At 57.3% G+C, this 66,805-nt stretch overlaps 5 protein-coding genes and 1 pseudogene across 25 annotated transcripts; 1 reads left to right on the top strand and 5 right to left on the bottom strand.

Annotated features, from left to right (window-relative positions):
* Positions 1-5,432: 5,432 nt before the first annotated feature.
* Positions 5,433-6,573, top strand: LOC118924412 (vomeronasal type-1 receptor 1-like; annotated as a pseudogene).
* Positions 6,574-10,807: 4,234 nt separating this feature from the next.
* Positions 10,808-24,094, bottom strand: EPN1 (epsin 1). 7 transcript variants are annotated; one of them, XM_036909144.2, is made up of 11 exons: positions 23,846-24,094; positions 20,769-21,097; positions 16,617-16,866; positions 15,707-15,831; positions 15,259-15,333; positions 14,693-14,776; positions 13,499-13,802; positions 12,872-12,982; positions 12,676-12,759; positions 11,480-11,737; positions 10,808-11,387 (listed from the first exon to the last, which is right to left on the bottom strand). In XM_036909144.2, exons 2-11 carry the CDS (start codon positions 20,994-20,996, stop codon positions 11,179-11,181), a joined length of 1,728 nt encoding a protein of 575 aa, XP_036765039.1. In that variant the 5' UTR covers positions 20,997-21,097; positions 23,846-24,094; the 3' UTR covers positions 10,808-11,178. The 7 variants fall into 7 exon arrangements, with proteins under 7 accessions (XP_036765039.1, XP_036765036.1, XP_057352447.1 ...); XM_036909141.2 differs by having other exon boundaries at positions 12,676-12,762; XM_057496464.1 differs by lacking the exon at positions 23,846-24,094 and adding an exon at positions 21,221-21,371.
* Positions 24,095-24,607: 513 nt separating this feature from the next.
* On the bottom strand, positions 24,608-41,759 carry U2AF2 (U2 small nuclear RNA auxiliary factor 2). 2 transcript variants are annotated; one of them, XM_036909151.2, is made up of 12 exons: positions 40,540-41,759; positions 36,633-36,768; positions 35,889-35,933; positions 35,483-35,586; positions 34,996-35,147; positions 33,669-33,785; positions 33,354-33,492; positions 29,274-29,353; positions 29,070-29,192; positions 28,677-28,775; positions 28,179-28,427; positions 24,608-25,352 (listed from the first exon to the last, which is right to left on the bottom strand). In XM_036909151.2, exons 1-12 carry the CDS (start codon positions 40,586-40,588, stop codon positions 25,218-25,220), a joined length of 1,428 nt encoding a protein of 475 aa, XP_036765046.1. In that variant the 5' UTR covers positions 40,589-41,759; the 3' UTR covers positions 24,608-25,217. The 2 variants fall into 2 exon arrangements, with proteins under 2 accessions (XP_036765046.1, XP_036765047.1); XM_036909152.2 differs by having other exon boundaries at positions 28,689-28,775; positions 40,540-41,754.
* Positions 41,760-42,027: 268 nt separating this feature from the next.
* On the bottom strand, positions 42,028-47,147 carry CCDC106 (coiled-coil domain containing 106). Of its 10 annotated transcripts, none has more exons than XM_057496472.1 (7): positions 46,996-47,135; positions 45,575-45,647; positions 45,307-45,414; positions 45,037-45,213; positions 43,738-43,950; positions 42,964-43,220; positions 42,032-42,366 (listed from the first exon to the last, which is right to left on the bottom strand). In XM_057496472.1, exons 2-7 carry the CDS (start codon positions 45,600-45,602, stop codon positions 42,217-42,219), a joined length of 933 nt encoding a protein of 310 aa, XP_057352455.1. In that variant the 5' UTR covers positions 45,603-45,647; positions 46,996-47,135; the 3' UTR covers positions 42,032-42,216. The 10 variants fall into 10 exon arrangements, with proteins under 10 accessions (XP_057352450.1, XP_057352451.1, XP_057352453.1 ...); XM_057496473.1 differs by lacking the exon at positions 46,996-47,135 and adding an exon at positions 46,297-46,988; XM_057496474.1 differs by lacking the exon at positions 46,996-47,135 and adding an exon at positions 46,293-46,988.
* ZNF581 (zinc finger protein 581) lies at positions 47,091-50,016 on the bottom strand. 3 transcript variants are annotated; one of them, XR_008995480.1, is made up of 4 exons: positions 49,800-50,016; positions 48,472-48,960; positions 47,949-48,027; positions 47,171-47,229 (listed from the first exon to the last, which is right to left on the bottom strand). XR_008995480.1 is itself a non-coding variant. In XM_036909157.2 (3 exons), exons 1-2 carry the CDS (start codon positions 49,999-50,001, stop codon positions 48,485-48,487), a joined length of 678 nt encoding a protein of 225 aa, XP_036765052.2. In that variant the 5' UTR covers positions 50,002-50,016; the 3' UTR covers positions 47,091-47,229; positions 48,472-48,484. The 3 variants fall into 3 exon arrangements, 2 of the variants coding, with proteins under 2 accessions (XP_036765052.2, XP_057352459.1); XM_036909157.2 differs by lacking the exon at positions 47,949-48,027 and having other exon boundaries at positions 47,091-47,229; XM_057496476.1 differs by lacking the exon at positions 47,171-47,229 and having other exon boundaries at positions 47,258-49,096; positions 49,800-49,928.
* Positions 50,017-50,095: 79 nt separating this feature from the next.
* ZNF580 (zinc finger protein 580) lies at positions 50,096-58,780 on the bottom strand. Of its 3 annotated transcripts, none has more exons than XM_036909169.2 (3): positions 58,603-58,780; positions 57,871-58,150; positions 50,096-51,030 (listed from the first exon to the last, which is right to left on the bottom strand). In XM_036909169.2, exon 3 carries the CDS (start codon positions 51,016-51,018, stop codon positions 50,500-50,502), a length of 519 nt encoding a protein of 172 aa, XP_036765064.1. In that variant the 5' UTR covers positions 51,019-51,030; positions 57,871-58,150; positions 58,603-58,780; the 3' UTR covers positions 50,096-50,499. The 3 variants fall into 3 exon arrangements, with proteins under 3 accessions (XP_036765064.1, XP_036765065.1, XP_036765063.1); XM_036909170.2 differs by having other exon boundaries at positions 58,424-58,780; XM_036909168.2 differs by lacking the exons at positions 57,871-58,150; positions 58,603-58,780 and adding an exon at positions 52,247-52,405.
* Positions 58,781-66,805: the final 8,025 nt, after the last annotated feature.

Genomic DNA, 66,805 nt, shown 5'->3' on the forward strand with positions numbered 1-66,805 from the left:
TGGATGCACAGACTCATTTTGTGGTACCCACAATATTGTTAAGCTTTCACTTCTTGGCAATATTAATTTCCAATCTGCTTTCCTAGCTTCGAAAAACTGGATCCATGCTCCCACACAGAAAAAAGACAAGCTCGAGCAGGATTTGGCCAAGGGCAGTCAGAGAATAACATCCAGCTCTCTCCCCATTTTTGTACAGCTGTGCACTACGAGTGGTTTTTATGCTTACAAAGGGTTGAAAAACATCTAAAGAAAAGTAATTTTTCACAACGTGTGAAGGTTCTATGAAACTTGTAATTTAATACTCAGTGTCACTGGCACATGGTTAATATGTCAACGAGTAGGTGTGGCTCTGTCTGTTTTCTTGCTACAACACAGTTGACAAGTCACTTCAGAGATGAAGACTGATAGCCCCAGAAGCCTCATGCACTCTCTAGTCTTCTACAGAAAACACTTTTCCAAGCCCTGGGCCACAGTGTTGCCCACCTCTTCCCTTTAAATATGGCAATCCTGTCCTGTCTGCTACAAGTTCCCACTCAACTCTGTCATTCATCCATCCGTTATACCTGCCTGGCCCCAGAGGCCCTGCCTGTCCATTGTGTGACTTAAAGAAATTCAAGTCACTACTGAATTTACTACTGTCACTGTTTTTATGTATTTCTCTTGACTTTTCTATGCATAGTTTTGATCAAACCAGATCAGGATTTGTATATCTTTTAGTTATTTTAATACAGTAACATACATTTGTAATACCTTATGAAACTATTCACACTTCCATTGTTCTGAGCACTGAACTGTGTGTTCTACCAGACTTAATAGACTTTTACCCTATTTGCTAACATTTACATCAACAACATACAACATTCACTAATGTTGCAATATGTATTTCTTATCAAATCTTCTCTATGCTGCACTTTCATCTCCGTGACTGATTTATATCATGATCGAGACTTTGTGCCCCTGTATCACCTCTGCCTATGTTGCGCCCACCCAGACCCTCCCCTGTGGTAACCAGCAGTCCCATCTCAGTGTCTATGACTCAGCTGCTGTTCTGTTCATTTAGTTTTGTTTTCTTTTCAGAGGAAACACATGTAAGTGAAACCAAACTTGTAGGCGGACCTGCCCATCATGGAGAAAACACTTCTCTGAGGACCCGATTCTGATCCAGTGAGTGTGATATGAGGAAACACTTCTGAGTAGGTTTCAATTTCCTGATCAAAGTAAGAGGCGCTTGTACACACGTGAGTAAAGGTATTTGAAACCAGCCATGTCCATGTCCTGAGGACTGAATTGCTGCTAACTATTTGGTGGGACTGTCTCTCCCTTGCTTAGAAATGCACATTCACCACAAAACACACACCTCAAGTTCTAATACAGAATGAAAATAAAAGAGGGGCCATACCCATAAAAAGAAAAGCATTGTCAGGATAGTATGTTCTCTCCTTTTGAAATGGTTAAGTGCAGTTCCCAGGATATTTCACAGGACAGGACCGCCTTCCCTCTGGTGGGATTGGGGCGCAGAGCAGTGAGGGGAGCAGGAGGGTGACCACGTCCACTGCACCCGGGTGGGAATCTCAGTCTCAAACTGTTAAGGAGCAAGGGCTGAGGACCCCAACCTCCTGGGAAGACCAGCCCCCCCAGATCATATGCTGATGATCAGCGAGCACACCCTGTGGATCGCGTTTGGGACAAGGACAGAGCCCGGAGGGGAAGCCCAGGACACAGTGAGGGGGGGCCCTGTGCACTGCGTGTCTGCCACCCAGTTACCACTTCCATCCTGACCGGATGCCCCCACGGGAACAGGAAACTTTCTCTCTGCTGAGCTGCTCACAGAGACTTTTCAGTAACTGCCAGCACTTGTCTCTAATCGCCTGCCAGGCTGGAGGGTGATGGCACTGGGGTGGGATCCGCTGCTCGCTGGAGACGCGCTGAGCCTCCGAGCAGACAGTGTCACCAGGACTAGCCAGGACGTGGTAATGCGCCCCCGTGGGGACGTCAGGTCCGGGAGCCCTGCCCTATAAGTACGGCCCCACCTGAGTGACGTCCCTGCAGAAGCTGAGGAGCAGAGCCTGCAGGTAGGTGCCTCCCCGCGGTCAGGCAGAAGCGAGCAGGGAGGGGTCCCCCCAGGAAGGACACAGAACCTGACCAGGGATCCCAGGATAGCACAGGCCCCCCTGCCAGGTGCTCTGCTGCCCTTCTGGCCTGAATGGGCAAGCGGATGGTGGGCACACATTTGCCTGTTTGGAATCCCATTTGGGGGGATGCAGCATCTCACGGATTTCTGCCCAGGTGTCCGTGTGGTTCCTGTGTGTGTTGCGTTGTGTGTAAGTGCAGATCACATTTGTATCCATGTAACTGAGCGTATGAATGGCCCCCATGCTTCCCGAACCTGAGATGGCAGTCGGGGAGGGAAGAGTTAGAGGTAGGGGAGGTCGGATGGATTTTGAATATGATGTGAATGTTGGAAATAAGCTGTTACAGGGCTTTAATTTAATGAGAAATAGGAGTTAGACCCGTAAGCTCTGTGATGACTAATTTCAGTGCATTCGGAAATATGGTGGAATGTGCCCTGGACCAAGCACATCTGTCCGAATGTCGGTCTCCCCAAGACGCCTATGTTGCAGTCACAACCCCAGAGGTGACAGGAGGCTAGTGGGGCAAACGGTGCTCCCAGGACAGACACATGCCCTTTGGTCTGTTTTAGCGGAAGCACAGCTGTGTCCTCAGCAAAGTGGCCGAGGTAGGGCTTCAGAGTCCCCCGTTTTCTCTGGAACGGCTCACAGCCACTCGCCCAAGGACATGGGGAGTGACCTGCACACGCTGTTCCCTGGGCCTGTGGGTGGAGACGGCCCCTGGACAGCAAGCCCTGGGTGTGGGGTCCTGGGGTGGCACAGACCACCTTCCGTAGGAGCCCCTGGCTCTGGCTGTGCTGGGGCATGCGTGACCGTGGGGCGGCGCTCAGGGTCTGCGTGGGGCAGGTGTGTTGTTCTGCCTTCTGCATGGATGGTTGGTGTGAGGCCCTGTTTGTGCGTGATGTGTGCCCATAGTATGCACCACCTCAGGGTGACCACATCCCTCCCCCAGGGACCCGCAGCCCAGAGGAAGGTGGCAGGGCCACCTGAAGATGGGCTCGAGGCGCCTACCTTCTCAAGGAGTCAGGGGCATTGTGGGGTTCCCTGGCGTGTGCGGAATCGGGGCTGAGTCATCTCTGCTCTCACAGGGAAGCCGACCATCAATCCCAGAGATAATGGAACTGCTCAGGCCACTGCAGTAAAGAGAGTCTGAGAAATGACAATTCCCAGGAGTCTGTCCAGCAGGGGCTAATCGGGGGAAGGCGGGGAGGCAGCGCTGGGGCCGTCAGGGCGGGTGAGGACGCTCAGCAAACAGGGAACCCAGGCTCACGCGTCGTGGATGGTTTTATTTTGAGCCAACTTCTCAGTAAGATGAACATTAAGAAATGCATTTTATTTTAACTCATTTTTCCCTTCTAACACCCTCCTTTCTCTGTGTAGACCCATCTCTGACCCACAGCGTCTTCTTGCCTCCAAAGGGCTTCCTGCACCGTCCTGCGCGGCAGGCCCAGGGCGCCAAACCCCGTTTGACTTTGAGCCTTTACTTCTCCTTCGCTTCTGATAATGTCACAGGACCCAGGGACCACGTCAGTGGGATTTTTCTCTCAACACTAATATTTTACTCCACTCCCCTCTGCTTCATTGTTTCTGTGGAGCAATTTTATATAAATCTTTTCTTTGCTCCTCTGTAGGAAAGGTGTTTTCTCTTATACATTTTAAAGAATTGTTTTACTCTACAATGTCCTACACTTCCCGATATTATGTCTGGGGTGGGGGCCGTGTTTTGTTTTGTTTTGGTTTCGGTTTCCTTTGCATTTCTCCTCATTGGTGTTTGCCAGCGTTCCTCAGCTGGGCTTCGGTGCTGACATAACTGGGGGGTTTAAATAAATAAAAACTATGGTTCTATGTATTTCTGCTGTACCTTTGCTTTTCTCCCTTCTGATCCCATTATGAATGTCACCGCTTTGGTCATCGCCCCACAGTGCAGGGACATTGTGATGTGTTTCCTCCCGTCTCCCTTGTTTGCTTTTCAATCTGGGGGTCTCCACTGACCCACCGTCATATTCGGAATTATTTTCTTCAGAAGAGCCTAGCCTGTCACAAGCCCATCGTAGGGACTCTTCTGTCACACGGCTACGCGCCTCTGGTACTTCTTCCTGGCTCTTAGAAATTCCGTTTTTCTGCTGTGACTGTGAGCCTTTCCTGTGCACTGTCTGCCTTATCAGAGCCCTGAGCATATTAATCACAGTTGCTTTAAACCTTGGTCTAGTGATTCTAACATCACTTCCCGTGGGTCCGATGGCGCCTCCATCTCTCACGCTGTTGTGCTTTTGTTTTTCCCGATGGGCGAGTACGATGCAGACGACCTTGGAACTGCTGTAAACCAGCGTTTCTGATGAGTGGGAGGAGCGGGGAGAGGGGAAGCGTCTGCTCTCCTAAGATGAGGCCTGTGAACGCACAGGTGCCTGTCAGCCCTGCTGTCCCCTGCGTGCAGGACGGGCCGGGTGGAGGGGTCTGGACTTGAATAGTCCCCGTCCTCAGATCGGGTGGGCTCTGGGGACACGCCAGCAGGTTAGGCCTCAGGTGGCTATTTTCTTGAGGGCAGGCCTTGTTATGAAGAGCAGAGAGCCTGGTACACTTCAAAATGTTTTTTCCCTGTAGGTGCCAGATGCACGTTGTTTTCACTCTGGTATGTACTGGAGAACCTAGTCCATTCACAGAGTCACACTCACAGGGCAATGGTTGTCCCATTCGTTGGTCTGCCTGGAGTTTCTGACTCTCAGGCCTCACACACTGAGCCTGCGGCTCTTCCTGCACATGGAGTGTGTTCCCTACCCTCTGTCCTTGCAGAGGTTTCTGCTCACAGGTCGGCTCCAGGAAGCCTTCCTGCATGTTCACCTTGCCTCTCTCCAGTCTCTGAGGTACTGACGTCCAGTATCCTTCCTCTCTCGTGGCTCTGAGTGTACTCGGTCTAGTCAGTGTTACCTTGTTGTTAGGACCAAGTGGTGACATGCAAGCTTCTTATGGGAAGAATGAGAAACCAGAATCTAACACTGAGCTTTTGAGTATTTTATGATCCACTTGCACTGAAGTGTATGCCCTCGAATGTTTATTAAAATTAGTTAATCTTGAAATGTTAACAATACTTTTGGACTTGCCATATCATGTTTTTAGATAAGACATTTGTATGATAGGCAGGGTGACCATGAATTCTCAGGGGCACAGCACATGCCTTTGCCCCTTGGTGCACAGCTATGAGCAGGACAGGTCATGAACTACTGCACTGAACAATACAGGGCCAGCTGTGTTGCTGAACAAAGGACATGGTTCCTCATTTCATGGACTGTACATTCTGGATGGAGTCAGAAAATAGTAGGACTAAATGCAAAATAAGGGTTTAAGAAATAACTGGTGTCAGGTGTATGTTCTCCAGGTAAAGCTGTTTGGGAGGAGTTAGAAGTGTCTCCTTTGCAGAAGGGAGAGGATCCTTCCCAATGCTCATTATGTAAGAAGGCTGCTGACATTACCACCAGCATAGCCACCTTTGTCTCCAGGCTTTTTCAGAAACATGTCCTAAGAACCACAGGGGAAGTGGCTCTGACCCCCTTTCTGTTACAGAATGGAGTTGGGATGCGGGCCAATGTCACCCTCTTCTTCCATGTCTCTCCAGTCTTGCGTGGCCACAAGCAGAGACCCACACACGTGGTTCTCACCCACATGGCCTTGGCCAATCTCTTGGCTCTTCTCTCCTCTGGGATTCCCCACACCATGGCGGCTTTTCTTTTGACCAACCCCCTGTCCAGTCTTGGGTGTAAAGTTGTATATTATACACACAGAGTGGCTCACAGGTCCACCCTGTGCTCCACCTGTGTCCTGAGCACCTGCCAGTTCTTCACACTCATCCCTGGGAGAATGGAGAGGATGACGCTCAGGAGAGCCCCCAGGGTAACTGGTCCTTCCTGCTGTGTCTGCTGGGTGTTTGCTGATCAATATTCCCGAAAGTCACTGGTGCACAGAACACAGGAAATGATACTGACACACAGGGCAGGTGGTTCTGCTCATCCTCAAGTCCCAGGGCAGATGTTGGCATCTTGTCATGTCTGGATGCCGTGTTTATTGGCCTCATGGTCTGGGCCAGCGGCCCCATGGTGGGCCTCCTTCGCAGACATCACCAGAGGGTGCAGCATATTCACACCCCCAAATGCCCCCACAGCTGCCCCCCAGAGACCAGAGCCACCCACACCATCCTGATGCTGGTGGTCACCTTCGTGGTCTTCTACACACTGAATTCCACTTCTGCTTTTTATATCACTTTTCCTAGACACCCATCTATGGTGAATGAAGTGCTGACACTTTGGCTTTATTTTTTTCCTCACTGTTAGCCCCTTTTTGCTGATCCTTAGGTATCATAGAACTCCTAGGTTCTGCTCTTCATTTGCTGAAGTAAGTTGAAACAGTAAACAGAAGTCAGCTTCTATACAATCCATGATACTGTATTTAGTAATCATTTATGTTAACCATTTATCTTTTTTCTATGAATGTGCATATTGTTTATTTTAGCCATTTGTAAATGTCCAATCCAATGGCATTAACCACATTCACAACGTAACATCACTACTGCCCATCCAAGTTTTCATTATCCCCAAAACTCAGTACCCTTTCAGAGAAACGCCTCTCCCCCACTGCCTGCAGCTCCAAGTAGCCTCTACCCTGCACTTCCTAGTTTTGTCTGTTCTGACTACTGCGCTCAAGTGGAGCCACACAGTGTTTGTCCATGTGCCTTATCCATTCCATTCCATACACATGACTTTTTATCTCCATTCACCTGAGGGCGCACACTTGGGTGGTCCCCACCTTTTGACTACTGTGAATAACACTGATGTGAACATTGGTGTACAAGCAGAGTCCCTGCTTTCGATTCTTCTAGTTTTGTACCTAAGAGTGAATCTGCCATGTCATATGGTGGTTCTATGTGGAACCTGTCGAGAGACCACCAAAGTGCTTCCAAAGGCTACTGCGTTATTTCACTCTCCAGCCAACAATGGACAAAGGGCTCGTTTCTCCACATCCTGACACTTATTTTCCGTTTTTTTATTATGTCCATACTAGCAAGAGTGAAGTGGTATCTCATTGTGGTTTTGACTTGCGTCTTCCCCAGGACTACTGTATTGAGCATATTTTAATATACTTATCGACAATTGGTATATTTTTGGAGAAACACCTATTCAAGTCTTGGCCTATTTTTGCAGTGGGGTGTTTTTGTTACCTTTATGAGTACTTTATATTCTGGATATGGGTCCCTTACGAGACAAATATTTTCTCTATCCTGTGGCTTGTCAGGATGTTGCGCAGTGGAGGGCAGTTCTTTAGAGCCTGGTGACTCTCCAGGATGTGAGGACAACTGAGCCACCCAGGCAGAGGGCCTCTGAATGGAGATCCAACCGCATCCACCATGCTGCCATTTTTAACACTTCGTGTTGTTCACACTCTCAAATAACCATATTTACTGTAAAACCTTCTGAGTTAATGTTTAAGTAGATTTAGTTGTTTGGCTTTTGCCAACTGGAGCATTCCAAAGGCAACACAGAAGCCATTCAGCGACATGAGCTCTGCCGCCGTCATCCACCCCTTTGAATGCGTGGGGTCACCAGCTGCAGGTGCTCCCCGTGCGCTGCGCCACAGCTCCTCCCTTAGCAGTGACTCCACATCACCTCCGGCCGCCACCACCACTCTGGAGAAGGAAACGTGAGGGGGAAGAGATCGAACTAAACCTGCTCCAGGCGAATGCTGGCCCAAAGGCAAGATTGTTCCTGAAGGGTGTGTGCGCACTCATGACACTATTGTCTACACTTTTATGTAGAAAGCACCATTAAATTTTGTATTTTAGAGATTGTTATATACTCTTTGAAATTATAACTGTTCAAGCTGATATAAAATATGGATGACACATAAAGTTAAATAAGCCATAAAGGTAGAACAAAAACATGAAGACATACTCAAGGGATAACAAAGACAGGGAAAAAAAATCCCTCAGTGAAAAACATGTTGGAAACCCTTGGGCAGGGAGTGCTTGTCCCAGGCCTGGGGACACTGGGCTCTCAGATGAGGCGGGTGGCGGCCCGAGAGACCCCACAGGGTACACAGAAGGGCAGGCAGCAAACTTCCCAGCCACGTGGGAATGTTCTAGGCTCAAGGGCCACGTGGTCCCTGTCACACCCACCCAGTGCTGCCTTCCTGGGTGCAAGCAGCCGGACGACAATGGGAAAATCAGTGGGGCTGTGTTCCAATAAAACTTTATTTACAAACACAAGCAGGCGGCCCTCAGAACAGGGATTGTTGACCCAAGTTGGGGACTTAGGTGCTGGTTTGGGGGGTTCCCTTCAGCGTGGTAGAGGGCATGTGCGCCCACTGACAGCACAGCAGGGGTGTGGGTGCACGGTGGCCAGGAAGGACGGCACCAGGAGACCAGCCAGGGGGACGTGATCCTTATGGGGAGAGGTGGGGTGTGCAGGAGGAAGCGTTTGAGGGGAATCGGGAGGAAGGTTGGGCTGGCTGGCAGGGGCTGTGCCTGAGTTTTGTGAAAGGTAAGTGGGTGGACGAGTATGATGGGCATGAGCTGGTAGGTCCAGCAGAGCCTGCACCCAAGGGGGCCTGTCTAGCACTGCGGACTCCAAGCTCCACCTGCCTCGGTCTCGGGTGCCACCTGCTGTTCCTGGGTGCACACACCCTCCCGCCCAGCCCAGCTGCCTCTTGTAGACAAACTGGTTGAGTGGTTAAGTGCTTGTCCCCTCTGCCCTCTGAAATGACGCCCTGTTCAGTGGCACCCACACAACCCTCTGCAGCACCAAGGGTGCAGGCAGCTCAGCCCAGAGTCCAGCATCTGGCCACGGCAAGAGACAAAGAAGCCTGTAGTGTAAGGGACCCCACAGGGCAGGGTGGCTGGCTGCACTCACCCCCATTCAGCTATGGTCAGGTGCCTACACAACCGGTGTGCAGGCCTAGGGGGCCTTACCCAGCAGCTCCTACTGAGAAGCGGTGGCTAGAACGCCCCCGAGAGAACCTGAGGAGGTACACGCCTTGTGGGCCTGTGGTGGATGTGTGCTGTGAGGAGCAGAAAGGAAAACACTCGGGCAGTGATGAGCCCAACTTGCAAGCCTGCTGCCATCAGACAGGTTTTGCTGTGGTCTGTCTCCTCCAGGAGGAAGAATCAAGACAATCGAGGACCAGCTGCAAACCTTCCCAGCAGAGTAAACCGAGGCATCCATCACTTTACTGCCTCCGCTTCTTTCAAAGCAACAGAAGCCTCCAAGGTGTGGAGTCATGAAGCTCAGGCTTATCAGGAACACAGGGCCCAGGTAAACGGGGAGTTGAGGGCCACTGCCTCCCTGCAGCACGGCCCCCAGGGCTCCAGGAAGCCCAAGATTGGGGCAGTGCTGCCCCGGGCTCCCAGGGCTGGCACCCATCCAGGCAAGGGCCCCACATCCTCCCTGGCCGTCTCCGCACTCCCCCAGTCCAGCCTAGGAAGAAGCAGCCGCGTGGAGCCACCATCCTCCTCAGCAAGCCCAAAATCCTCTCCTGGCACCTGATCCTGAACCAGCCACCCACAGGCCCCGGCGCCCCTGGGCCCTGCACAACTGGGTGGTGGCCTGCTCATCCAGCCCCAGCCCTCCAAGCACCCCCAGGTGGCTGGGAGCCTGCCCTGACCCACCCACCGCATGGCAGGACAGGAAGCAGCCGCCACCTTTGGGCACACACACTCCTCTGGCTCCACCATCTGTCAGAGGCCCATCTCCCTGTCTGTTTCTGAGGCTCACAGCCAGCCCACCTCACGTCGGCCAGCTCCCCAGGGAGGCTCGGTCACCCTGATCACCGGGGGGGCTCCAGCAGGGGGACTGCTGGGGATGGAGGCAGAGGCTGCCAGGGGGACCAGCTTAGGTGCTCTCTCTGAGCCCGGGACCTGGAACGTACACGTCCCCTCGCCCTGGGGCCAGGGCATCTCCTGGTCAAGAGTGAAGGCTGGATGATCTTAGGGTTCCCCAGCCCTGGCACAGCTTTCCCCAGAGCTTCAGAAGCAGAGTTGTAAAAGGGGTTACGGACAATGTGAACCCTGCAGTCAGGACCCTGCCCGGAGCATTGGAAGGGGGGCCCACACAGAGGTGTCCACACCCCCAAGGCCCCTGGACCGCAGGGCCTGGGACAAGCCAACATCCACCTATTGGGCATGACAGCGGCACCCACCTTGGTGGTGGTCTGCAGATTCCCTGGGGTCCAGCAGACAAAGATGGCAGGAGCGCCTGCGGGCCCCTCAGCTCCACCAGCAGTGACTGCCCCAGGTTTCCAAGGAGCGCTGAGCAGCCGCGGTCAGAGGCACCAGGGGCACTAATAAGCATGCGCCCCCTCAGCAATCGCGCTCGCCACCATCCTCAGACACATCACTGAGCCCTGGCAGCTCCCTGGCCTCAGCGTGGCTACCACTGGCCACAAGCACCTGAGGCTCCGGCCCCGGGAACCTCAGTAGCTCTCCAGGGGCCCTGAACCAGCTGTAACTCCACCAGGGCTCAGGACCCCTCCACCCTAAAACATCCCACCCCCACGGAAGCTGAGGGGCGGGCAGGGTGGACCAAGGCTCCTGAGAGAGGCGCAACTCCCAGAGGCCCGCAGGAGGTGAATGGGTGCAGAGTCCTGGACCCAGGGTCAGGGGTCCCACGAATCATGAATGGGAACTTGGGGGGGCCACACCCATGAGAATCGCCATTTATTCCCGAAGTTGCCAAAATCATCACCGAGGGCTCACCGAGGGGTGTGGGGTGAGGAGGCTCAACCTGACAGGGGCCAGCTGGGGGGATGGCAGGGGGACCCCAGCTGTCCCTCCCCTAATGCCACAGGAAAGGGGTCCTCCTCTGGCGCCACCCCTCCCCACCCCCCTGTCTAGGTTCTCCCTGGGGAGGTGGGGCGGGGGGTGTGGGAAGAGGGTGTAGTGTGAGCACGCCCTGGGGGGGACGGAGCGTGGGGGGTGGGGGCAGGGCCCCTGCTTCACATGCACTCACAACACTGGTCTCCCAGGGAGCGGAAATGGGGACCCCGGTGGGCCAAGCCCCCATGCCATGGATTATAGGAGGAAAGGATTAGTGCTGGGGGCCGGGGGCCCCGGGGGCATCATAGGAGGCAGGCCAGGACCCCCGCCAAGGGGAGAGATGTACGCAGGTGGTGCTCCAGGGACGGGGGGCACAGGGCTCAGCCGGAGCTGGTTCAGGGTGAGCGTCGCAGGGGGCGTGGGCTGGAAGGGGTTGGTGAGGGAGGGGCCAGTGGCCGGGGCTCCTGCAGGAGAGGAGGAGACGCACACAGAATCAGGGGCTGCCCAGTGGGTCGCAGGCAAGACCCTATCCCTGCTGCCGGGGGCCTGCACTCACCACTCGGCAGGAAGGGGTTGGAGGCCTTGGCTCCTGGCGGTGTGGGGCCCGGCCGGCTCACCAGCGAGTCTAGGTCGACAAGGGCTGCATTGGGCCCTAGGAATGACTCTGGGGTCTTCCGTGTGGGTGGCGTGGGGGCTGGGGTGGCCACAGGCGGGGGGCTCCCCACAGCCTCAGCCAGAGAGCCCCCAACCCCACTCATGTCGAATGCCCCTGGACTGCAGGCGGGCACCTCTCCGGCGAGCAGCTCCAGGTCCCCTGCAAGGAGCCAGCGAGGGCTCAGGGCGGCAGGTCTGAGCCCAGGGACAGCTGTCCAGGGACTGCCTGGTGGCCTGAGCTGTGCTGCTCAGAGGACCCTCCCAGGCCGACCCCGCAAGCCACCACAGCCCAACCAGGGCCTCATAGTGGTGAACAGGCACCAACAGACCTGGCTACTTCTTTAACAGGCATAAGAATCCTACCTAGTGTCGACAAACATGCACACTGGCCCAGGCTAAGGCCTAGGGAGTGCCAACCTCTGGATGGAAACCTGGGCAGTCCCAGGCACAGGGCCGTAGCCGGGGCCCTCCTGGTGCGGCTCTGACCGTCCCTGCACCCTGCTTCCCTCAAAGACAAAAGCCCTGGGAAGCAACCACACGCCTCCCACTGAGGCTCATGTGAAAGCCCCCAGAGCCCCCGAGACGGGGTGTCCACACCATGACAGGAATCCACACCAAGGGACATGCTCCAGACACGGGAACCCGCTGGGGGATGCCAGGCAGCTAACCGCTCCACAAGAAGGGAACGCAAGGCCTAGGACGCCCAGGACCACCGTGGACAGGGCGCTGGGCCGAGACACAGAGGGCAGCTGAGGACCCGGGCACCATGCCCCGAGGGACAGAGGGCGCAGCGGCCTGGCCCTCAGACACGCAGACAGAAGCACAGGAGGCTGCACCACACCCACGCCTCCAGGAACAGAGAAAGCAAAGAGCTCGCAGTTTGGGGAAGCCCCACACTTCTCAGTATTACTTCGCAAATCTTCTCCAAAATTATTTCAGAATAAATTTTTAAAGATGTGCAATGGACTATACCTCAAAAAATCCGTTACAAAGCCAGAGATGGGCACTGGGCCCGCCCCAGGAGTGGCAGCCCCACCCTCAGGCAGCCCGTCCCTGCAGGGCGTCTGAAGAGCCTGGCCAGGCGGCTGGGAGGCTTACCAGTGCTGCTTCCCGAGGTCGGCAGTGCTGTGCGCAGTCGGTCGAAGTCAGAAAATTCATCGGGCTCTGTGTCAAAGCCCCCGACTGCTGTGGGGATCAGGACATCCGCTCAGCTCCCTGGGGGACCAGCCTCCAGCCCCCACCCCTCCAGGCAGAGGAGACTCTCCTGGCCTGCCTGCCCCCATTCGCCCAGTACCTGTGGTGCCATTGCTGCTGGGCTGGGCAGGTGAGGCCCCCCAGGGGTCCGAGAAAGCCGGGGCTGGGGCCCAGGGGTCAGAGGCTGGGGTTCTGCCAACTGTGGCCCCACCTGGGAGAGGCCGTGAGAGGCACGTGAGAGGCCGGCAGGGTCTGTGTCCTCTGAATCTGTGACAGCTCACAAACAAAAGCCACCCCCCCAGAACCCCACCTGCAGGCCCACCTCCCCGACACCCCAGCCCTGCCCTCTGCCCTCAGGACAAGCACCAGGGTGGGCAGCCATAGGCACTCAATGCACCGGGCCTCTGCCCATGCATCCCCATCCTGGCAAAGCCCTCCACAGCCCTGAGGACTCTGGGAAAGCCCCCCAACCAGGGTGAGGGGCCACGTGCACACTGCCCACCATGCTGAAGCCCCCATGGCTCCCTGGCCCCTGCCCATCTGCCTGCCCAACTCCACCCCTAGGCCCCCAGTGCCCTGCCTGCTGCCCCTCAAGCCTCCTTCATCAGCACCGCCCCCTAAGGCACAGGCCCCCACAGCTGCCTGCCATCACCTGGCTGGGTCTGTCCCCACCCAGGGGCATGCCCAGGAAGTCGGTGGGAGCTGGGGCAGGGCAGCCAGCACTCACCATCTGAGCTCCCCCACGGGTCAGGCATGGGACCCTCTCCAGCTGCAGGGGCCTGGGTCCCACCCCACGGGTCAACTGGGGGCCCCGCAGGGGCAGCAGGCCGCCAGGGATCCCCTGAGGCCGGTGTAGGCGCTGGACCACCCCAGGGATCAGCAGCCGGAGGGACAGGGGGGGCCCCCCAAGGGTCCGAGGCAGGGGCAGCTGCGGGGATGGCAGCAGTCACGGGCACTGGGCCCCCCCAGGGGTCTGATGCCGGCGGCGGAGCCGGGGCTGTGAAGACGTCTGCGAGATCCATGAGGGAGGACTGCAGGGAAACAGGAAGCACGTGAGGGCCGGCGGGGCAGGGGGCTGTGGGATGGCCAAGTCACAGCGGGGCGCCCAGAGTCCTTGGGATGGGAGGCGGGACAGGCAGCCCCACACTGTGTCCCCGCTGTAGTCCCACCGTCTGCCCCCCGCTGGCCCTGGCCCATGAGCCCCGCCCACCTCCTCCCCCATCTGCTCCCCAGCCACCACGACATGCTATTCCTCTGCCCTCCCAGGCCACCACCCTGTGATCGCAGGTCACCCTCTATGTCACTGCCCACACCTCCCTGTGCCCTGGGGGTGGGCCCGGCTGAGAGAGACCTTGTCTCTCTGGTTGTTGAAAAACCCCCATCCCCTCCCCAGGACAGTATGAAAACAGAGGCGGGGGCAGCAGTGGGTGAAGCCCTGGGCGTTTTTCTCTGGGGCCCTGCTGAGCCAAGTGGGCTCCCCTAGGCCCTTGGGCCCAGGCCAGCCAACCAAAAGCCCAACTCCGGCTGACCAGCAGCCAAGCTGTCGGCTGCCCCCCCATCAGGAGGGTCTCCATCCCACCCCTGGAACCTGGGCCAGCCCCATGACCACACATCTCCATCTGCAAGGTCACCCCTCCATGAAGATGCTCAGGAACCCCCATCGACCAGTGCGAGGCCACAGGAAGAGGCCATGGGAGTGACCCCAACTGTGACACACATGGCGGTGTCTCCAGCTGTTCCCTTCACCCGTCCTGGCCCCACCCTGGCAGCCACACCCAGTGCCCATGGTGCCCCAAGCCCACCCCGAGCATCTTCCTGCCTCCCGCAGCTCATGAGCAGACACGCCAATCCTGAGCAGGACAGGCAAGTAAGGACCAGAGCTGACTGGGAGAGGGCGGCAGGCGCGGGGCATCCCACTCACCTCCTCCTGGCCGCCAGTCTCCCGTCTGCTCTCCTCGATGGCCATCTGCAGCCTCAGGTCGTCCCCTCGGCGGATCCGCTCTTCCTGCGGGGCCGGAGCAGGTGGGGGCAGGGGGTGAGTCCGTCTGCCCACCTGACTAGACAACACCCGAGAACCCACTCCAGCCCTGACAGAGGTGACTAGAACGTAAAATGGGATATGGACAATGTGTGGGATGGGGGAACATGGGGGGGCGGGGGGGCAGGCAGGGCAGGAAGAACATGCGGGTAGGGCACAGGACACAGAGCCCCCGTGCGGGGACAGGCCGGGCTGACGCTGCTCTCACAGGTTTGGGCAGCCAGGACTTGGGGGTGTATTCTGCATTGGGCGGGGGCAGAGGGAAGAGCCTGCCGCACAAGACCTGCCTCACATCCGCGTCTACACAGGCCCCACAGCTAGGACACCTCGGGTGGGGAGTGTGCCTGCTACACGCGCCAGCGCAGGTGAGGGCCTTGGAGGGGTGTGAGGAGGCGGGGCCTGCGGAGGGTCTGAGGGGAGCCCTGGGAGGGTGGGGGGGCTGCTCTGACCTTATCGTGCTCCTCACGGCTCAAACTAAGGGCCAGCTGGAGCTGGACGTCATCCTCGGGACCGCAGGACGAGGGCTGGGGGAGAGAGAGTGTGACGGGGTGGGACAGGAGAGGGAGGCGGGGGAGAGACGGAGAGAGGGACACACAGACACAGCAGAGACAGACAGCCAGGGCGGGACCGACCCAGAATCATAGCATGTCGGTCACCCGAACTGCTGAGGGGCAGGCAGAGACGAGGATGGGGTGGGAGCCGCACAGGACAAGCATGGGGGAAAGAAACGGGCCTCCTCAGGACGGGACAGAGCGAGGAGGCCGGGCGGGAGGGTGAGCAGGACAGCGCAGAGACAAAGGGGACAGAGGCGCGGCAGGGGGTGCTGAGGGGCGGCATGGAGATGGCGCGGCAGAGCGGAGGCTGGAGCGGACCGCGGTGCCACGCGGGCCAAGCTACCTGGTCGGCCTCCTCCTTGCTCATGGCCAGGGCCAGCTGGAGCTGCAGCTCCTCCTCGCCGCTGCTCTGCGGCCACGCCTGCTCCGCCTCCGGCGGGGGCCCAGAGCCCACAGCTGCAGAGGAGGCTGGGGGGAGAACCGGGTGAGCGCAGCCGGGGGGCAAGGGGGGAAGCCCGCACAGGGCTCCCGCTTCCAGGCAGGCCTCTGGAATCCCTGCGTGCCCTCAGGCCTGACCGTCCCACCCCCAAGAACCCCATGGGACCCAGACGCCAGGTTCCTCAAGGGGGTCAGGGAAGCACAGAACTGCTGGCCGGGGGCCCAGTAGGCTGACAGGCCCAGACTCCTGACCCCTCCAGGCCTCAAAGTCCTGCCTCGCTGGTCTTCAGGCCCAACCCTGGGGCCGGAGGCCGGGGAGTGGGGTGGATGCTCCCCAGGGACCAGCTGGGGGCTGGTGGAAGGATGGGCACCTGCAGCCCAGACCCCTGGGCATGGCTGGGAGTTGGGGGGGCGGCAACCAGCCAGAGTGTCGAACAAGGAAAGGATGGAGACACGGAAGGAAGAGGCCTGGCCATCGCCAAGGACAGATGGGCAGGGCAGAGCTCAGCTGAGCTGGGGGGTGGCAGGACTGACGACAGCCCCCACAGTCCTGACCTCCGTCCGACCCTGGGGACCAGGGGGAGGGGAGGGAGGGCTGGGCACCGCAAAGAAGGCTCGAGGGAAGGGAAGGGCGCAAGTGAGCTGGCAGACCAGAACCCGGGACCAGAACCCAGGCCCAGGCCAAGGCGTGGGAGAGGAGGGCGTTGGGGAAGGCCTGAATCCGCAGCCTTGGGCCTGTGGCCAGGGAGGAGTGGGTGCAGGAGGCCCCCTGGGAAAGGCAGAAGGCCCAGCCCCTGGGCGCCCAGGGGCCTCACCAGTGGCGGTCTGCGCAAGCTTCTCCTTGGTCTTGAGTGCATGAGCACGCTCCTCCCGCAGCCGGTCCTCATCGCGCAGCAGGGCCACCAGCTGCTTGGCCTTCTCGCGCACGTTCACGCCCTGGTCCTTGCCGTCGCGGTCCACGTACTGGAAGTCCTTCAGCGTCTGCACCGCGTACATGTTCTCCTTACACTGCTGTGATACGCGCTCCGAGCCGGTCTTGATGAGGTACTCCATCAGCGTCATGGCCTGTGGGCGGGAGTATACCGGCCACTCCCACGGCCTCCGGGAGCCAGGCCCCAGGGCCAAGCCAGGCCATCAGCAGTGTATAAACAGGCTGGCCCACCCACACGTGGAGTGCCACGTGGCCAGAAGGCATGAGGCACTGACACAGTTACCACTGGGGCAAACCCAGAAAACATGCTGAGTGGAAGACGCCAGACACCAGAGCACATGGGCGGCCATGTTTACTAGAAACATCTGGGCCAGGCAAATCCCAAGGGAAAGCAGACTCGCGGTGGCCTGTGGCTGTGGGAGCAGGAAGGGGGGTGCCTCCTAAAGGGCGAGGGTTTCTTTCTGGCGGTGACGAAAATGTTCTGGAACTGACAGCAGTGAGGGCTGCACACCACTGGCAGTGCCTCGTGCCACCAGGCCGTCACAAGCATGGACGGCGCAGCATGTGGCTCCCACACGTCTCGGTAAAAGACAGGGAAGGGGAAACATCACGCAGTGCAGCTCCCACTCCACTACTCTGCAGTGGAATCTAACACAGTGAGGACAAAAGCCCCACGCCCCGAGCCCCCCAGGAGCACGCCAGCACATGTGTCAGCTGGTCTGTAAGTGTGAGACGTGTCATGGTTTGTTATAAGTGTAAAAGTTCATGCTAACACAGGTGGCTCTGAAGACAGCGTGGTGGTGGCGGCTCTCCCACCCACTCTGGGAGGAAGGGACCGTGCCCTCGAGGCCTGTCCGGGCCAGAGCTCTCTGGGGGAGGACACAGCGTACTGGGAGCAGTGGGGACAAGTGGACAGGGAGAAGGGAACACGCTTTGGTATCTTCTGCATCTTACGGCGTGAGAACAAACTCTCTCTCCAACAAGTTAAACTCAATGGGAAAAAACAACCCACCCCATGAAGGCCTTATGGTCTGAGCCCAGACTCCAAGCTGGTCTGGGGAGCAGGGTGAGGGCTCATGGCCCCTTACAGACTCTGCAGGAGGCCATGGTACCATCCACAGCAAGGGCACAGCTTGGGCTATGCAGCCAATTCCAGGGCTTTCAAGGGGCCCCCGAGAGCCACCCAGGCCCAGAGTAGAGTGAAAAACCAGAGGGAGTGGTACCACTGTGGCGAAGCTGTCTGAACGGCGGTGCACTTTGCCTGGGAACGCACCGTGGGTCATTAACAGCCCCAATCTTCCAGGGAGCCAGGCCTGGGTCAGGCACAGCGTCCTCTAAGTGTGTTAACAGTGTTTACATCTATAACCCAAGATTAGTCTTTAACTGGCCCTTGAGAGGCATTTACGCAGCAGAGAGCAGAGAGGCAAAGTTAACACCTGTGTGTGGCAGGCAGGCTCCAGGACTCTTCCTGAGTTTGGACCAGAAAGAGCACACCCCCCTCCCTACGTGACAGAGCTCCCCAAGCAGAGGCTATCCCGAGAGTCGCCCTGCGTGGGGCCGACCAGCACCAGCACATACCACACCTCTGTCCAGAGTGGGCCTTGAGCCAAACAAAACGCAAGCACTTTCACTCTCAGAGCTCTGGGACTTTGGAACAGTAGTTACAAAGGTTGTGAACCCGGAAATAACCCAAACACCCCTCCAGGGTGAAATGCACATATTGAACCTGTGCTGTGCTCACATGACGGACCTGGCACACCCACACCAACATGAGTGAACACACCGGGGCTACATGCCTCAGCCTCCCAGCACAGCCTGGGCAAAGGAAGCAGACACCTGAGACCCTGTGCCACACAGGCACACATAAACACGTTTCAGAACCTCCTGGGCACACAGGGCTGCTGCCTCCGGGGAGGGCATCCTGGGCCAACCTCCTGCAGGGGAACATCCCTGCCTCCGAGTGGGGGTTGCCCAGGAGCGCACACTCCCAAGAGCTGATCAGGCTGTTGGCTCATGACGCATGCCTAACAGAAAATGGAAAAGTCTTTTAAAAGTGGGTGTCTGGACTTCCCACAGTCCGTGTTAATTTTCAAAACAGTTTGGTCAAGGATGTCCTGGGACATTAGAACACAAGCCTGTTTAAAACACAGGTCAGCCAACTTTTCCTGTCAAGCGCCAGGTAATAACTATTTCAGCTTTTCAGGCCACGGGGTCCCACATCCTGACCACTCGGCACTGGCCCAAGGCCGCAAAGGGCGTGGCTGCGTGCCGGCCAGACATTCCGTACAGATGCAGACACTGGGCAGGTTCAGCCTGTAGGCCACAGCTCACTTGCACCTGGTTTAAAAACTAAGCACTGAGGCCCTGCCCTCCTCAGAGAGGACAAGTGGCGCAGCCAAGTGAAGAGGGGGGGCTCCAGGCCCCCCAGTTCCCCAGCACCCTAGGCAGGCCTGGATCTCCTGCACCTCAGTTTCTCCATCCGGACAACGGAGACAAAGCAAGTGCCTCTGCAGGTCTTGGCAACAGCAGCGCTTCCCCCGCAGCCAGTCAGGAGCCTGGTACAGGCCCCTCCGACTCATCCCCCTCGGTGAGGACGGCCTGCACCTGACCCCACAGCCCACAGAGTTGCGCCCCAACCCCAGCTTGTCAGCATGGCCATGAAAGTGAGCCACAGCCAGCCAGCCACACATCCCTGCTCCAAACACAAGCAGCGCGACCTCTCTGGGCCTCAGCCTCCTCCCCCGGAGAGGAGGGAACCACCCACCTCCGCAGGGCAGAGGCCCCACGGGCACGGGCACCGGTGTGAGTTCACGAGACCAGGGCCATTGCCCTCTCACCCACACCGCACGGAGCAGGCCCTTGGCCCCAGTTCACTGAAGGAACACCTATGAGCCTCACTCACCAACACCAGCCCAGCAGTCAGCCTCCCAGGGAGGCAGGTCCATGGGCTGGCCCAAGGCCACACCACGAGGAGTGGCCCTGGCCACCTGCTCCAGCCCACCCCTTCTGCAGGGACACCAAGCCCCAAAGCTGCAGTCACACAGGACCCTCTCACTAGGCACCGCCTCAGCGCACCCCTCCGCCCAAAGTGCTCGCTGCCTGCTCCTGCCTCAGGACGGCGGTGTGCGTGCCACTGGGGACGAGCCCACAGACCACTGCTGGAGAGGGCACTTCAGCTACATTCAACAAAATGACATGCATGCACACTCTCCCACCTACAAATTCCAGTTCTAGAAAAACACAAACGAACAAAGATATTTGCAGCAGTCTCGTTTGTAAAAGTTCAACACTGTGAACTACTAGAAACCCCATCCCCAGGTGGGTGGTCACGTCAACTGTGATCAACCCACCCATGGACCGGCAATGCAACTGTAGTGAACCAAGTGACAAACCTCTCACGGCCTGTGGGAAGCACTCTCTAGTAAAATATGGCCTCACTATGCTTTTTAAAATTGGGTTGTACCTTACATACAGGTAAGTTCACTCCTGGCTTACTCATCCGCGTTCTGACAATGGCCCAGCCACCACTGTTGAAGATATGGAACAGTTCTGTGCCCCCAAGTCCTGTGCCACCCATTTGCCTGGAGACACAACCAAAGATACCCCCCCAGAGGAAGACACAACGTCTGGGGACACAGCTTCCTCCAGGAGGGAAGCAGGCTGTGGGCACACAGGCAGACACTGCACCACTTAGGCTTCCCGAGAGGATGAACCTTGTGAATGTGACACTTCTCCAACGACATGTTTAAATCACAAGCCTCAAAATCCTTTAAATACTGTCTGCTGCCTTCATTAAAACAGAGAAGAGTCCAGGTCCTCCTAAAGTCTGAGAGGTGTGACTGACCGAGGCGCCTGTCCCACCCAGGTGGCCCCTCTGTCCCGTGCTTCCTGCTCACCCACACGGGGCTGCTCAGAGCCCAGTGGCAGGCCTGGGCACTAACCACAGCCCCTCTCCCACCTAGCAGCCGGCTCCCACCCCAACCACATGGGGCTGCGTGGGCTGCGTGGAGCCCCACCTGCGGGCCTGGGCACTGACCTTATACACATGCCGCCAGTTCTTGCCATGGTCATTGAGCCGCTTCCAGATCATGCTCATGATCTCCGAGAAAGCCACCACATTATAGGTGAGGTCGGCGATCTCCGACATGAGGGAGCTGGATGGGCCCCAGGGGTCGTTGCTCGTGGCTTCGCGGACCTTGATCTCAGCCTCTGAGTAGTTGTGGACAATGTTCTTCATCTGGCGCCTCAGCGACGAGGTCGACATGGTGGCCAGAGGCGGCACAGGGGCTGGGCCCACCCCAGGTGTGGAGAGACAGGGCAAACCGAGGAAGGAGGCCACCAACAGGGGCTGGTGGGTCACCACATCTGAGGAGGAGAAGGCCCCTGGAAACACTAGCAGGACCTGGGGTTGTTCAGCCTGAACCCTCCACCCCCATGGGGCTCCCCACGTCCCTCATGGCTGAGGACGAGGTCCTCCCCATGGCCTACCGGGCTCTCTGGCCCTTGTTAACCTCTGCCTTAATCAACCAGTCCAGGTTTCAGTTCCTCAATCACACCCAGTGCCTTCCTGCTGAGGGCCCCTGCTCAGTGAAGCAGAGTACAGCCCAGAGGGGCACAACCCTTCCCAGCCAAGCCAAGGATGCCTGCAGCTCAGTTTCCCCCTTGTAGCACGGGGTTTCGCTGGTGACCCATGAGCTCTGGGAAGCCGGTGAGCAGGAAGCATGCTGTAAACAGGGGTGGAGTCGGAGACGGTCACCCCAAGCATCCCCCGCACCCCAGGGCTCTGGAGGAAGCCTCCCAGATCTTAAGCACCCAGGCAGGCACGACAGCTGCTGGCCCTCATCTGCAGACTCAGTCACCCTCGTGACTTAGTCTGACCCTTTGGTTGAGGCCAGCCTGAGAGCTCCAAATAGGCAGACCTGCACTTGTGGGGATGTGGCTGCCCCCATCAGAGGCGCTGGCTCTTTACTTACTGAAAAGCCATTCAGTACACAGAACCGGAAGGAAGGGAAGGAGGGGGGCAGGAAAGACCTCTGGAGCAGGGGTGGAGGCAGGCAGAATCCGCAACAGAGAGGTGGACACACAGGGAAGGGGCCAATGGAGGGAGAACAGTGATGGGGAGATGAGGCACCCCAGGGCCGGGGAGCCAGAGGCTTAGGGCAGGAGAGATAAAGAACAGCACAGCCTGCAGGCCGGGTCCCAGCTGCCTGCCAGATGCTCAGTGGGCACAAGACCCCATTATCTCACTTAAGACTGTGGCATCCTAGCTGGAGATGGGGGTTCACAGAGACTGTGACTCAGCCACGGTCACATGCAGACATGGCAGCGCAGACTCAACCCCAAGCCCACATGGACTCCAAAATTTACACTGCAGAGAGGGGGGCAACACAAAGGAGGCAGAAGGGTGGGAATCAGGCAAAAGATGCCAATCATGGCAAGCAGACTCAGCTTGGCCCTGTGCCGGCCACTCCTGTATGGGCTTCATACACAGCAACTCAGTTCATTCTCACAACTCCAGGATTCACAGCCACATCACAGGGGAGGAAACTGAGGCACAGAGAGGTGGACTCCCCTGCCCTGGGACACAGGCCTCACCCACAGAGGAGCCTGGTGCCAGACTGGGCTATGATCACCACAGTCCACGGCCTGCCCAACAAGCCACAGACACAGATCTGCTGAGCCCTCCAGCTACCTAAATCCTGGGAGAGGCATCTGGCCCCTGCCTTGAACACAGGCTGGAGAGCCAGGCACTGGAGACCGATGTAGATAATTTAAAAGAGTCGGCCAGGGTGCCAAGAGAGGCCCAGCCAGACACACAAAGGTGATGAGCTGACATGACAAATACAGAAAAGGAGACAGAGAGAATAGGGAGTGAGTCAAGGAAAACTGGCACAGAGGAACAGGGGCAAAAGAGCTGCCGAGAGACAATAGACACAAACACAACAATGTGGAAAGGCAATGAGGCAGGTCAGAGAGAAAAGACAAAGGCCCTGAAACAAAAAGAGGCAGTCACCAGCGGCTGAGAAATAACACAAAAATGGGATACCGTGGGAAGAACAGGAAATGGGGGTCCAAACCCTGGCCATCAGCTACCAACAGAGCAACCTCTTTGAGATTGTTTGATCAGCCTTTGAAACGAAGGAAAGAACTCCTACCTGGCAGGCTTGTCAATTAAATAAGATGGGTACATAAAGTGCTTGGCACCATGCCCCACAGACAGCAGCTCAGTAACACTAGCAGCTATTATTACTGGAGAAAATAAGAACGTTCCCAGAAGTGTGGTATTGGAAGCTGCACTAAATTAATTCCGTATGCTTGTATTAACGTGCGTTAGAAAAAAACTTCAACTTAACACACCAAAGCTTTCACAGACACTGCTTAAAATGGGACTGGTTTTCAAAATAAGCTGATTCAAAGTGAAATGTTAGATTAAACAGAAGACACACAATATAGTATCTCTCCAAGAGGTACTCGAAAGACCAACATCAAACACTGCGTGTGTGGAACAATTTTTAACAATGGCAACCAGTGCTGCCAGCAGTTAATTACAAACTTACTACGTGCCAACAGCATTAGGTACCTTAGAAGCATAACCTCCAGGAACAGAGAGGCCTTACCATGGAGGAACTATGAACATCCTGACTTTAAAGACTGGGAAACCGAGGTTTGGAAATGGGAGAAGTCACCTGACCGAAGATCGCAGATTGCGGGCAGTGAGCCTCGGATTCCAGAGACCCAAGCACCTGGAAGAGGGGGCGGATCCTAGACCCGCGGGGAGGACCCTCGGGCTTGGAGGCTGGGTAGAAGGACAAAAACGAAATGGGAAGGCGGGGAGAAAAGAGGCAGAGATCCGAGACGTCGGGGGAACTGAAGACGTGGAATGCCGGAGACACGAACACGAATCCTGACTGTCAGACCCCGAGGCGCGTCAGAGGCAGAGGGAGGCCCAGGGCAGGCCGGCGGAGGGGCGCGTTGACAGACCAGACGCGCACGGGCACCCGGGAGACGCGGGACCGGCCGCCCCGGCGCATACACACGACGACCGCGGGGACCACCAGGGGCCGACACGGGACAGACGCCCATTCCGTTCGCCGCGCCCCGGCCCGCGCTCACCTCGGCCCCTCACGCCGGGCTCCAGGGGGTCATGGCGGGTTGCCCCCTGCCCGCGCTCGGCCTCGGTGTCGCGGGCGCGCTCCGAGCCCCGCGGGCGGCGGGCGCGGAGGCACGGTCGGACGCACGCGCGGACGCACGGAGACCCGCACGCCGACGGCCCCGCCGCCCCGGCGCCCGGTAGGGGCGCAGAGAGCCGGGCGGGGGAAGGGAGCCGCCGAGCGGACGGGAAGCTACCGAAGTGGCGACGGACCGGAAGCGGATGTGGCCGGCCGCCCCGCCCTCCGCGCCGCACCCGCCCGCACGACGTCACTTCCGGTCTGCGGCCCGTCCTGGAACTTGGGTCTCCTTCCTTTTGTCGCCGCCAGGTTGCCGAAAGGTAGACCCGCACGCTCGACCGCACGATGGGATAAGAACCGCGTCATCTCCAACCCCAGCCGTGCCAGCCCCATGCCCGGGAGTCCACGCCCCCGCCGCCCGGGCTCCCCTGCTCCGTGCGGGTGCGAACGCCCTAGCGGGGCAGGTCCGCCGTATCCTGCTCTCCGGGCCACGCCCTATGCCCTACGCCCAACCAGAGCAGGGCCACGCGGGCGAGATGTGCCCCTCGGGGCACACCAAGGGCACACGGGCGCCCTGCAGGGAAGAGACGCTGCGGACCAGGATTCCGAAGCGAAGCCCACCCTGGGGCCCAAGAAAACCCCGCCCCACCCGGCAAGGGAGAATGGGGGGCGGTCACACACACCGACACAAAGCAGCTCCATAAAGTAAAATACAACAAAATGTTTAATGAGCAAATTCGTCTTAGCAAATATGAAACTGCCACAGAGAGGAGGAGGGGACGGGAGTCATGGGGCTGGGGACAGATCAGGAAGACTAAAGAGCATCAACTAGGTAAGAAACCGGGGAGAGGATGGGAAGAGGACCAGAGGCCAAGAGGACAGGTGCTGTGGTCCTGGAAAGGGAGAGGGCAGGGCACCGGGGGCTGGACAACAAAATTCAAAATAGTTTGGCCATAAAATATAAACACACTTATGTATCTACCATGGGGAAGGGGAGGCGAGGGGGTAATAAGGGTGAAGAGGCTGTTTGGGGAGGGGCTGTGGGGTCCTACCCTGCCCTGCTGTGCACCCCCCTCCTCATCCTGACCCCTTCCCTCTGTGTCTGTGGGTGTGTGTCTGGGGGCCTGTGCACGCAGTTCTCCAGTCCCCTCCCCCAACCCTCCATCCCACCCCCCCACCCTTAATTGCTGCCATTCCAGTTGCTGCCGGCTGTCATTCGGCTGTCACTCCTCTGCCCATCATCTTCAGAGGGAAGAAGGGGGACGCACAGGAGAAGCCCCCAGCCAGCCTGGCCCCCCCACCCTCCCCTGCTGCCTCTACCAGAAGTCCCGGCGGTGGTAAGAGTCGGGGTCACAGTATTTTGTGACAACCACTCTGTTGGCGAACTTGCGGCCTGTCAGGCCCTGCATGGCTTTCTGGCAGTCAAACACAGAGGTGAACTCCACAAAGATCTGTGGGAACAAGAGGCAGGTTGTGAAGGTCAGGTGGCCTCTTGGCCTCCAAGGATGAGCTGGCTCAGTCACAGCAACCAGCCAGCATAACCCAAACCCAGAACTCCACAGGAGGAAAAAGAGCATCAGCCATAGGTCTGGAGGCATTTACTCAAACATTCTCCGGACCCCCGGGATCAAAGAACAAGAGCACCAAGCAGAGACGTGCAGAAGCATGGACAGTAAGAAAGAGCAGAGGAGCTCAGGTCAAGAGCCACAGAGGACAGAAGAAGCTCCTTGTGGAGAGGGGCTATTTGTGTTCAGCGTCACCCCCCTACACCTGCAAGGTGCTGGGCACCTGGATTAGCCACGCCAAAGACCACCTTATCCTTAGACAACAGATGACGTAAAGGAAGCTCAGAAATTAGGATTCAAACCCAGGATAACTCATAAGAAAAAACTTCAATCTTCCTCAATTGATGCTTGTCTTGCTTATTAAACCACCAGTTTATAGGAAGTGGAGGGAGAGCAGGATACAACCAGCCTAATTCAGAACAGAGGGATTAAGATAAACGCCCCTGTTGCTTCAAAATGGCTTGTAAAAGAAAAAAGGGAGGGGGGGAAAGAGGGGTAGTTAACATAGAACTGATACATTGCAAGTCTGAGACCACACTGAAGGGGCCCATGTGGACGCTTACTCACTCCAAGAGCTGCGCTGACCACTGCAAGACAGTAAGGAGCGTCTGAATGTAACAAGGGCAGACACACTAAGGGTAATTTTCCCAATGTAACAGTGTGGTGGCTACATTAATATCAAAAGTTTTCTTAAGTTTAGAGCAGTAGTTCTCAACCAAGATGAATGTGTCCCCAGGTGACATCTGGCAACATCTGGAGACATTTCTGGCTGTCACAAAGCAGGGCGTACTAGTGGGTAGGGGCTGGAGATGAGGCACAACACCCTACAGCTCGCAGCACAGATTCCCAAAGCCAAGAGTGACCGGGCCAAGATGCTAGTAGGTGTTAGAGAAATATACTTAAATACCTCAGGGGAGATATGAGCTATACTTTAAATTATTTCAGCAAGAAAAAGGAGGGTGGGAGGCTACATATAGGAATCAAGATATGGGTAACCTGAACTGGGTGATGGGGCACTACTCTATCTGTGCTACGTAACAGTTTATCAGTACGTTTGAAAAGAAAAAGTCTAAAAATATTTAAACACCTGATCAGAGTCCAGGCAGGTCTTTCCATTTGTTCCTCCCGCAAATACTCAGGCCCCATTTAAGCCCGGCTCCCATCTAGTGCCGACAGCACTGAATCAAACTGATGTGTCGGGAACCTGGTGTCTCCACCACACACAGTGAAGAGTAGGCAGTGGAACAGGAGGGACGGCTGCCCACCTTCTGCCTCCGCCCATCCCTGGGCCCCCGGCCCGTGACACTTCCTCTGCTCCCTGGACAAGTTCAGTCAGCCCGAAGCCCAAGCTAGCAGCACTGTGCCCATGGTGACGGGGTTTCTATCTGACCTCAGGCCTGGACTGCACCTCTCCCAGCTCACTGCTCCTTTCACATCTCTGCTGGCATGTCAGGACCCTGAAGCCAGCCCACCAGCACTGTCTTCCCCTCCCTGAAACCTCACTTCCCTTGCCTCTCACATGCCTTTTCCATGCAGTGACCATGGCCAGGAGTCTGAGCATGTCACTGGGCTCCCCGCCCCGTAGCCTGCACACCCACATCACCCACCAAGCCCAGGCATTTACTGGCTGATATGCCCCAAGGCCACTGGCATCCTTTGTCCTCCTGCCAGCTCTCTAAACCGGGTCACCATCTTTTCACCCAGACTTCGCAAGCCATTTAGCTCCCAAAGCGCCAACCATCACATCACTGTCACCTCTCAGCCCCTCCAAACTTCCAGACTGCTTTGAGCCCCATGCCCACCCCAGCCTCACTGTAAGGGGCCAGGCATCTGACCATAGTCAAGACCTTCAGAGCTTCCTCCCTCCTGCTCAGAGGAGCCCCCATCTTCTAACCCTCCTGGGCCTGCTGCCCTTTAAGAGCTGCCGTGCTGGCCCAGCCCCTGGCCACCTCCCCACCATGCTCTGCTCTGGCTACTCTGGCCTTGTTGTCCACAAACACACAGGGCAGACTCCTGCCCCAGGGACCCTGTGCTTGCTGCACCCCCTGATCAGGACCCCACCTGCCTATCAGGCTAACCAGGCCTCACTCAGGCCTGTGTAAGGCCACTTCCTTACCTTGACCTTCCTGTCTAAAGCAGAGCCCAAGACGATCCAGCTCCTACCTATACAGCACGTGTGCTGTCAGTACCCAGGCTGGCTGGTCCCAGCACTGCCTGGTGGCAAGAACACCACCCCACTCTGAGGGGCTAGGTCAGCAGGCGAGCAGTCCCCACCTCCCGGGGGTGATGTGAAGTGTGACACCTGGCATGCCAGAGTGACCTGGCTCTGTGGGCTCCATAATCAGACTGCAACATCAGAAGCCAGACCATTTGGCTGTGTCCTGGAGGAAGGGCCGGGGCAACTGCCACAAGAGGTCAAGGGTCATGCAGGTAGAGGTAGTTAGCAGAGCAACTGAGATTCAAGTGGGTTGCAGCTGCCCTGCTTTTAACACCTTCCTCCCTACTCTACAGGTAGGGTCAAAAACCTTGCAGCACAAGGTCATAAAGCAGTCAGGTTCCGAACCCAAGCCACCAGAGCCTGAGGCTTGGCCACATTCTGGGTCATAACTGGGGGCGTGTGCATGCATCTCAGAGAAGAGACACACAGAGGAGGCGGGGGTGGGGTCGCACACATGTCAAAAGACGGAGACAGAGTTGGGTGGGGGGACGCACCTTCCCGCAGCCAGGCACCTCCACACCGTCCACGGGCCGGGGGATCTCAATGGACTTGACCAGCCCGTACTTGCTGCACTCGTCACGCACGTCCTCCACGATCTCCTCATACTCCTCGTCATCCAGCAGCTCCTCAGGCAGCACCATATTCATGAGGCACAGGACCTCCGTCGGGTGGCCACCCATCTGCACCTGGGAGCTCATCAGCCCCGGCACTTGCAGCGTCACAGGTGTCTGGTTGATGGTGCTCTGTGGGGCGAGTGGGGGCAAGCGTCACAGGCTGGCCGGGCACCCTCTCAAGGCCCGCCTCCCGGCCAGCTCCCCCACAACACCAGACTGCAACCCAAGGAAAACTTCACCCTGCCCCTGAAGGCTCAGGTGCCCACTCCCAATGCTGCCCAGGAAAGCTGGGCACAGAGTATAGGGCCGGCCTGCCCCAGCCCCGCCCAGCCACTTCCCACCCCCCAGGTGACCCTCTAGCCAATGAAGATGACGTGCCAGGGGGCTCACCAGCGTGGCATTCTTGGCTCCCACACTTGCCCTCTGGACTAGCAGTTTCTTATCCCCCAGCTGCATCCCATTAAGCCCTGCGATGGCCTGCATTTGGGGGATGACAGGTAGGGTGCAGGGGAGAGCAGCGGGTCAGGGGCCAGGAGCCTACCACCTTCCCCTCAAGTCCCAATACCCCAGAGCCGGGCATTGGTCGGGGAGAGGAAGGCCAAGGGGTGAGAGCATGGGAAGAGCTAGAACCACAGGTAAGAAGCTGGCTGAGTGCCCCACACAAGGACCTGCTTTAGGCTGGCCGCCTCCCACCCAGCCCAAGGGGAGACAGCACGGCACAGGGTGGGTCGGGGGAAGGGCAGGTGGGCAGCACCAGGGCCCAGGGCTCACCTGGTCCGTGACGTTGATGTCCACGTACTCACAGAAGGCGTAGCCCTTGGAGAGCCCCGTGGCACTGTCCTTGACAAGGTTGAAGGCCTTAAGAGGCCCAAAGGATGTCAGCAGCTCTTTCACCTGAGGTGGCCACAACTTGTCAGGGCTTGTCTGGGAAACAAGGGTGGGGGGTGGGGGTGGGGGGCAGAGGCACGGGTCTACCTGGTCATCGTTCAGGTAGTTGGGTAAGCCCCCGATGAACAGCTTGTGGGCAGAGTCTGGGACCACGGTAGACACCACTCCTAAGAGAAGAAAGGAGTAGATGGACTTCGGTTCCCAGCACAGGTCGTCACCCAAAACCCAGGCCAAATCTGCAGGAGAAGCCCCTCTCACTGGACGTGGTGGCAGAAGGCCCCTGTCCCTCCCATCGGTGTACCCACCCAGCCACGGTGGCTGGAGACATGACAGAGAAAGCACCATGTCCCAAACCTGCCGCACCTGAGCCTCATGGAGCAGCATTCCTGAGATTCCAGAATGAGACCACAGCAGCGCCCCCACCCCAAGGCCATGGAGCCCCCCTGCTGGGGTGACCCTCACAGGTCAGAACGGCTCTCACCCCACTGTGGAGGGGTCAGGATGGCCCACCCACCACTTCTGCATCTTTCAGGCCTCAACTCAGAGCCCATTCCTCCAAAGCTGAAATCCTGAAATCAGGCCTCCCAGAAAGCCTCCCTGGCCTCTCCCCAGTGGCCCTGCCACTGGCGCAGCTGGGCAGGCCACTCCCCACTCCCAGTGGCTCTCTGGCCTCTGTATGACATTAGCCTGCTGTGTGATGTCCCTGCTCACTCAGCACTCTTATGCCAGCACCCACGGAGGGCTGGTATGGCTGGAGCATGTCAGCTGGCACCCACTAAATCCTGCCCTCTCCACTTAACTGTGGATTCAGAAATGTGCCTGCCAGGTGGCATCACCAGTTTCACAAATCTGTCAGTCAATTCCTAGAGCCTTCCCAGGGGGCACGAGCTACACAGCACCCCCTATGGACACAAAAGGATGGAAACAAGGACCCACCACCCATGCAAAGGCCCCACCCTTCACTCTCCAAGTTCAAGCCCACAGCTGCCCGGCCCCTCGGCCTTGCCTTCCTCTGCAGTCCTGCACCACGTGGCCCCGCCCACCTCTTCCTCACCTTGGGGAGGGCCAGGTGAGGTGGTAGGGCCCCAGACAACAGGCCACTGCACCCAGGGAAGGGTGCGCCCAGCCACCACCCTGCCCTGAAGAAGTGCTGGCACCCACCCAGCAGTTTCCAGAGCCAAAGCCGAGCCTGTCACGGCGGGATGAGCCGGTGTGTCCTGGGAGCAGGGCTGCAGACCAAACATCCACTATAGGCCAGGACCCTGAGGTCCCACGCACCCCATCCTCCACCTCACTGCTCTAAGAAATTCTATCCGCAGCATGGAAGGAGAAGCCCAGCCTGCAGCGAGTGCACACAGCCCAAGGCCACACAGACTTAACTCCAGGATCCTCACTCACCCGACTGCACAGGCCACTCTGGCAAGCTAAGAGCTCTGCTATGGCAGACGAGGATGTGCAAAAAAGTCCCAGCATGCCAGCAGGGCACTGGCAGAGCCAGATGAAGAACCCCAGCCATCAGGCCCAGGCTGGGACCCACTGTGCCACACACCTCAGGAAAGCATATGGTGCTGAGGGCACCAGAGTCGGGCCCCCAGGCCACAGTGTTCTCATCTGCAAACAGACCACCTGACACCACCCTGGCCAGGCCTCCCTGCACAAGGGAGCAGTCAGTCCATGCCTCAGTGGTCAAAGGCCCTTTGTGGACACTGGTTCTGAAGCAGGGGAGAACAACCCATTCAGGATCAAACAGCCAGGAAACAGTGATGCCAGTCAGGAACTGAGGTAGGTCTGGGTGCCCAAAATCAACCCCAGACATAACATGCAGGCCTCCAATCCCCCTGGCTGCCGCTCCTCCCTGCTTCCCCTACCTGCTCGCTCTGAGGGGCTACCAGCACATGCCTCTCGTCCTAGAGCCTTGCTACCCCTCAGGAAGCCATGCCAGCAGCCAAGCAGTATTTCCTGGTGCCTGGCAGTGTTGCCTCCTCCCCAGCAGGCCCCGGACTGCCTCATGCACTGGGCCTGGCACAGGGAAATCCTGCTGGGGAGGGGGAAGGCTGACAGGGAGGAGCCACCCAATGGGGGGCCGGACTTCCAGAGCTGAGGGCAGGCCTGGGCACAGGGCCAAGCTAGATTCACAGGAGGGCTGACGGCGGCGTTCCCGCTGCTGGAGTCAGCACTGGCTCTTCCCGCTCCCCACTCCACCTTGTCTGAAAAGGACCAACTGGGACCCTATGTCAGCACTGGACAGCTCCAGGCCTGAGGTGGGTGGGAACCCATGGAAGGGCTCAGGACCCCAGATGTGTCCTGCGTGGTTTCCAGTCAGCATCCTTTTATCAGGGTGAGGAAGTCACCTTTCTGGTTCCTGAACTGTTCCTTTTCCAACCAAGAAACCAGAATTTTGTCAAATGCTTTCTTCCACTTTCGTCTCCCTAAATAAATTTTTTTTTTTAGCAGAGAAAATCAGACCATTGGCTTTATCACAGAGAAAGTCCAATGGATGCTGAACCCACTTCCTGCTGCTTCTGGCAGCCCCCCACAAACGTACGGACATGCCCAGCCACCAGCGTGGACCCTCAAGCCTCTCTGGAGACACAAATCCCAAAACGAAATCAGTGATCTTCCTTTGGCTCAATGAGTGACACCCACTCCCTAGCAAGGGCCCCAACTCAGGAAGACTGCAGACCAACCACAGCCTGCCCCTGTATCTGGGTCTCCATGCCCACCAGAGGCAGAGGCAGGGCAGGACACGAGAGCCAGACTTCCACACCTGGAAGATCACTCCTCACCCCTGGGCAGACACACAGCGCCCCACGCTTGCTCTCCTCCTGTGACACAGCACCTCAATTCACCACAGCAGTGGCGGGTACAGCTTCCCAGCAAAGGGCCACGTGGTAAATAAAATGAGCCACAGTGTCTGTCGCCACCCAGCTTAGCCACTGCAGCGCCAATAAACCTTTGTTCAAAGCCGCACCTGGACCTCTGGATGTCACCTGCTACTCCTGCACTACAGACCCATCACGATGATGAACAGGTCCAAGACACACGCACGAGATAAAGCCAACGCGGCCCTCAGCAAGCTGGTGGGCCCTCATACCCGAGTGAGGGCGAGCCCACTGAGCTTCCTCAAGAGGCCCAGAACGTTCTGTAGCTTCATCTGGGAGACGGTCCTGCAGACACTGCATATGCAAAAAGCTGTCAGATGCACACTCCAGCCGTGTCTTAAAAGTAAAGAGATGCCCTGAATTTACCAAAACTGATAGGAAGCCAGGCACCCAACCTGGTCCCAAGGTGCCACCTCTCCAGGACTCCATGCGCCCCCATCACACAGTGAAGATCCAGCTCAGTTTCTACAAGGCGTCCATTAATATGAAGCCACAGCCAAAACCCGCATCCTGCTTACTCACTCCAATTTGCCAGAACTGCAGGGGCCTGACCCCTGGGCCCCCCAGCCCCCATCTCCCACCCACCACCAGGGCCCCAGAGGTTGGATCTTCCCCTGCACCAGTTGACTATGGGGGTGAGCAAACCACAGCCTGCAGGGCGAGCCGGCCATGGCCATTTCCCACACAGCCTGCAAGGCTTCTCAAAGGCATTTCAAGCTGTGGATGGCACATGAAACCCAAACGTCACGGCCATACCTGTTGAGGTTCATGGCAGGCAGCCACGCCTACTCATGCACCTTTCTGTGGCTGTCATGCTACAACAGCAGGACAGAGTGCCTGCGACAGAGACTGTACAGCCCCCAAAGCCAAAAATGTTTACCCTCTGGCCCTTTGCAGGGAAAGCTCACTGACCCTGCATCTGCTGTTACGACCAAACTGTAGTGACAGTGGACACCGTTATGGGGAGCAGCTCAGGGCACACCGACCTGAACACTGAGCCTGACGACAAAGGCTGCCAAGGGGCCAGACTCCACACAGGGAGCTTTACTGACAAACTACCAGACCACACGTGCACCCACTAACCTCATGGCCCCAGCACAAAAACGACAGCCAGAATACAAGCTTCTCACTTCCCTCGACACCTTCCACCTGTCATGGCTCTGCTGCTTACAAACAGGGAGGACCCCCACCTCTCCAAGGGTCTGAGCCACCAGATGAAGCACTCACACCACTTCCTAAGTAGTTACTGACAGGCTGGAGGAGAAGGTGGGGCAAGACCACTCACCAGGCACGTAGACAGAGGGGTTCTCTGACATGCCAGGCAGGGGCTGGTAGTCGTGAGGCCTGCGGATCTTCAGTGACTGGCCCTGGAAGATGATGCCATCAAAGGCCATGGCCTGGGTGGTCTCATCCACTGAACGGAACTGAAGGAAAGAGAAGGGGTGGTAAGGGGTGTGGGTGAATGGCCATTCCAGTCCCCAGCCCCAGGGCCTCTGGGACAGCACCCTGCAGAAGGCCCAGTGCAAAACAAGGGCTGCTGCACAGGTACTGGGCCAGGACTGGCGTTCACCTCCCCAGTCCCACCACACGCCCAACCCACCTCCAAGAAGGCAAAGTTCTTGTCCTGGTTAATCTGCACTGCCAAGACGGGGTTGCCGGGAGCCTGCGTCAGCCCCCCCAGGCGCATCTGGGCATTGAAGAAATCCATCATGGCTTCCTGCAGAGGGAATAGGAGACAGGGAGGGGCGGGGAGGGGGGTGGAGAGAGGAGGGGAAGGGTGAGAGAGGGAGACACAGAGGGGTTTTGGGGTAGGGGAAAGGAGGAGGGCAGGGGGGTGGGGGGAGGAACAGTGGAGTGGGGGTAGGGGCGCAGAGGTCAATAGTAGGAACAAGAGCAGGAGGAAAGAACGAGAGAAAACGGCAGGAGGAAGCGGGAAGATAAACAGCCGGGCCAGGAGGCGACAAGACAGGCACGGGGGGACCACAGGGGCCCCGGGGGGAGAAGGTAAATCGCTCAAGAAGGATGCAAGGAAGTGAAAACAGGAGAGAAGAAAGAACATGAAACAGAGGAAACAAAGAGACGGAACATGTGGGGAGAGACATTCGGTGGTGAAATACGAGGAGATGAAAAGAAAGCAAGGAAGAAACAGCAGGTGGGACCCAGAGAACCCGAGTGGAGAGGGGAGAGGGGAGCCAAGGAGGGGGAGCAGGGGACGCAGGGCAGGGAGGGGGCGGGGGGGAGAAAAGAGTGATGTGGAGGGATCTGGCCCTGGAGTCCGGGGGCTGGTTTATCAAATGTAGCAAAGTGCAGGGTGAGAAAGTCAGAATGGACCTTACTTGCCTTCGACGATGGTAGCAAACTTTTTGTTGCTACGAGGGATCTCAGCCCCACAATATTTCACTTTAAAGAGAAATGGAAACAACTCTTTGATCTCGGGATTCTCAGGGGGTGCCACGGGAAGGGGTGGGGAGAGGGGGAGAGGAGCGTGGGGAAGGTGGGGGAGGTCAGGGCGATCAAAATAAAAGAGCAGCGACCACGGGAGGGATGGGGAAAAGGATGGGACAGGCAGCAGAGAACAAGAGGCGTGTCAGAAGAGCTGAGGGGGGCGTGCGTCTGTGTGTGTGTGTCCGAGTCTCCCTCTCTGTCTCTCTGGATTCAGATTCGGATTCGTGGGTTCGTTCTGTGTGTGCTTAAGCCCTGGGCTGCAGAGGGGGTTGGGGGAAGGGAGACGGGAGAGGGGAAGAGCGGGGAGGGAGAGGGCCACCCCCAGCCCGGCCCCTGGCTGGCTCAACTCCATCGGTCCGTCTGGGAGGGGGCCGGGGGGTCTTGCAGGAGCAGAGTCTGACCCGTGCAGGGTGGGGTGGGGTAGGGAAGGGAGGGCAGGGCAGGGCAGGAACAGGTGGGGGGCGGGCAGGGGAGAGCAGTACCTCAGTGATGCCAAATGGGATGTTGCCCACGTAGAGGCGCCGGGCCTGTCTGGTCATCTGGCTCCCGACCACGGGCACCGGCGTCGGGGTCACGGCCAGACCATCAGGCGTCATGGTGGGGAGAAGGGCAGTGGCTGGGATCTGACCCGCAGCTTCAAGAGGGGCAGGAAAAGGTTAAGCCCCATCAGGGCCCGGACTCAGGGACGGCCTGCCTCACCCCTCAGGAGCCCCCTGGCCTGCTCAGCACTCCAGCACACCCGGCAGCCAGGAACCCGCACCTCCGAGAGGCCAGTCTCCTGCCGGCAGCCCCATCGCCGCTACCCCTGGGTTCTCAGGACATCTCCTCCTGCAAGGAGGCTTCAAAGGAGCAGAGAGCAGAAAGCCCAGGGCACAGACCTCATCTACCCTCCCCATCATGGGATCCAGGGTCTGTTTCAGCCCACACACAGGCCCTCTAGCGAGGAGCCCAGCAGCAGCCAGAGCCTACCTTGCATGGCCTTGTACTGCATGGGGGTGATGTGCTCGAAGCCAGGTGGCGGCACGTCCCAGTATTTACGGACCTTCTTCTTCTTCTCATGGCGGGGGGAGCGACTGGGGTTGGGGGGAGAGTGGGGCAGGGCAACCTCAGTCTGACCAAAGGTGGGTCTGCAAGCCCCCCCAAGTACCCCTCAGCTCCCACTGGGAGCTCCACGCTCTCCGGGAGGGAGAGGATCTGGGTTAGGGCTATGCCCAGGCCTGGGGGAGGGTGCTGGTTTCAAGGTAGGTGGAATCTCTTCCCCAGCACTTGGGCCAGGGCTGGTTAAGGATGGGGCAGGATTGCAGGGGTTGGGGGAAGAAGGCAGGGAGGCAAAGGGAGTGGACAGCAGGCTGAAAGGGCAGGAAGAGAAGCTCACATCAATCCACCGTGCTCCTCTTTAGCGCCTCTGGTCAAAGGTTTGCTGGGGGGTGGGAGGGAAAGGTATGGGAAGGGGTGACTGGGGGCCCTCCTCTTCCCCACACACCACACCCCCCCAGAGCAGTGGGCCCCAGGACAGGGCCGAGGTGAACAAGCAGCAAGCAGGCCCCCTCGGCCCTGCCTTTCCCCCCAAAAACCAACCACGCCAGGAAAGAGGACATGAGGAAGGAGGAAGGGCCAGACAGACCACTTTCTAGCTGAGCTGGGAGAAGACAGGAAGACTTCCACCTATCCTGCCCTTCCTCACCTAAGGGGGCAGAGAGAACGGAAGGGAGCCTAGGAAGGGAAGAGGCATTACAAAGCAGAAGACCCCCATCCCCAGGCCAGAAAGCAGCTGGGGAGATGCTGCCCTTCTCCAAGACCACCCTCTTCCCAGGAGGCAGAGCCCAGCCCCATAGACAACCACAAAGAAAAAGAAAAGCAGACACAGGCCTTTGGAGTCAGGGTTGGTGGCAGTCCCTTACCTAGAAAGAGACAGAACCAACCCTGTCTCGACTCCGCTCTAAGATAAAGAACCTGCTGACCCCATCAACCCACCAAAACCTGAAGAAAACCTCAGAAACAGAAGGCAAAATAAACCAAATTCAAGACTAACAAGCAGCAGACCCCACCCCCAGACGCGCACAGGGACACCCAGAGGCAAGCGTGGGTCTGAGCACAGGGACGCCCCGAGCCTTGGTACCTGCGCCGCCGCCTGTCCCTGGAGGCACTCCGCTGGTCCCGGGTGCGCCGCTCACGGCTCCGACTCCGGCGCTTGCGGTCACGACTCCGAGAGCGGCTGTGGCTGCGCTTCCGGTGCCGGTTCTCCTTGTCTCGCTCTGCAGAGGCAGATGGCCATGAGCTGAGGCAGGGTGAGGCCCAGCCCACCCGCACACAGGGGCCAAGCCCCAGGCCCCGGGAAGCCGCCCCTGGGGGAAGGGGAGACAGCAAGCTTCCTGGGTCCATGAGTGAGTCCAGGGACCCTCAGGGACCCAGGGATCGGGAGCTGGTTACCTGAGGGGACAGGGCCTGGAAGTGCCCCAGGGGTGTGAGATACCTGAGGATGCTCAGGAGGAGCTGGGGAGCCAGAGAAGACGAGGAGGCTGGCTCCTGGTCCCCCTCGAGGGTGAGGGGCCTGACCCCAGGGTCGTCCCTGAGGGGCAGGGCTAGAGGCTGGGGAATCAAGAGACCCAGTGATGTTTTCCTGAAGGGACCTGGTGACCCCTCAGGAAAGACCTCCTCAATCAGCTGACACCCACAGCCCCAGCATGAGGCTCTGGGGTCAGGTGCCAGGTAGGATTTAATATCCCCAGGGAAACAGGGAAACCCAACCCGTCCCTTTCCGCTCCAATGAGCTCCACTGAGTAACGCAGGCCAGCTCTGCAGGTGCCTCTTTCTGAATTTGGACTGAAGAAAATGCCCTGTCCTACCCCAGAAGGCGGAGGCAGGGAGGAACATGGCACACACTGACCCCAATCCCACCCCACCCAGCCAGCCAGCCCCATTCTGGGGGCAGAGGATCTGGAGTCTGGTGTCTTGCAGACTGTCCACCAGCCCCCAGCCCTGCTGCACCACTGGCCTTGGGGTGGTGCCTAGGAACTAACTGCGGTTCTGCTGGCAGGGACACGCTCAAAGCCTATGCTCCCAGCTGACCTCCCCTGGGAAGGACGTGTGGGCCAGGAGCGGGCCAGGCCACAAGCAGGCGCACCCGTCCCAGCACATTCCCACGGTTCTGAGGCACAGCGTCCTCACCTAGCCGTCAGGCACAGCTTCGCACACCTACCAACTACCACATCTGGAGACAGGACGAGGCACTAAGAAAAGCGGGTCAAAGGGAACTTTAGTCTAATCCATGCTGCTGTCTGATATCTTTGATGCAATTAAATGGCTTTTTTGTAAATATAGCTCAACTCCAAAACGACTAAACCTCAAGAAAAACATGTACCTTAGAAAGAAAACAGCAGCAAACATCAGAATTCTTTCTAAAACCAAATCTGTGCTAGCCTTATTTGTACTTAATCCTTACCACCTTTTGGGAAAACACTACTGCAGGTTTAGGTAACAGGAAACTGAGGGACAGGTCACATGACTTGCTCACCACACAAAATACGGACATGGTGAGGCCTGAATGTGACCCCTGCAATGGCAGCAAGAGCAGCAGAGTCAGGCTACCCACCCCCTCACCTCAGGCGGGCAGAGCATGCCAAGGCCAGGCCAGAGGCCCCCATGACAGTGGGAACTACTGACAATCTCCCGGAGAGCAATAAAGTATACCATAAAACAAACCAAGGGCTGACACCCAGAGGGAACAGCAGGGAACGAGCTGGCAGTGTGAGCTTAGCGCATAGGCTTGGCCTACGACTTTGGGCCTCTGGCTCCACCCCTTGGGCAGGCGGTGAGCCCCAAGAACTGTTTCTGTGGCTAAAGCTCTGAAACAGACAAGCAGGCAGAGAGGGTCCGACCCAGAGGAAGCAGTGATGTGGGATGCAGACAAGGAAATTAATTCTCTGGAGACACAGGTGCACTAGGCAAAGGCTGCAGATAGGAGGAAGCTGGCCCACAAAGACGAGGACAACAGGTGAGCCACACATGAGCAGAGCTTTCCTGTAAGATGAGCTCCCCCACCCCCCACCAACATACACACGATGACCCTGGGCAGTTCAAAACAGAAAGGAAGCCTTGCTTGCTCAAAATGCTATGGCCAAGTTGTGTGAACAGCTCCACCAAACCAGGCAACGAGGCAGGGCTGAGCGCCTCGTTTCCCAGTACAGGGCAGGAAGAGGAGAGGGCTGTGCAAAGACGGGTCCACCTGGGGGAACGCAGGCAGCAGGTCTACAAGTGCCTCAACGAAGGGCCCAACCAACCAGCTCCAGCTAGTTGTCCAGCCTAGCGGAACTTGGCCTTGCAGCCAGTCAGGCGCAGGGTCAGCTTTGTCAGCTTATGAGCTGTATAAAGCCACACAAGAGGACCCAAACTTTTAAAGCTTGGTTTTTCTTCTTTAAACAAAGGTCATATCCATTCCCCAGTTGGGAGGACTTGGTAAAATAACATCTGGAACGCACTTTTTTCTCTGCCCATCCCCAACCCTGACACCATCTCTGAGGAAACCCTTCCTCTCTACTTCCTAGGCACACAATTATACTAAGGATGGTGTCACAGTAAGAAATACTGCTTATTGGGCACTTGGGTATGCCAAGCCACGTGCCACACACTTTACATGTTACCCCATTTAATCTCCACTTTACCTCTGACCAGCTGAGACCCAGTTAAATTTTTAAGCTTTCTGAGTCTATTTCCTCCACCCAGTAAAGGAAGGGAATCATTCCAGCCTCCTAGAATTACCAAACGATCCACTTAGAAAACCTGTACAAGGAGCGTGGCAAAGTGCCTGCCTGGCACATGGCAGTGTAACTGTAATTACTACCATCCTTGTTCATTTCAAAATAAACAACACAACCTTGATGCTCCAGTTACACACGAGGAAAAAAAACACACAAAGATAATAAAGTAGCAACAAGTAGACATTATAACTCAAGTCCAACTCGACTCTTCCAAAACCTTTACTGTCAAGCAGCACCAATCCAGTCACCCCCGCCCCGACCCAGCTCCAGCTGGGCTCAGGCCGGCGCCACTCATCGCAGGCAGCTTAATCCGCAAGTCCCACACCTTCCCTAGGCCTACGCTTCTTCACTCTCAAACCAAAATAGGGAGACAGGGGGAATGTTTTCAACGTCCAATGACTCCCAGTTCTAATATTCTTGGGAATCTCAAAGTTATCTGCGCGAAAGCCCCTGCTTTGTAGACTCGGTCTCACCTGGAGGGTACTTGCCTCACACCCTCCCCTAAGGAACCCAATAGGACCAGGTCCAAACCAACAGCTTCAAACCTCCAGCTTCCTTTCTACGTCGAGTACATTTATGAGGCTGGGTCTACGTGCCCCGAGTATGGGGTCGGACAGGAAGTGGGGTTCATCACTTGGGCAAAATAGGAGGCAAATACTACATAGTGCGATCCTCGGGTCTGCCAAGAGCCCCGCGGAAGCGACCGTCCGCGAGCGCACTCTAAGGAGGCACGAGGAACCCTATTCCCCGAGGGAACCTGCCTCACGCGCGGCGCCCCAAGACTCGGCCCTACCCGCGCCCACGTGAAAAGGGGGTGTCTCAACCGCCATTTTGGAATAAAAGGGGCGTGGAGAACTGGCCGCGGAGACGTCCGGAAGCGGAAGTACCGGGGCAGCGGGACAGAAGGGAGGACATTCGGGAACCGATATAATCTCCTTCCAGATTACTGACAAAAAGAGCCTGCGCGGGACCGCCCGGGGAGCGACCTGGCCCTGCCGCCACCGCGGCCGCCTCCGCCGGGGCCACGTGGGAGCGAAGCGGAGTTCGTGGCGCATGCGTCCCGGCCCTCGCCCCCCCCGCCTCCTTACCGCCCCGCCCGCGCGCGGCTACACGCCGGCGGTCACGTGAGCAAGGCGCGCGACAAGGGACGGTGTGGGGGGGGAGCCGCGCGGCACTGAGACGGGGAAGCGAGGAGAAAATGGCGGGGGGGGGGCACCGAGGGAATCCAAGAGCCGCCCTACCCGCCGCCCCGCGCCCCCGCGCCCTCACCTTGCTTATTCTCGTTGAGCTGCCGCTCAAACTCGTCGAAGTCCGACATGCTGAGGCGGCCGCGTAGGCCCTGTGCAGCTCTGGCCTCGCCTTGCCGCCCGCCCGCTCAGGCCGCTCGGCTACTTCCGCCGCTCGCTTCGGCTACTTCCGGCCGCCGCCGCCGGCGCTCCGCCACCTCCTACCTAATCAAGCCTCGACTGCCCGCCCCGCCCCGACTCCGCCCCTCTCCCCGCCCGCCTGCCCGCCTGCGAGGGGCCCCTCCCTCCAGAGCCTGGCTCCGAAACTTGTCGGCTATTTCCGGACTGTAGAAGGAGGCGTAGGAGCGGCGGCTTCTGCTACTTCCGAAAACACCCGAAGCAAGGGTTTCGCCGGCTTCCCAGGCTTTCGCAACTTTTCGGAAATCGGCTCTTCAGCGTTCGGGCGTTTCCGTAGGTCCTCGCGTTCCTCTGGGCCTAGTCCCCTACCAAGGGTTCGGCTTCTTCCGGCAATTCAAACCGTCCCAGTCTTTGGCGGCTTCCGCGGACACTGCCCGCTCCTCTTCACCAGCTCTGTCCAAGCAGTCGGCTACTTCCGACAGTCCTAACCGGCCCGGACTCCGGCACTTTCCGAGGGTTTCCGGCACTCGCCGTCTGGCCCAGCCAGAAATTAAGCTCAATGCCAAACTTCGGCTCTCTCCGGAGGTTCCACTCGCTCGCTTTACCTTACTCCGCAGAACTTCGGCTCCTTCCGGCACCGCTTCGGGAAGGCCTCACCACGGGAAACAGCTTCGACTTTTTCCGTCAGTGCTTCGGCTCCTTCCGGCTTCGGGAACCGAAAAAGGAGGGAGGACGAAGGCGAGGTGGGTCAGGGAAAGGGATACGGAAAAGGGGAGGGGTCCCGGCTCTCGGCACCTGGCTCTCTGCGTGGGGAGAATGGAGGAAAAGAACAGCCGATCTCGCAGAGGGCCTAAAAAGGTTGCGCGAGACAAAAGCAGCCAGCGAGTGGAGCGCGCGCAGCCGCTGCGGAGGTTTCCAGCGCGGCTTTGTGCGCCTGCGCAGGGTGGAAGAGGGAGGGCGGGAGACGGCCTTCTGCGCCTGCGGAGAGGTCGGTCTGAGGCTAGGTTTCTCAGTGCTCCGGAAAGGCACTGGGTTCCAGAGCTCCCAGTACGCGTGCGCGAGACTTCCCCTTCTTCCTGGGAAAGTACTGCATTCTCCAACGGCGAAGCTAGGCCGACCGCTCCTGGTTGCCGTAGCAACCGAGTAACCGCGCCGGGTCCCCTCCTGATGAAGGGAACACAGAGAGGGCACTTCCGGGAGGGAGATAATCCCGCATTATCGCCTCCTGGCGGAAAGGCGGTGGCGATGCCCTGGGCTCCTTAGTGGCTGCCTCCGCTAAAGGTCATTGAGCCCCGATTCCTGCTGCCGCGCCTCTAATTCGAGTAGTCCAGCGGGTCGTGTTCACGCCTCTTTTCCGGACCCCTGCCTCTCCGAGTCCCGCGGGGCACAGCTGCTTCTCTCCCCTCCACCTCTGTCTCCAGGGGGGCTAATTACACCCTGTCTCCCCCAACTTCCCCCGTTTCCCCGCCCGCTCCCTCGAACCCCCCCCACCCGAGCCCCAGTCACCGTCTCCGCGGCAATGGCCACCCCCTCCCAGGAAGAGGCGGGGGGGCTAGTTTATTCCAAATTTTATCTTTTTAATTTAAATTCTCTGAATAATTCTCTGTCTCACGTGGACTCGGGGGTGGTCCGGAATGCGGGTGGGGAGCTCCTTGGTGGCAGGGCAGACAGGGCCAGCCAGCCTCTCCTCGGGGTTGAGGGCCTGGGCCGGGGTATGGACAGTGCCCCTCTCCTGCAGAGTGAGTGTCCAGCAGTTTTTCCAGTGAGGGTGCAACGGTGCAGCTCAAGTATGTGTGTGTGTGTGTGTGTGTGTGAGTGAGTGAGTGAGTGAGTGAGTGAGTGAGTGAGTGAGTGAGTGTGTGTGTGTGTGTGTGTGTGTGTGTGTGTGTGTGTGTGTAGGGGGGCGGGGGAGGCGGGGAAGGGGAGGCAGCGCTGGGGAAGGGGCAGAAACCAGCCCCTAAGCAGCGGCTCTTCGGAGCCTGGCCAAATGAGATCCTCCCCAACCCAGGGAATGCAGAGGGAGGGGAAGATGCTAGGAAAGTGGGAGGCAAGGGGAGCAGATCTATATACTAGGGACCTAGGGTGGAAGTCGGGGTGTGCAGGAGGAGAGAAGCACACGCACAAACACGCTGCCCATCCCCAAAGTCCTGCAAGGGTCACACCACTCATGCACACGCCCCGCCAGTAGGGGGCGGAGGACGGGAAAAGGCGGGGCAAGGGCCTGTCCAGGCCAGGTGGCCAAGTGGGGCCGTTTCTAGGAGGGGCAAGATCACCGCTTGAAGCGATAAGTGATGGGCAGCAGCAGCTTGCTCTTCTTGAGGGCCTGCACCTTCTTGAGGGTCTCATCGTCCAGGGCCAGGAAGCAGCGGCGCGAATACTCGAGCAGACGTTCCTTGGAAGGGTCGAACTCGCCCACCTCGGCCAGCTTCTCAGGAGCCACGATGAGCAGCTCCGCGATGGGCGTGGTCAGTGCCACCGTGTTGCGGTCCACACGGTGATGCTCAAAAGCCCGAGACATGCTCTTCAGCTTTTGGAAGGTGCCCAGTATCTTCTTGTAACGGCAGAGGACCCCGTCGGCATCCTTCACTGCAGGGCCAAGGCAGGGATAGATGGGGAGGTGGGGTGTGGAGAGAGACACGTAGAGGGGGAGCACCACGGATGTGTAGGGAGGGCAGGTGGGGTGAGGGCCCCCACAGAGAGCAGGGACGCAGACAGGGACGGGGCAGCAGCCAGCAACAGAACAAAATGGGGAACAGCAGGGAGCACGGTTAGGAGTCCGAGGAGGGAGACAGAGAGGTGGACATTGGGTAAGTGGAAAATTGGAGCAGGAAAGCCCAGAGAGGAAGAGGAGGAAAAATGAATGGGAACGCATGGCAGGGATGCGCCTCAGCCCGCCTGAGCCATGGACCCTTCCCCATGCTACAAATGAGAACCTGAGGATCAGGAAGGTCAAGGAGACCCCCACCCCAGGGACCGACCAGGTGTGCGCTCTTTACTGATGGGGTGACCGGGCCTTGGGTTGGAGTAGGCGGAGCCTCTGGAGAGGTCACACAGCAGGTTCCCAGACTGAACCTCTGCAGCCCCCACCCCATGCCTCGCTCACCACGCTGCCTCTCCCGCGCCTTGGGCTTCCCAAAGCGCCTCCGGCCAGCGCCTCCCTTCTGCTTCTGCCTCTTCCTCTCACTGTTGCCGCCTTCTTCAGATGCTCCACTGAGCGAGGAGGCTGCCGACTCAGGGTCGGAGGCCTCGCCCCCAGCCCCACCCCGGCTGTCTCCCTCAGACCGCCGGGGCCCAGGCTTCAATCGGCAGTGGTCCTCTGGAGAGAAGTAAGGAGAGACACGCATGCGTCAACTGCGGGAACAGCAGGGAGGAGGCGGAGGTCTGTCTGCAGGGTGGGGATAGACATCACAGTACTCCGGTCCCCACGAAGGGGTCCCCTAACCAGGGCTGGGGCCCCCAAGGAGATGCAGTACAGATGTTGAGGTGCCCACCCAGACAGCTGAATACAGTAGTATCAGCTGGGGTTTGGGTGCAGAGGTGGTGGGTGGGTGGGGCATAGGCTAAGGTCACCCAGCTGACTGGCAAGAGGTCTCGAGGAGTGGCCTAGTGGAGAGTCAGTGACTATGTGGGGTTCCCACAGTGGAGAAGGGGTCTTCTGGGTCCTCTAGAAGACTGAACTCTCAAAACCCAGGAGGCAGATAAGGCCGTGGTTGAGATGGGGGTTCCACGTCTAATGGACTGGGAAAGGTGTGTGCCCGCCTTCACCCGGACAGAGAGTATGGTGAGCCTCTGATGCAGGGCCCCCCAGAAGGTAGGCAGGTCCTACTGAGCAAGTCTAGAGGCCCCTGGGCCCAATTATCCTGGGTAGGTTCCCATCAGTGTGGGGAGACAGTGGTAGGTCCCAGCAACCCAGGCTACAGGTGGTTCCAAAGCAAAGAGGCTCCCAATAACGTAGATGTTGAAAAATTGCAGGCCTTCTTTGCCCAGGCTTTTGGTTGAATTCAAAAAGAGGGATGTGGGTGCTCTTGGGGGTGGGGGTGAAGGGGGGCCTGCACACCAGGATGGGGAGAGCAGAGGTTGGATTCTCCAAAACACAGGGTAAAGATTCAGCAAAGGAAAACTCTAACTACCTGGAGGAAAGGATGGGGTTGTATTCAAAATAAATGGACAAGCAGGGCACAGGGTCCTGCTGATGAGCAGAAGCAGGAATCCAGCAGGAAGGAAGCTGGCTTAGGGTCCCAGAGACACCAGAGGACTGAGGAAAGAGTAGAGATGCCAGGTCCCCACTGAGCCACCAAACGAGTGTGTGGGTGAAGATACTGTGACCCTGAGAAGGGCCAGAGCTGGGCAACAGGACCCAGGAGTGAGTGGAGCAGGGGCCTGGCACATCAGGCACCCTCACCTGCATCCATACGAGCAGAAGAAATAAACTTGTCCAGCTGACACCGCAAAAAGTCCCTCTCCTCCTCTAGGTCCTCAATGCGCTTCTGCAGCCACGAGTTCCTCTCCAGGGCCATGTGCAGCTGGGCCCTAACACCATTCATCAGGGCCACAGCAGGGGATGCAGCCTCTGGAGGCTCTAGGGACAGCAGGGGACCCAGGTCATACCCAGACCTCAAGGGCCTTGCCTCCCAACTGACTGGAGTCCCTCCAAGCGCCCCCTGAAGCTCACCCTCAAAGTTTCCCCGAGAGGGGCTCAGACTGTAAAAGATCTGTGGGTCTAGGTGGGGCGTCTCATCGAAGGGGATGGAAATCTCGAAGGCCTCATCGTCCTTCTTCACTGAAGAGGAGAAGCCAGGGGTGTGGGGGATCACCCCAGGGAAGTCCCCAGACCCCCTGGACCAGCCCCCAACCACAGCAGCCCTAGGGAGGAGAGGGCAGGTATGCGCCCAGCTGTGGTGGGACCCCGAGGGATGGGAGCAAGGTCCCAGCTTCCTCACGTGTCCTCCTCCTGTTTCGGTCATTCATGGCGCGGCCTCCAGCGAACTCGGGCAGCTGAGCGCCTCAGGGGCACTGGACAGAAACAGCAGCCAGAGATGGAGAGACACAGATGACTCCGTAGGGACAGCCCAAGGGACGTGGGGCCCAACGCGTCAGGACTGAAGGCCCCGAGGCCTGGATCTGATGGAGGAGGGGACCCAGACCCCTCAGGACTGAGGGAGAACACGTGGGGTTCAAACTCCTGGACTCCTTGGGAAGGAGGGGACCGAGGGCGCAGACACCTAGGTACGGAACGGAAGGAGTTGGCCCCTCACGGGGTCCACAGAGCAGGAACATCCTGGTCTGCATGGGATGGACCCTCACCGTGGGTCACCTCGGGGTCAAAAACGAGAAGACTGTGCCCCAACTTCTAGGCATAGGGTGGGGGTCCAGCCAAGGAGCGGCACCAACCCACGGGCACCCCCACACCCCTTCCCCGCACTCGCGTGGGCGAGCAGAGCCCCTCCCCCTGGCAGGGGGCTAGGCGCGTGCGCAGTGTGGGGAAGGTCACGAGTGGGGGTGCGCCCCCCCCGCCCCCGCCCTTTGTCCCGCCGGTGGGAGAGGGAGCAATGGTGGCAAGGGGTCCCAGCGGGGGATGCGCCAGGCCGCGGGTGCAGGCGCGGCCACCACCCTCGCCCGCAGGTGCCCTGGGTCAACAGGCCGGTGCCCCGCGCTCACCCACCAGCGCGAGGAATTGGGCCCGGGGACCGACGGCGGCGGCGGCGCCCATGCCCAGCGCCGGGGAGCGTCTGCAAAGTGTCGCAGGGAGAGGAGGGAAGCGCCCACCCAGCGCGGACGGGCGGGGCGGCAGGGGCGGCGAGCCTCGAGGCGGGCGGTAGGGACGCCAGCCCTCGCCCGGTCCGCCAGTTGCTGTGCCTCCGGGAGTCCCCAGCTCCCGATGAGGCCTGCCGTTTGCGGCGGAGGCAGCGCCCGCATTTGAGCGATAGCCCCTTCCAGCACCCCCACATCCCCGCCCGCCGCGCAGCCAGGGCAGGGAGCGTCACGAAATTTCCAATTCCTCAAGAGCCGACGGCTCCCGGGGTACCAGGGTGGATGGCGACGCGATGAGTCGATTCCGGGAGGGGCAGGGAATGTAGGCGACAGCCAGGCAAGTTGAAGCACCGGGAAAATCCCGGTAAGCGATACCCCGGAAACTGGCTAGTGTGGACTCCAGCAACCTACCCCCTTATCTCCCGGACGTGCATCAGAGCAGCCAGACTCCACTGTTCCCAGGATCGTGGAGGACTAAAAATGCCCCTCTCGGAGAGTAGGGGGCCTGAGCCCCACCACCTCCCCCGTGGCAGTGATTAAGAGCTGGCTTGGAAACATTCAGACCTAGATCCCAGTCCGGACCGCTCCTCCCCAGCCTCAGTTTACTCACCTGCAAAGTGGGGGAGATTACAGACCCTTTTAGGTTCGTTGTGAGGATGCAGTGATATGACACGCACGAAATGCTCAGCCCAGCGCCTGGCCATAGTCGAGGCTCAAAATCCGGGCGCCGTTAGTACCATTTGAGGTCAGACAGTGGGAGGCTCTTTCCCTCTCCGGGGAGACGGCTGATTTGTTCTTCCGCCCAAAAACAGGTCGGAAGAAGAAATGAGGCCCTGCACAGTGCCTGGCACAAAACAGACGCACAAGGAAAATTCATTAAGAAGGCAGATGTTTACTCAGCTCTGTCAGCTCCCTGCCTCTTCTCCCATTCACTAGTAGCATCCATGCTCCGGACTCCGCCAGCCCTGAGGAGAGCTGGCTTTACCCCTGAAAAGGGAGAGTCTAAATGTGCCATTTAGAAAGCGGTAGCCACACCTGTCCCTCTGCTTCCTGTCACTGATAAATTGCAGGCTGGGAGGAAAGATCCAGGGGGAGGCACCTGTCCTAGTTCAGGGTTTTTCAAACTACAGGTTTATGGGTGGAGAATTCAATATAATAGGAAGGAATCGTCAGCTTAAAAAAAAATCATAGTTGAAATAAAAATCAGTGATCTGTACATAGCAGAAGGAACTATTGTTAAACTTTTGTTTCACATATATTTTGCATATCTGTATACTAGGTCATCATGTAAAATGTGCCTTGCAGTGGATCGTGATTTTTCAAAAAAGTTTAAAAACACTCTGCTTAGGTGACACAGGTCATGAGGAGCCAAGCCAGGACTAATCCCAGTGCATTAGGCCATCCTTCCCACTCCTTAGCCAGGCAAGCCAAGCACTCTGAGGCTGCAGTGAGATGACATGCAAAATGCTCAGCCTAGTGCCAGGCTACACCAAGGCTCAACATCCAGGTGCTACTAGAGTTATTTGAGGTCAGACAGTGGAAGATGGTGACTTGTTCCCTCACCCAAAGAGATTGGGCCAGGCACTTGCCGAGTCTCCCTGCTAGGCAGCAGGCAGGCCAAGCTGAGTCCCCCAAAACAAACCTGGAGTGCTCAAAGGGGAGAAGGTGTTTGTTTATTGGGTGTCATTTCGGCCTCTAGCTAGCAGGTCTGGGGCACCAGCCCCTAGTATCAGCATGCAGGCCTCAAGAAGATGCTGCAGATTCCTGATGGCCCCCAACCACATTTTTTCAGGCTAGACAGTTTCCACACACAGCACTCTCTCCCCCCACTCCTCCAGTCTGGGTTCAGCCGTGGGTTAACTGATGTCTCTAAGGCTAGAGGCTCCACTCTGTGAATGTGAGGTCTTGTTCCCATCTAATCTCCAAAACACTGAGCACCCGAAGACTATTCCTGGGCTCCTCTTTTAGATGGCGCTCAGCCTCCACAGGAGGTGGACCTGTGTCCAGGGCCCCCCAACCCCACCTCTGTCATTCGCAGGCTGAGGGCCACACGAGTCCAGGCACCCCCCCCAGAATCCCATGGTACCCTGCAGCCCGGCTTATGGATGCTTCCACCGAGTGTGCTTCTGCAGCGTGTTCTGCTCCATAAATCGGCGCGGGCAGTGCGGGCACTGAAACGGGCGCTCCCCAGAGTGGACCCGGCTGTGCTGGGCCAGCTCGCCTGCCTCGCGAAAACGGCGCGGGCATAGGGGGCAGCCGTGGGGCCGCCCACCGCCGGCCCGGTGAATGGAGAGGTGCCGTGCCAGGTGGCTGGCCCGCTTGAATGCCTTCCCGCAGGTGTCGCACTCGAAGGGCTTCACCTCCGAGTGGGTGATGCTGTGTCGTTGAAGGTACGACATGTACTCAAAGACCCGGGAACACACGGGGCAGCTGTAGCACTTTTTCTGAGCCGAAGCGCCATCGGCCCCGGACTCGCCCTGAGACCCCTCATCCACCAGCACCGTGTAGGGCACACCCTGGGTGTCAATGAGCAGGTAGTGGTTGGGCCTCCGAGGGGAGGACGTCTGGGGAGGTCCTGTGGAGGAGGAAGTTCCGGGTTCTGGGGACCGGCCTGTACGAGGGGAAGGGGCCTCCATGGCCTCAGCAGAGGGAATCGCCAAGGGCTGGGGGCAGGGGGCCGGCAGCACCAGCATCGGAGGGATGACTGAAGCCTGGTGGGGGCGGGGAGGATGAGGAGGTTACAGAGAGGGGAAATGCTTTCCCCTGTCTGTACTCTGCCCAGAACTCCTCCATCCCCCGGTATCCACCTCTTCCCCAGTCCTTCCACCCTGGACTCGATGACCCTCTGTGAGGCCCACCAGAGTCTCCCTCCTTTCAGAACCTCTCCTATCCTGTTCCACCACCCGCTGCAGACACAGGCTCTTTTTACCCCTCGGGACCTCGATCTTCCCCCTTGTGCCCTCCTCACGTCACCCGTGGGGCGCCTCTAGGCCCCACCCAATAGGCCTCCAGGTCTCTCGCCCCATTCTCAATGCCCCTGACCCGGTCTGGGTGTCCTTTTCTACCCTTGTGTGTATGCCTAGGCCCTCACAAACGCGCAGCCACGTTAGGACCCTCTGGTCCTAGCCCGCCCTCGGGCCACCTCCTCCACCTCTGAGCCCCCGTCCCCTCGCCCAGCCACCTCCAGGTTCTTTTCAGTCCACGCCCAGCCACCCCCGCCCCCTTTCTAGGCCCCGCGCTCTCTAGCGGTCCACGCCTGTGCGCCGCCCGGCCTCAAGCCCGTCTATCGAGCTCCCTGCGGCGTCCCTCGCGGCCTCGGTCCGGCCCTCCCCGGCCTAAGCACAGGTACCCACTCCCCTGCCCCGCCTCTCCGCGGCCCGCTCCCGGTTCCCTCCCGCGTCCCGGCCCCCGTACCCGGTGCGGCAGCCTCTCGGGCCCGGGCGACTCCGGAACGGCCCCGGGATACCCCGTGGTTGCTGGTGGCGGTGGGTCTGGGGATCTCCGGGTGTCCCCCAGCAGCTGGCGGCACCGGGTAAGGGGAGAGAGAAGAGGGTCCAAGGAAGGGGGGAGGCGGGGCCCATGGGCCTTCGGGAAACGGCTCCGGCCAGAAACACATACTGAGAAGGTGGTTCCCGGGTGCTGACGGTCCGGCCTCCACCCTGCATCCCTGCCGCCTTCCCCAAACCCATAAGCAAATAAGAGCCCTAAAATGGAGTGTGGAATGTTTATTAAGGGGTGAGGGTGGTGGGTGGAAGGGAGCTGATACAGAAGTGAACCGGACCGTGCCCGTGACCTTTTGTCAAATCTCCCACGCAGACAAGAACTGTTCAGCACTTTGGTGCAGCAAACCAAGGCCCAGAGACGTTATGTCACTTGCAAAGGCTCACACAGCACAGCCGGGCGGGAACCCACTTTCCACCGGCTCACAAGCCCAGGGAGGGGCAACGACTACATCACACAGTTAGAGGGAGGGAAGAAAGGAAGGAATGTTTCTCCCTTTGGATAGATGGGGAAACTGAGGCCCAGGGTAAGGCAGTAACCTTAGCCAGGCCAGGAACTGTGTGTGGGAGTGACACTGTGTGGGTCAGACGTGGAACACAGGCAGGTCTGGAACTTAGTGGAGGCGCACGTGCTGCGCCAGCTCCGCTGCGTCCTGGAAGCGGCGTGGGCAGAGTGGACAGGTGTGCGGCGGGCCAGCGCGGGCGCGGTGCGTTGCACGGTGCCGCGACAGGTGGCTGGAGCGCTTAAAGGCCTTGCCGCAGGCGCCACACGTGAAGGGCTTGAGGTCCGAGTGCGACACGCGGTGGCTCTGCAGCCGCAGAGGGCTGGCAAAGACACGGGCGCACTCCGGGCAACTGTAGCCCTTGCGAGGGCCGGTCTCTCCCGGCGGCGCCTCGCGCTGAGGCGGGCCCCGGGGCTCCTCCTCCAGCTGCACCGTGTATGTGTAGGGCACCCCGTTGGCGTCGATGAGCAAGTGGCGGCCCAGCCGCGGGGGTCGGGGCCCTGCCGCCGAGGATGGAGTGGAAGGAGGGCCTTCCGTCTTAGGGAAAGGGGGAGCCTTGGGGGGCGGCGGGTCCATGGTCTCCGGGGAGGAGGACCGCGGATGGGGTGGCCGGGGAGGAAGCAGCAGCATCTGGAGCGGCAGCTGGGAGCGGCGAAGGGGAGAGAAGTTAAAACCGCCACTGCTGGGGAAAGCGTCCCCATCTCCCTGCTCCTTGCTCCCTCTATACCACCGACCTGTGACCCCTACGAGAAAGAAGCTACTCCAGGCCGAACCTTCAGGTTCCCTCACGCGGCTCGCGGACACCCCCAGCTGAGCATATCGCGGTCGCAATCTGCCTTTTCTCCTGCGTCCTCCCAGTCTCCGGGCAGCCCGGAGGGCCTCACCCCGCACTTCCCTCCCCACGTCCCTACCGCCAACCAATCTCCAAGTGTGTTTCCCCTCTTCACAGCTTCCCGGCCTCTGGTATCTCAGCCCCCGCCCCTCGGGCCTCCGAAATCTCTCTTAACTGGCGCTTCCCTTCACAGGCCCGGCTCAGATTGCACTCTCTCCCGGGGGGACCGCCGCAGCCTCCGTCTTCTCCAGGCCCTCCTAGACCTCCGCGCTCACTAGGTTCCTGGAAGGCCTCCCCATCTCTAGACACATCGTGGCCTCTCTTAATTCCCTAATTACATCCTCGGAGTGTCATTAACCCAGTTCTGATTTTTCATTCATGGCTCCTCTATCTGTTCCTACACTTTGCATCTCAAAGCCTGGGCAGCATCGCCCCTCTACCTAACCCGTCGTCTCGATTTCACCTGTGCATCCCTAGGAAGCTTCAACTGCCTGCCTTCCAGGTACCCCACAGTCCCTGAACCTTGCTCCCTGCTGCATGGCCCCCCGAGGGTCCCTCTCTACCCCGCTCCCATACATAAGCCACCGACATCTTTATGCTTGCGCTCTGTTCCCCTTAAGGGCCCCTTCCACTCGCGTTACACTCACCCGGCCCTCTGGAGTCCCTTTCCCGAACTACCTTTCCCCACCCCTTCTCCCGCCTTGCCTTGTGCATCTGGCATCTCTATTTCTCCATCCCTCGTATACCGGACCTTCCACCCCGCTTCTTCCCTCTGGAACCCGGGAGCTCCTCTACCCCTTCCCGCGACACCCATGGGCCCCTCTCTCTCCCCCCCACTTCTGTAAAGAGCCAAGGCATCTCCATCTCTTCTCCACTCCGGCCGCCCGGATCCCACCGGCTCCAGCCCCGCCATGCTCCACCCCCGCCCCCGCCCCCGCCCGCGGTAGCGCCGGCCCCTTCCCCCGGCCCGGCCCAGCCTCCCGCGGTCCCGGGGCCTGGCTCCTCCCTCCGCCCCGGCCCCCGTACCCGGTGCGGCGGCCTCTCGGGTCGGGAGCGGCGGCCGAGGTCCCGGGCGGCCCGGGCTTCCCCTCGCGAGTGCCAGCGGCGGCAGGGCCGAGACTTCCGGGAGTTCCGGGCCGGCAGCGCCGGGAACGCGGGCGCGGGGGGCGCGGGCACAGGGGCGCTAGGGGCGGCGGCGTCCCTGGGAAAGGGCGCCGGCCGGAAGCGCGCGAGCCGCCACGAAGGTTCCGCCGCCCCTAAGCCGGCCGCGCCCACCGCCTGCGTTTATTGAGCCCCAGCGCGGAGGGGGCCGAGTGCGGGGGAACCACAAAAGCCCGCCTCCCTCCCATCCTCACTGGAGCAGTTCTGTCGCTGTGACAGCCCGATTAATAAACTGAGGGTAGGCGAGTCTGTCTTTGCCCTAAGACCCACTAGGACGGGGCCCAGGGTGTGTCCTGTTTCCTCTGGGCCGTACCGCCTGCAGCCCCCCGCCCAGCAATGCTGTAGGGGCTCTTCTGAAAGTCGGGCAAACGGGAGACCGAGGCCCCAGGGCCAGCCATTGGTTCTGATGTGGCACAGCCATGGTCTCCCGCCCAGCAAATGGGGAAACCGAGGCCCAAGGAGCAGCAGCGGCCGTGTCTTGGCACTCCGCACAACGCGCGGCGCAGAGAGGAAACTGAGGCCAGGCGGCCGCGCCCTTTTGCGGCGCGCGGGACCCAGGAAGGGGCAGCGCGGGCCCGGTCTGGAACTCATGCAAGCAGCGCGCGGAGGGCTTGCGGCTGCCCGGGAGCCGCCCCCAGTGCCCCGGGGTGGTGAGAGCTGCGTCCTAGCGAGGAGCTGTCAGCACTCTGCGCTGAAAGTGCTCTGTGCTCTGCGGCTGTCCTGTGGGGCAGCCGCTAGCCACAGGAGCTACTGCACACTCGAAATGTAGCTTAGCGAGGCTGAGGACCTGAATTTCCAATGCCATTTCTCTTCATTTAAGCTTAAATATAACCACACGTGGCTAGTGGCTACCTACCATACCGAAGCACTCCTAAACCACCCCCATCAGTTGCAAATTGGAGGCCCACGAGCCAGAAGAGGCTCACGGTAACAAGCCGTTTGGACCACAAGGAATTTTTTTATGTTTTACTGGGCAATATTCAAAAGGCCATAAAACGTACACACAAATTCAAATTGCGACAAGCGTTAGGGAAAAAAAACTCTAGATGTGGCAACAGTATGCTGGAACTGATAAAGTATTAAGAAAAAAACTTAAAGAAAACTCCAAGTGACCCAACAATTGGAATGTTAGGCTAAAACTAAAGATATTCTAGAATAGTGCTGTCCAAAACGGCACCCTCTCCCTGCATGCACACACACACGTGGCTCTTGAGCGCTTGGCATGGGTCTGAATTGAGATGTATCATAAATGCAAAACACCCAACAGATTCTTTAGACTTAGTACAAGAAAGTAGAGAGCAAACTATGTCATGAACTATACTGAATACATTTTGAAATACATCAGATATACGGATTAAGTGTTACCAAAATCCATTTCAGCTGTTTTCACTTTCTTTAGTGCAGCTCACCTTCTATTTCTACTGGATAGCGTTGTCCTAGATGGTCTCCCTCTTCTATAATTTCATGGTGAGGTGGGGAAGGCAGACTGGTGAACTGAGGGGCATGCCTAGTTTAAGGGGCAACTATGCTTTCTATCTACAGGGACTCCTCAACTTTGGCACTACTGGTATTTTGGGGCGGGACTGGTCTTTGCTGTGGGGGCCATCCTATGCACTGAGGAATGTCCAACAGCATCCCTGAGCTCCACTCTCCTGGTTGCCAGTAGCTCCCTCTGACCTGCCGCCAACGTTGTGACAATGACATTGCCAAGAGTCCACCAGGGGGCAACAGTGACCCCAACCTCCATGGACCAAATGTCAGCCTCCTGCCCAGATCCTCCCTGAGTTTCAGGCCCACCTAACCAGCTGCATGCGTGACAGCCGCCCCAGCCACCCCACACCCACCTCTGGAGATGATGACAACGAGCAATTGCATCAGGCCCTGCAAAGGCACCTCATCCTCAAAGCAAGCCGACAAGGCGGGGCCATGAGCCTGTTTTAGAGAAGAGGAAACCACAGCTGGGGAGGTCATTTGATGGCCTGGGGCCCCATACTGAGGAGTAGGAGAGTCAGGATCGCGCCTGCTTCCGCCTGAACACCAACCCGTGAGCCAGAGCTCAGGACCACCGTCTTGTCTGCAAACACCTCACTTCCCAAACTGCCACCCCACCTCTGCCCAGCTTGCCTGAGCTCCCCCCAAGCCCTCTGCACCCCCGGTGCCTCCCCTGCACCTTCTCTGTGGCGACATTGCAGCAATCTCTTTTCAGCTGTGGACTTGCACCCAGCGGCCCTCCATCCCTGGCCCGTCACCAGTCGCTCCCCTCCCATCCCCAGGGCCTGCGTGTCTGCTGCTCCCCCACCACACTCATTTCCGCAGCTGGTGAAGGCGGATCTCCTCTGGCCGCACAGGTCTCAGCTCCAGTACCCCATCACTGAAGCTGTGCTGGCTGGTGGAGGTGGAGTAGGCGCTGCCCTGCTCTGCCTGCCCGTCGCTCACTTCGGCACCCTCTGTGGCAGCTCGGATGGCCTCCTTTATCCCTTTGTTTTACCGTCTGCCTTGCCACTCCCCAGGAAGGCAGGGAGCAAGGCCCCAGACCACCCCCCCAATCCAGCAGAGGTCTCGAGAGAGGGCAGGAGCGCCATTCAGTGGTTGAGTGAGTGAATTCAATCACCCTGTCCAAAAGCGAAGCACTGCCCCTCCCCCAAAGCCCCTGCTTCCCTCCTGGGACAGGATCGTGTGAAGCCCCACATCCACATCAGCCCAGGCCTCACATGCCCTCATTTCCTCCACCTTCCTCATTCTCCAAAGCAAGGCGGGCACCAAGTTCTGTCCCTCTGTCATCTTGAGATGTTCTTAGGGCCTGTTAGTCCCACTCCTCCAACACCAAATGCAATGGTGTATTTTTTCCCCTACATCTGTGTATAACAGTAACAGTATTATACACAGCAGGAATGGTACTACAACTCCATCCAGGTTCCCAGACCTGATTCCAATGTGTGTATGTGGGAAGGGGGTCTTTCCACACATACTTACACCAAGTAATTCCCTAACACCAGCAGGGTGTCCGAGAACTCAACCCAGTTCTGATGCTACCTGCCCAGTGACAGCACGAGATTCCCAGGTTAAGGGCTCCGTCCTACAAGACTGCCCTCCACTCCCCACTCCAGACGCCAGTCACAAGCCCCAGGCATACCTGTGCATCTAACTGACCTGATACAGACTGGAGGTTCCCACGACCTCCCGCTTAGGTTTGATTAATGTGCTAGGGCGGCTCACAGAGCTCAGGAAAACACTGTTTACCAGTTTAATGAAGGACACCATAAAGGATACAGGTTAACTGCCAGGTGAAGAGAGACATAGGGCAAGGTCCCAAACAAGGGAGCTTCTTTCTGTCCTTGTGGAATTTGGGGCCTGGCTCGGTGGCACATGGAGGATCTCTGGTTCCTGAAGCATAGAAGCTCCCACCGAGAAGCAAGATCCAAGAGAGTAATAAGCTCTTCTCTGGGGGCTTTGTGAGGGCTTCATTGCATGGTCATTATGACTACATTATTGGCCACTGGCTTATTCAGCCCCAGCCCCCACCCTTGGACAGGGGTCCAAAAGTCTCTCATTAACATGACAAAACTCCCATTTCACCTTTAAGACTCTGCAGTGTTTTCAGGAACTGTGTATTAAGACCAAATATACCTGGGAAATATGTATGTCTTACAACTCATTATATCACAGAGCCATATGCTCCCCTCCATTCTCCAAGCCCCAGCGCTGGCCCCTTGCCCTGGCCCTGGCCCAGTCTCAGAATTCTCCCTGGTATGCAGGCCTCCATCCAACTCCCACACTGACTGACAGAGACTGTCAAATGCAACCTCTGCGCCATTAAAAACTCATGGTCACCCCCATTACCCTCAGGACTAAGTCCTCCTGTGCCTCAGCCTGGGACTTGAAACCATCATGAGGTGACCCAGCCACTTCACCTCACCTCTCACTCCTGTGCTCCAACCACACATGGCACCTCACAGCCCCCTGACCAGACTTCAAATTTTCACAGCTCTAGGTGCAAAGGCTTATGTGATTTCCTCTGCCTGGGGCCTCCCCCTCAGCCTCCCAGGGTCCTGTGTGTCCTCACCTCCCAGGCTGGCAAGGCATCTCCTGCACGCCTTGCTCACCAGTCTACCAGCTCCAGAAGGATCTTTCTCACACTTCCCCTGCTTAGGATCCGCCCATGGCTCTACCTACAGCTACAGTCCCTTAGCCTGGCCTCTCACCAACTGCCCAGGCACCTTTCCCACCCCGCCCCTCACTCACACTGATCAGTCAGCCACACAGAACCATTCTCACTTCTCAGTCCACACATCAAGTCTTGGAACACTGTGCCTCTGTACCCATCCCAGCCCCCTCTGCTATCAAATAAACACCTTGGTCCTCAGCAATATCTCTCTCCAGCTTCATCCATGACCAATTACTCATAACCCCAGACTTCATACGGCACCCTCATATCCAGGGGTTCCCTTAATCCTCTCAATCCCATGAGCAGGGCACTCCACTGAGCCTCAAAAGCCACTGGAGGCTTGCCTCAGATCTCCAATCCAGGTAGCAGAGACGGTACTTGAACGTGTTGCCCACACTCCATTACCCCACTTCCCCCTGCTGCCCAAACCCTTCTTGCCCTGCAGTCTGAGCCCCGCCTCCCTCAGGAATCTTTCCTGGACCCCCTCTTCTCAACATTCCACCATCTATGTTACCTTGCATTCCCATGCAACAAGCCCTTCTCGCTTTGGGGAAGAAATGATTGCCAAACCTGTACCTCTGGAGCAGCCTGAGTTCCAGTAGCCCACTTGCCAGGCTTCCTACCCACCTCTCTGTGCCCGGTCCCAGGTCTCATAGGGCTTCTCAGGCCACAGAGCCCGTAAGGCCGCTCCATCCCACAGCCAGGTCCCTCGCATCACACTGAGCACTCACTGCTCCACTGGGCAGGATTCTATCAGTGCCACGTCTCCTGCACCCACCCACTCCCCCAAGCCCTGACTGGCCATCATACCCAGGTGCAGCCAACTTTTGGTCCAGAAGTTCTGGGATGGAAGGAGGGAGAGAGTTGTGCCTAGGAAAGTTCTCTCACCAATAACTCACAACCGCCTTAGAAAGGCTCCCACACCGCTTGGGTTCCAGACCTACCCCAGCAATTTGAAAAGAATCAGGACTCCCATTTACATGAACCTGTCTCAGCAGGCACGTGATGGAGCACCGTGCACGGCTTTGGTACAGTACCTCACATCTGTAGCCCACTTATAATGCCGGTATCTCATTCTACCCCATCTGACAGACTGGGACACTGACTCCCTCAACGGGGCAGCGACTGGTCCCAGGCTATTAAGAGGGGGCTGTGGCAGTCAAGGATCCACCAGGAGACTCCTGCCTCCTGCCCTGGGGCCAGGGTGGCTAAGACCACAAGCCATTCGCTATTTCAGGAACCAGAAAACTGAGGCCCAGAGAGGCAGTCACTTGCCTCAGGTCACACAGCAAATAAGCAGTGAGGCCAAAGCCCCAGCCTCTACCTGCTGTACCAGAAACAAGAGCTTCTATGGAGCCCCTGCGGCCTCTCCACCGACAGGGCAAGCCTTCCAGCCTTGAAGATCCGGATATGCTGGGCCAGCTGCTGGGCATCTTGCAAGCACAGGGACAGAGCGGACAGGTGTGAGCCGACCCCAACGGGTCCGGTGTATGAAGCGAGGCCTCGCTGGATAGCTTGAAGATCCTGCCGCAGACGGGCCGGATTTCTGGGCGGGAAATGCAACGGCTCTTCGGGTGTGGGCAGCTCTTGAAGACCTGTAAACACTGGGGACAAATGAAGCTTTGTGGGGCTTGGGCGACGGCCAGGGGACCTTGTCCATGTGCCCCACAGGATACACCACTGCCGGCAGAGAGCAGGCGACAGACCTTGCCAGCGGCGCGAGGCCGAACAAGACGAGCCTGAACCAGGGCGGGGGCCGCCCTAGGAGGCAAGGCGCCCAAGGCCTCCGGACAGAATCAGGGGAAGGTATACTTCGGGGCCCTGTACCTGAGGGGAAGCCAGGCGGGATTAGGTGAAGCTCTCCCCGCAAAACTCACCAGCCTAGAGCCTCTCATCCCGCACCCAGAGGCCAGCGCAGCGACCGGGTTGACGCTCGGAAGGCTGGGGGCCTCGCTAGCCTCCTCGGGAGTCTCCGCGGCGGGCCCCTCTAGCCCCACAGTCTCTGTGATCCACGCACTTCCCTCTGGGCGTCGCTCGGCGCCGCAGTGCTCAGTACCTGCCTCGGCCCCGGTTCGAGCGCGGTGGGAACCACCTCGGGGTCCGGCCCCAGGCTGTTCTCCGCGCGGTGGCGATGGACCCGGAGATCCCGCAGGCCGGCTTGCGCTCCCGCCGCCACTGCGGCCAGACTGGGCCCCAGCAATACGCCCCGGCGAGAAACAAATGCTCCCTAAACAACGGTTCCGGGGCTTTGCGCGCCTCACCTCTCTGCACAAGCGTGGGGGACCAGCCAATAAACTCTATTTGGTGACACGGTAAAATCAGGAGGAAAGACGAAAGGAATGACCTTTGTCTGAAAAGTCGTGACTTATTTTTGAAAGTGTCTTCATGCTTCTGGGCTCCAAAAAGAGCCTGTCTTTTGCAACAGGTCTGTGCAAAAGGACTTTATACAATAGGAAAGAAAATAGAAAGTCTATCTACAAATAGAAACCGAAAACAGAAAGGGCTAGTGATTTCACTGTTGCTGCACAGCAAAGACAAGTGACCAGAATTATTCACCCGTGGGACAGCTGAGGAAACGCAGACCTTGACACTTAATGCATTAAAAGGCAAGGAAATAGTCAAGTATCCTTCCTCCGTGCAAGTGGTAAAACACAGACCAGAGGGTTAGTTACTGGCTCTGGGCCACACACAGCTCCTCAGGGCCAGTCCCTCCACAGGGCTGGAGTGGTCGAGGGAAATGACATCTGAGTCTGGAGTACACTGCAACTCCTGGATTCATTCTCCATGACACCTGGGAAGACCTTCCCTGACCAGTGCAGCAGGATTTGTTTGGCCAACTCCTGGAAAGTTCTGGGGTAAGCAGAGGTGGCAGCAGCCATGCCACCCCAGGTTGGTGGAGCACTTGAAGGCCTTTCCCACAAGGCTACACACTCAGGGCGAGTGCAAGACACGATGTTTCATCAGGTAAAGTAGCTCTTATGTGTTTGTAAGCACACAGGACAGAAGAAGCCCCATTGGAAGCTGACCCATCTCCCTTCGCATCATCCTGAGCCACTTCCTACAGCCACAGTAGCGTATAGAGAACACAGTAGGGTGTAGGAATGTTGGTATGAGCCGGTGCTTCCAAAGTCAGTTGGATCGCTAGACGGCCTCGCACAAGCCTCTCAGACCAAGTGCTGGATATCCGGGTGGGAGAGGCCATTAGCCTGGAGAAAGAATGCATTCTTGAAGACCTGCAGGCACTCAGGACAACAATAACCTGGTGGGCGTCAGCTCCACGGACTTTCTGATTGTCGTTAGGTTTTTCCACTTGTGATTTGTGTAGATGTATGGTTCACCCTTCCCATTAATGAGCAGGTATTGGCCTTGATTCAGGGCAGGAGACGAGCCTGCAGGCCCAGAAAGAGAGGAAGAGGAGGAGGGGCTAACTCAGGGGAAGGTACTTGCTGGGGATAAGAGCCCATGGTTGATGAGAATAAAGTCATGGTCATCCTTGAATCCAGAGGAGCAGCTAGAGGAAGGAAAACCGCATTGACTGAGGGTGGGAGAGGTAAGCTAAGGGTGGTGGTGACCAAAGAACCTCTTTCCATACCCCCAATCTCTGCTGACCTATGTCATTCTCAGCCCCCTACTCCCTAAACCTCTCATCTCTCCAAGGGGCTGAGGGATTTTTCATAGCTGTGTGCCCAAACTCTAGACTTGCTACCTTTACTTCTCTGTGCTCCCAGGTTGCGCACAGGCCTCTTGCTTCGATCAGCCCATTCCTATGAGGTGCGCTGAGGGTCTTACACCCCCTGGAATCTGTGTGACCCATACTTTTCCTTATTGCCCGCCACCTCCTCTTTCAAACCCCTAGGGGTGGGGCGTCTCTTCCTGCATTTCCATTCCTCCCCATCAGGGTAACTCTCCTCTCTTCCAGGACCTCCCCAACTGCCCGAATTTCTTTTTCTCCCCAACTACTCCAAGATCTCCTTTCATGCTTGTCCCGCATCACCAATTAAGTGTTCCTATCCCCCGGAAATCTCACTTCTGTATTCGACTCGCTCGGCCACCTCCCACCATCCTTGCCCACAGCCCACCAAGGCCTCCGTGGCTTCTGCCCTTTTGTGTTCCCGCGGGGCCCTCGGACGCGAACCCCCAACGGGTGGGTCAGCTCCGGTCTTTTCCGCCCCCGAAGCCCACCAGAAAGAACATCGCCCTACACTCTGGAGGACCTTCCCTCTCCGCGCGCCGTCCTTGTGCCCCAGGACCCCCTACTCCGGGCGTCGCCCTCTCAGTCGGTGCAGGCTGAGGAGCTCCTTATCCGCAGTGCTCGATGTTCTAGGAGCCCCAGGGGCGGTCGGCGCGGACGCGCAAGGTGGAGGGCCCTGTTCACGTGAAAGCCCTCCGACCGGACACAACACACTTGAAGGAAAGGTTCCCGGAGCCTTTTGTTCCGCTGGCCTGAGTCCCACTCCTTCGTCTGTTCAGCAAACCTTTGTTGCGTGCCTCCTAATGCCAGCTTCTGGGGGTAAAAGCGCGAGCGCAACAGGCCGAAATAGTCTCTGCCTTCCACTTAGAGGCAAATCTGGTCTTTATTGGATTCATGCCGCAGAAAGGAATTCTCCTAGGCCTCGTGGGGGCGACAAAGACCATAATATAGACTGTCCCCCACACTTTTGAAGAAGGTCGGTCATTGAGATCCCTGGCAATTCGCAAATGAGGAAAGTAAGGCCTGGAGAGGTTAAGTGAAATGTTCATGGTCCCACGGCAAGTGGGCGCCAGAGCCAGGATTACAACCCAAAGTCAGGGACCCCTTACACTTTCCACTGGGGTAGCTACCCTTTGGGGAAATTGTCCCGTGGCCAGAGAGCTACAAAGGGTGAATTGAAGCTAGAGGAAAGTTTAGGTCGAAACGAGAGCTTCATTAGAGAAAGAGTGCCTGAGTATGAAACAGAAGACCCAGAAGGGTGGGCCCTCTAGCCCCCAAGGGAGGGGGTCTATGGCGTCCACCACGTGCTGGCTGTGGGCACTGGCAAGGAGAAAGCACAAGGCTGGACCTTCAAGTTCCCACCCATTTGAGGCTCGCCTCGGTGCAGGCTGGCTGGGAGGATTAGGCCTAGTCCATCAGGATTTCCTGGCAGGCATCAGATTTGAACAAGGCAGCTGAGACATGTGAGGATATCAATTTGGTGTCAATCAGACCCTAAGTCTCTCCAGGAGAACCTGAGAGGCATTTTGGGACACCAGGCCCCATTTGCTTTTCCCTTTCTGTCATGTGGAGGTGTAAGTCCGGGCAAAGGAAATCCCGGGGCAAAATACCTGTAAAAAACTAAATCAGTCAAAGGGAGAAATAAAGTTTAAACCCGTTTTTTGCTTACAAACTGCAGTCCAGCGCCGTCTGTTCCCCACCTTGCTCCGCAAGCAAGCCAGCCCCTCCCCTTAACCTCTCAGGTTCAGACACGCCCTCGGTTGCCAGGTAATTACCCATTGACAGGGAGATGAACTTCTCTCCACCCCGGAGGATATGCAAATGTACTAAAGGCAGGCAAGATATTCTGGAAGTGTTACAAGTTTGCCCACAGGAGGCCAACATTTTCCCCAAACTTATTTTATTTTTGTATTGAGATGTCAGTGGTAACCTTAAAAATAAGACTGTCAGTAATTTTACCAGCAAAACAAGCTTAACAACAGTAAAACACACAAACCTGTCCAGAGAACAAAATAGAGGAGGCTCTTTTATAAAGGAAGGGGGGTGGGACCAGTTGGGAGATTGTTCTAAGCAAAAAGTCCATTGGAGGAAACTGGGAGTACCCTGCATCGTGGCTGCTCATTGGCTGAGTCATGACAGTCTCTCATTGGCTGAGCTGTTGCCAGAGCAGGCAGAAACTCTTCCCTCCTCCTACTAAGTGATGAAGTAGCCAAAATTGTGTGAGTTGCAAGGAGTCCTTCCTGTAGGGTCTGAAATTGACGAGGAGTGGTGGGCATGAAATCCCCCGCTGCAGGCCTCCCTACTGCCACATCAGCGAGGTCTCCCTTAATTAATTTTCACATAAATTACATAAAGCATGCAAGTCTTGAGGTTACAAGATCAATGAATCTTTACATATATACATAGCTGTATAATGGCAGATGTCTCCCTGGTGTTTCCTATCCATCATTAACCCCCACTGAGCATAATCACTATTCTGATTTCTATTCCCAAAGATTACTTTGGACTGTTTTTAAACCTCATATAAATGTAATTGTATTGAAGTACTCTTTGTGTCTGACTTATTTCACTAAATTATGTCTGTAATTATATCACCCACGCTGTTGTTGTATATCAATAGTTTTTTATTTCCACTGTACAGCTATCTTACAATTTCCTTGTTTTTTTTAAATTGTTGATAGACACTCGTTTTGAATTTTGGTCTATTATGAATAAAGCTACTAGGAATACTCTTGTGTATGTCGTTTGGTGGATATAAGCACCCATTTCTTCTGTGTATATATCTGGGAATGGAAGTGCTGGAGCATATGTCTACTTAGTATTACCAGGGATTAACAATTTTCTAAATGATTCTGCCAGTTTACATTCCTGTCAGCAGTGTGTGTGGGTTCCAGCTGCTCCACACCCTTCCCAACACTCTATTTAAATTCTTTTACTTTCAGCCCTTATAGTGGGTGTGAAGTGGTACCTCATTTCACACCTCTCCAACACCTAACGATGCTGAACCCTTCTGCCTGTGTTTAATATCTTCTTCTCTTAAATACCTACTGAAATATTTTGCCCATTTTTAAACCGAAGGCTCTCTTAATCTCAGCAGCCAGGAAAAGAGGGTGGGAGACTTGGGGAAAGTGGGGTGTGGGGAACCTGAATGACTTGTTCATGTTCCCGCTGTCCTAGCCCATCAGGCTGCTACAACAATGTACTACAGACTGGGAGGGAGAAATTTACTTCACATAGTTAGGGAGGCTGAAAGTCAAGATCAAGACATTGGCAGATTCAGTGTTAGGTGAGAGCCCACTTCCAGATTCATAGATGCAGCTTCCTGTCTGTCTTTACATGGCACAGGTGGGAGAGCTCTCTACAGTGTCTTGCATATAAGGAAACTAATACCATTCCTAAGGGCTCCACCCTCATGACCTAATCTCCTCCCAAAGGTCCCACCACCTAATACCATCATCTTGGGGATTAGGTTTTGACATGAATTGGGGATACAAGCATTCAGTCTATGGAAACAGCAAAATAGGGACAAATACATTATCTCCATCCTCAAACCTGAGCCTCTGATAGTGAATATAGTTGGATACTGCCCCATCTAAGTGTTTCCCAACTTACTGCTCTTATCAAGAATCTTGGAAGCAGGTGTGATACAAAGGACAAGAAAAGGAAGGTGGATGGATGAGATCATGTGTACTTGAAGGCCTTGAGTCCAAGTGGGAGGTGCTGCAGGACTTGAAGAAAAAGGCTGTTTGGTGCACCCAGAGACATTAGAATTTGATGCAGATGTGGGGAAACTGGAACCTTCATAACGTTGTTGCTGGGAATGCAAAATGGTGTGTGTTTTCAAAATGTTAAACAGTTAAAAGTTACCATATAACCCAGCAATTCCGCACCAAGATATATACTAACAAAACTGAAAAGGTATGTTCACTCACAAACTTAGGCATGAATGTTCAGAGCAGCATTATTCATAATAGCCAAAAAGCAGAAACAACCCAAATGTCTATTAACACTTGATAAGTGGATAAATCCCATGTAGTATATTCATTCCACGGAATATTATCCAGCTTGGACTGGAAAGGCCTAGAGAATTATTCATCTTTCAGAGTAACTAAGCATAATGTGTGCACCCAGAGACAATGCTGGCTGGGGACATCACCAGGTTCCAGACTGAGGAACTTGGACTTGGTGCTGTGGGCATCCTGGGAGAGTTTTGAGCTAGGCAGAAATGCTGTCATGTGAGGGCTTTAGAAAGAGTCCTCTGACCCTAAAGGCCTCAAGGCAGCAAAGGAGATAAGCAGTTGGTTGTGTCCTTCAGCCTGGTTGCTGAAAGTAGGCAGGAGTCAGAGGCTGCTTTCTGGAAGAAACAGGTTTTGAAAAACTGTCCAGGTTCCATGGGAAAGGTTATTTTGAGCAGCAGAAACAGCCCAAGAACTAGCCCAAGAACTAGCTAGCACCTGGAGGGATGAGCGTAAAGGTTTTAACGAGGGTATGACACGTTGTGTTTGGCTGGGGCACCATCAAAGTGGTGAGAAACCAGAGAGCTTGGTGGATTCTACAACATGAAGGTCTTCAAACGCCAGGCTGAAGAGTTGAGGCTTTTTTCTTCAGTCAAGAGGGAGCCATGGAAGGATTCTGAGCCCAACAAAACCAGATCTGACTTCTAGAAAGATCTGTCTGTGCACTAAAATAATGTATGAAAGTACCAAGCAAAACAATGCCCTGGAAGGTTAACAGATACTCATTGTCGCTTTACAAGCGAGAAAACTGAGGCACAGAGAGGGAGTTCACTGCTCAAGGGCTCGCTGGTAGCAGCAACCCGAGACGTGGGGGCCCCAAAGTGCCCCAAAGTCCCCCAAAATCCGCATCCCTCAAACCAAGCGCCTTGCCTGTTAGGTCTTCAGTTCGGCCTCCGCAGGCCAATCCCGTCCGGGTTCGCCCTTTCGTTTCCCGCCACCACGGCCCGTCTGGCCTCCGCTGCTTGTCCCTGCTTTTCCCTCCTACCATCTACCCACACGCTTCCTCTCGTTTCCCTCCCACCCTGCCCCTCTATCCGCCGCCAGCCTCTCTATGGTTCCCCCTCTTCCCCGGTCCTGTAACCCTCCTTCCCCAAACTCCTCGGCATTGGCCGTCTGCCCCGACGCCCGTCCGATCCGTGCCCGGGGATGCCTCTGTGGTCCGGCCGAGCAGGAACGGCGGCCAGTGGGAGAGTGGTTGCAAGGAGGGCCTACGTAAGAAGGGGCCGTGCCTTCGAGAGAGATCCAGGGAAGAAGGTGCGCGTTCCAGGCCCTTGTGAAGACGCTCCGGCTGAAAACACGAGGCGCAGAGAGGAAGGATCCGCGTTCCGCGCGGCCCCCGCCTAAGTGGGATCCTCGGAAGATCCCTGGCTGCAGAGGGGTTTCCCGTCTTGTTTCATTTTTGTTCTGACAGCGCTGGAGACGGACAAGAAAACCGGGAAACGCCCACCCCATGCCACACACTAGGGAAAATGAGGCCAAGAATGGGGAAGGAACTCCTCCGAACCAGTCAACCAGGAACCAAATGGAATTCAAGCCAGGGGTCTCCTGACTCCCAGTTCCCAGAACCTCTGTGTTTCTCTGTTTCAAAATAGGTGAAGTAGGTGGTAACAGGAAGGCTCCTAAAAGGCATGCAGGGCGCTCACAGTCAGGTTCCAGTCTGATTCCCAGCCTCATCTCCCAGGATTCTCCTTCACACATAAGGCGGATACAATTCTTTCCTTTCAAAGTGGTTACGCATGGCTGCAGAAGTGGGTTTACGATGGAGCTAACGAAGCTTAATTAAGTTTAAGGCTTAAGACTGAGTAATGAGTGTTGACGATTCAAAGAGTATTTAAGATGAAGCACTTCTCAAAAAACTTGCAGGGCCCTGTAGCCTTAAATTCATAGGTGAAAGAAACTAAAGTTTTTCCCAAACTTGACAACAATACTAAATAATTGTGAATCTGTAATAAAAGTTAATTCGGTCATCAATAAAAAATGATTTTGATAAACCACATTAAAGAAAATATCAGATCATTCTTTTATAGAAAATATTAGAAAATCGTCATAAAAACTATAGGAAAAAAAGTTGTATAAGGCTGAGTCAGGCAGAAAACTAATAACAATAACTATATGTGCTTTTAAAGTTCGGGGTTGTATGTGGTCATTCTCAGCTTTAAACTTTGTAATTGAAAGGGTATCTCGCCGCGACCCTCCTTACCCAGAATGACTCAGGAGACAAGGGCCCACGCAAGAGACTTTATTATCTGAAGGAGAGAGTGGCTGCCCCAGGGGGGGTGGGGGGAGAGAGAGAGAGAGGGAGCAGCAGAGAGAGCAGTGGGACAGAGAGAGACACAGACAGAGAGAGAGAGAGGGCAGCAGCGTGGTGCCTTTTACTGTGGATCCGCTCGGCCTGCTGCTTTGGGGGAGGGTCGGGATGTTTAGAGATAAGGCGGGGTAAGCCCAGCAAGCCCCAGGCAAGCCCAGGCATAATTCTCACCGGTTTATGTGCTTGGGACCATGGGGTAAATGGAGGATAAATTACTATACTCTTACAGTAATTAGTTGGAATT

Source organism: Manis pentadactyla (assembly GCF_030020395.1).
Source record: "Manis pentadactyla isolate mManPen7 chromosome 15 unlocalized genomic scaffold, mManPen7.hap1 SUPER_15_unloc_1, whole genome shotgun sequence".
NCBI lineage: Eukaryota > Metazoa > Chordata > Mammalia > Pholidota > Manidae > Manis > Manis pentadactyla.

Excerpts from the sequence above, each read along its gene's own strand:
- U2AF2 (XM_036909151.2), bottom strand. The coding sequence starts at position 40,588 with ATGTCGGACTTCGACGAGTTTGAGCGGCAGCTCAACGAGAATAAGCAA. Across the intron at positions 35,934-36,632 it reads AGGGACAGGCGGCGGCGCAG|CAAACCTTTGACCAGAGGCG; the intron begins GTACCAAGGCTC and ends CCCACCCCCCAG. Across the intron at positions 28,776-29,069 it reads ACATCAACGTCACGGACCAG|GCCATCGCAGGGCTTAATGG; the intron begins GTGAGCCCTGGG and ends CCCCAAATGCAG.
- ZNF580 (XM_036909169.2), bottom strand. The coding sequence starts at position 51,018 with ATGCTGCTGCTTCCTCCCCGGCCACCCCATCCGCGGTCCTCCTCCCCG.
- ZNF581 (XM_036909157.2), bottom strand. The coding sequence starts at position 50,001 with ATGTGTTTCTGGCCGGAGCCGTTTCCCGAAGGCCCATGGGCCCCGCCT. Across the intron at positions 48,961-49,799 it reads CCGAGAGGCTGCCGCACCGG|GACCTCCCCAGACGTCCTCC; the intron begins GTACGGGGGCCG and ends CCTCCTCCACAG.
- EPN1 (XM_036909141.2), bottom strand. The coding sequence starts at position 20,996 with ATGTCGACCTCGTCGCTGAGGCGCCAGATGAAGAACATTGTCCACAAC. Across the intron at positions 14,777-15,258 it reads GCCGTGAGGAGCACGATAAG|GAAGAGCGGATCCGCCGAGG; the intron begins GTCAGAGCAGCC and ends CCGGCCCCGCAG. Across the intron at positions 12,983-13,498 it reads CCCGTGGGGGAGCTCAGATG|GTGGGGCCACAGTTGGCAGA; the intron begins GTGAGTGCTGGC and ends GGCCTCTCCCAG.
- CCDC106 (XM_057496467.1), bottom strand. The coding sequence starts at position 45,598 with ATGACCGAAACAGGAGGAGGACACGTGAGGAAGCTGGGACCTTGCTCC. Across the intron at positions 45,214-45,306 it reads CTCTCGGGGAAACTTTGAGG|AGCCTCCAGAGGCTGCATCC; the intron begins GTGAGCTTCAGG and ends TGCTGTCCCTAG. Across the intron at positions 43,951-45,036 it reads TTCTGCTCGTATGGATGCAG|AGGACCACTGCCGATTGAAG; the intron begins GTGAGGGTGCCT and ends ACTTCTCTCCAG.